This window comes from Chanodichthys erythropterus, chromosome 3 (genome assembly GCF_024489055.1).
Source record: "Chanodichthys erythropterus isolate Z2021 chromosome 3, ASM2448905v1, whole genome shotgun sequence".
In the NCBI taxonomy this organism is placed as follows: domain Eukaryota; kingdom Metazoa; phylum Chordata; class Actinopteri; order Cypriniformes; family Xenocyprididae; genus Chanodichthys; species Chanodichthys erythropterus.
In genome coordinates, this window is record NC_090223.1 from 34,961,889 (window position 1) to 35,022,836 (window position 60,948).

Consider the following 60,948-nt stretch of genomic DNA (forward strand, 5'->3'; position numbering starts at 1 on the left):
GCATATTGCCTGCCCACATATTGCACATGCAGACGCCAGGGAAAAATTCATTTTTTCAACATTACCACAGCAGTGTAATCTTTTGTTGTGTTCCCATCATTTTATTGACGACTGCTTCTCAAACCTCTGGGAGTTTAACGCAGGATACACAAAACACTTGGTCTTAAAATATGGATCAATGACCAGTTTATTTGGACCAGCTTGCTCCTCTGAATCTCAACCTGTAAGTATGATTAATAAATGATGTTTATATTTTCTAGCGATCGTTCAAGATTCGTAGTTTTGTATGTTATGTTGTGTAACGTACACCCTAGTCTGTCTCCAGCTAACCGGCTAACTCACGTTTCTGTAGTTCTGCTATTCAGATGTGGGTCCAATATTGTCTAAAAATGTGTCGATTAATGCAGCTTGTCTGTCTTATTACTTGGAGTAATGATCAAGGATGGAGCACAACCTTTTTTTTTTTTTTTTACAAAGTCTAATGCATTATCAGCAATTCACGTTTGTTCTCGGCTAATATCCTGTTTTTATTATTACAGTAGTATGGAGCTCTATCTGTATTGTAATAGGATGTTAAGATGCTAGTCCACGCTAACTAGTTGAAGTATTCTCTCTGTAAACAGTAAACACCCACTGTAATGATATAGCCATTTCTCTTTGTTAATAGGTATGACGAAAAAGTCTGTACACATCTGGCCTAAATGTTTATCTTATGTTAGAGGTTTTCAGCTTCGCTTGGCATTCTGATACAGTTCCCACAGGTGCACCTACATAAAGTATAACAGTGACGCTGCTATCACGTCCTATAAACAAATAAGGTGACACTTACCATATAGAAACGCTGTACTCCAGACGTGATTGCGAATCAGTTTCTGGTTGATCGACTACTTCAGACGTTTCATCGTCAGATTCGGGCTCGAATTAATATGGTAAAGTCGATGCTATATTTTCTGTCCATATGTTGTATACAATGTCTTGTGAACTGATAGCTGTCATTCAGTTATGGCAATGGGCGTACGGTGTGCACAGTAGACCAATCACAAAGGATTGAGCCATCTGACCAATCAGAGCAGTGTAGGCTCACGGAAATGAGGGGTTTAGAGAGACTGATTCTCTGAACTGCTTCAAACGAGTTGTTTACAAAAGATTGAAAACTTAGGTGAAATTAAATATGAATTATGACAAACTTAAAGTGTTTTTGACCTTGCATGCATGTAAACCTGTCATAGGAGACTCCCAAAACAATATTAGGAACCTTAAAAAAGGCATAAAAGGGGCACTTTAACAATTTTATATTTTTATGCTGCTTAGTTTGCATCATACCAATAACTGTGTTTATTTGTACTGAAAACAACACCATTTCGTGTGACTCACCGAGCGATGCTGCTGCACTTGTTTGTGGTTAGTGATGACCTGCCGAATACCATTGACGAATCCGCTCTGGTCATTAGGGATGAGTCCCATGAAGATCCTCTTCCTAGACGAGTACAGCAGCATCAGCACACGCACCTCACATGGCGCACTGTGGGGGAAGTGCACACAGCCAGCCTACACACACACACACACACACACACACACACACACACACACACACACACAGAATATACATCAAACTATGTGCCAATCCACACATCTAGACAGCACACACAACTAGAGTGACTAGAGAGCTGCCTGGGCCTACACGATTATATTTGAAGACAGGATTAAAACAAATTAAATAGCCGTTTCCCAGACACAGATTGAACCTAAAACTGAATTTAATCAGTGTTAATGGTGATTCACTACTGACATCTCCTAGTCTGCGTCAAAGGATCTAGCTCCAGGGTAAAGGTTCATTTCAGAGCCTTTCATTTTCAGGGGAAATGCTGGCTATGTGACTTTGCTGTTATTATTTTTTTCCCCATAGTTAAATCTAGTGAAAATCTTTTTATTTTGCTGCAGTGACACTTAAAAGCAGAGAAATAACTCCCCCAAGAGGCTGAAGAGCATTATTACAGACTATCACATTCTCTTCAGTTCAGTAAAGGGAAATACACTAAAAATAAACAGATATATGCATAGACAACACAAAAACCTGTTCTATATGAGAAGTTATAAGCCTGAATATTAATTCTTGAACTGACTGATGTATCTTACATTATAAATATGATGCTGTTTATGTACTTACAAATCCATTAGTCATAATGCGATACAGTCCCTTCAAAGACTCCATATCTTTATTAGTGAATAGAAACTGCACCATACGAGAGTTCCTGAACAGAGGGCCCAGAGTAGTCTATAAAAAAAAACAAGTAGATATATGGATCATTTTATTAATAACCCAGACATTTGACCATCAATTCAGCATATTAGGATGACATCAACAAAAGCAGTTTAAATGCCAGTTTAAAGTCAACAGATTTTATAATGATCTAATTTTAATATTGATCTAAATTAAATACATGTATAGTATAAAGTCTAATTATTTTTTAAAGGTATTATTTTGTATAAAGAAGAGTCTATAAATGGACATTCTACTGTACTTAGCATACTGTGTGTAGCATGGAAGTATGCATAGTCAAACGCGGGGAGTGAATCAAAAAGAGTAGAAGGACAAGATGAAGGAAGAGCAGGCGAAGAAGATGGAGGAGAAAGGAGGACAAGGACGAGGAGAAGATAAAGGGGGAGAAAGGGAATTATGAGAAAAAGATGATCAAGAAAAATGAGATGATAATTAATGAAGAGGAGAAGATAATGATGGAGTAGGAAAAGATAGAGGGGAAGAAAAGGAGGAGAAAATGAGGAGATGATTAAGGAAGAGAAGGAAATGAATGAGTTGAATGAGAAAAATGAATGAGAAAAAGTAGGAGGAAAGTATTTGGAGGGGGACGAGAAAAGGAGCAGAAAAAGAAATCGAGAAAGAGGTGGAGAAAAATATGACGAAGAAAAAGGAGGAGATGATGGAGGAGGAAAAGATTGAGAAGATGATGCATGAAGAGCAATAATGAAGAGAAGAAGAAAAAGACAATGATGAAGAAATAGATGACAGAGATAATGGAGGAAAAGAAAAAGATGGCAAAAACACTGAAAGATAATAAAGGACAATAAGAAGTAGAATAACAAGTAGTAGTAGTAGTAGTAAAACAAGAAATTTGCTTCATTTGCAAGCAGAGTAATATATCCTGTAGGGAATGACAACGTTCACATTTACCAGGAGCTGCTGAGGGATGAGCTGCATGATCAGCTTCTGTGGCCACTGGTCTGTATTTCTGAAATAATAAAGGGGAAAAAAACACCACTTCATTCTCTCTGTGCATCTCTACCATTTATCCTACAATATGCAAATCTGGGCCAAACGGGAGTCACTCACAGATTCTCTCCTTGGCTGACTTGGACCTGGCAGGGCAGGGAGCGTGTAAGTTTTGTGTTGGAGTCCATGGAGGAAGCCTTGGGCTTCTGCGGTGATTGATGGAGACAGAGGGAGAGGTGACAGGGGGAGGGAAAAAGGAGAGGCAGAATAAGATGAAGAGGTTAACATACAGAGTAAAAAGACCTTGCTGGCAGAGATGGATGATGGGACTCAAGGCAGGAGGTCTCGGTGAAATAAACAACCTGTGTGTGCAACTTCCACAACAAGAGAGATTGCACTGGCAACGGAACAGCTGCTATGTTATTATGTCAATCAAAACTGTGTTTCCCCCCAGGAAACATGTCTGATGGAACCTAATTTTTCCAGGGCTTCGTTTAGACAGACTTGTTGACTTAAACAACCCAACAACTAGTTGATTTTGAAAACAGTACCAGTTTTGCACATCCTTACTACAAACCATCCTACAGTACCCTGCAAAAGGACAGTGTGGATAAAATCTGCTGATCGACAGAGTGGCGCAGAATTACTATTGATTTAATTTACACAGCGCAGCTTGGCAGTGTTTGTGTTTGCGAATAGTGTGCGGTGAGCTGTGTGAACTCATCATCCAGATGGTGACTCCGCGACAGGCCTCAGCAACGGAGCGTGCCGCCATGCTTGATAAGCGCACAACGGTTTGCTGGCATGTTATTGACCAGATGGTGATAATGACCACGGCGTGTGTGTCTGTGTTTCTGTTTCCTGATCATTTGTGTTGACCCATTGTCAAATCAAAACATTTCAATACTGGGTTATGTGCTTGAGAACATTCATTGCTGAGACGCCCCCTGAGATGATCTCGTGGCCATTGTGGAATGGTCAATAGAGCTTCATTAACATAAAGAGAGGGTCTCTCCCATAAATCAAACAGAAATCAAGAAACATCATTGATCCCATTACAGTCTGTGCAAATGGCACCTCAGGCACAATACCCACGGGTCACCTAACAATACATCAATGAAATGCCACTAGATAGCTTTACCAGTTTCGGTCTCAGTGAGCAAATCAATCTTTGTCAAAAGCCTACATTTCATAGGTGACTTATGAGGGTCTTTCAGAGAGATTAATTCAGACACCAATTAGGTTTCATTTTCCAGTTGTAAAACACTAACAAACACTCCTCGCACACCTGGTTGGTGCAGGCGGTTGTTTAGGACACTATCCATACAACAGAAAGAATAGCTGTCGTAGCTGGCAACAGTTATTTTAATATTATATACTATTATTATTTATTAATCCTTCATTTTAATTTTAATTTTAGTTCAAATTGACGTGTCCTTTTTAATTTCTTACACCTACCGGTCAAAAGTTTTTGAATGGTAAGATTTTTTAATGTTTTTAAAAGAAGTCTCTTCTGCTCACCAAGGCTTCATTTATTTGATCCAAAATTCAGCAAAAACAGTAATATTGCTACTGTATTGTTAGAAAAACAATAATACCATTTTCTATTTGAATATATATTTAAAATGCAATTTAATTCTGTGTTGGCAAAGCTGAATTTTTAGCATCATTACTCCAGTCTTCAGTGTCACATGATCCTACAGAAATCATTCTGATATGATGATTTGATGATCAAGAAACATTTATTATTATTATTATCAATGTTGAAAACAGTTGTGTACACATTTTTTCAGGATTATTTTATGTATAGAAAGTTCAAAAGAACAGCGTTTATCTGAAATATACAGCTTTTGCTACATTATAAATGTCTATACTGTCACTTTTGATCAATTTAATGCATCCTTGCTGAATAAAAGTATTAATTTCTTTCCCCCAAAAAACACAAAAAAAAAACCTCTTACTGACCCCAAACTTTTGAACTATAGTGTATAATGTTACAAATGTTACAGTTCTTTTGAACTTTCTATACATCAAATAATCCTGAAAAAAAAAATTGTACACAATTGTTTTCAACATTGATAATAATAATGAATGTTTCTTGAGCAGCAAATCATCATATTAGAGTGACTGAAGGATCATGTGACTGAAGACTGGAGTAATGATGCTGAAAATTCAGCTTTGATCACAGGAATAAATTATATTTTATAATATATTCAAAGAGAAAACAGTGGAAACAGATATTTTAAATAGCAAAAATATTTCACAATATTACTGTTTTAACTGTATTTTGGATCAAATAAATGAAGCCTTGGTGAGCAGAAGAGACTTCTTTTAAAAACATTTAAAAAATCTTACCATTCAAAACCTTTTGACCGGTTGTGTATATATTTACCTTAAATTTATTTCAGTTTTAGTAATTTTAGTACATAAAATTATTTCAGGTTGTTGCCAAGCCAACATTTCTAATTTTACTTGAAGTTTTTCCATATAATATTTATTTTTTATTATTTTATTATTTCTAGCTTTACTTCAATAAAGAAATGTTTTAATAGTTTTAGTTTTTGTTAACAATAACAACACTGACTTGTTTTGTGACATTAGCAATGTTAAATATCTTGTCAGGTTAGTCATAACTACCATAACTACCAAATTAATGTTGCAACTTGGACGGAAACATATCTAATGACATCAAAGAACTGGAAACATTCATTGAGGCCCTATTTATGGTTTGTTTTCCAATAGTAAACCAAATTTCCAATGAAGGCTAATCACATGGACTGCCCCTGACTATAGATTTTTTCTAGTCGACTAGTAGTCATTCATTTAAGCCAACAGTTGACTAAGAATATTATATGTAACATTGCTTATATTTTTCTACATTACAGAGAAATACCAATCCATAACATTGAGCCTTAAAACTATAAATTGAAGTGCACACATAAAGCTTTTCACTAAACAAAGGAGACTGTCTGAACATTTTAATAATTTATTAATAAACTAGTGATTACTGAGTCATTGTTGGCTGCAAAGATTGATAATGCTGAATTGCCATCTCTGCAGTATAGAGAAATGGACATTTCATACAGATTACATAATCAGATAATATTTGTTTTTGATTTGAATTGGTTAATTTAAAAGTAGACATTTCTCTTGTCTCCGAGTTTCAGTTCATTTTTGTGACGCGCTTCAGTGCACGGAGACTGACGCGGCAGAAAGCGCACCGTTTGTTTTCTTTATTTTACAAAAGCAAAAAGTTTTTTTTGTTATTGTAAGTGAACATGAATAAAAGTAGACCCTTTACAGTTTTGAATCTTTGCAGACTCTTATCTGTATTATCTGTAAAAATTACTTATTTTTTAAAGTTCTTTCTGGTGTTATCAGGAAAAAATTACTGCGGTTGGATATGCGCCAATAATAGAGCATTTATCCAGGTTAACATTAGAGCAAGCAGCCATGTAAAGTAGCAAACATTAGGCTAACTACTTACATGTTTCAAATGATAAGCCACAGTTAGGTTGATGAATGATAAGGGAACATTTGGATTTTCTGCCCGGCATACAGTAATTACCACATGGACCAGCCGTTACGATTGGTCTGTCAGAGACTGTATAAATTCACCACTTCCTGTATATAATTTTTTTGCGAGTATCCAACTAATTAAAATTTGGTCGACTAAGCCTCTTCTTGTTGACTAACGTTTGGTCGACTATTAGGGGGCAGCCCTACTAATCACCATTCAGTATGCAAATACTACCATGCCATCACTAGTATAAGCTTCTCACCTCCTGCCATTCTAGAACTCCACTCCATGCCACAATCTTGTTGGCAACGCCCTGCTGTGCCCCAGCCTGAGGTGCAGGAACAGCAGTCTGAAAAATAAGAATATATTGAAAGGGAAAGAGCATGATGGAGACTAAGAATCCAAATGAAACATGAAACAAAATCCACAGAAATACAATTCTCAAGTCTGACCATGCCAGGCTGAGTTGGTGGAGGTGTCTGCTGACTGTTGGGCTGCTGCTGAGGGGCCTGAGGAGGTTGCTGGTTGGGTGCGGGCGGGCCTGGTGGTGGGACTTGTGGTTGCTGTTGTGGCTGCTGAGGTTGTTGCTGTGTTAACACTGGTGGTGACACTGTGGTAACTGTAGATAGGCTGGGTTTACCTCCTGATGGGAGAACTGGTGGTTGGCTGAAAGGAGGTGTTGGCATTTGAGGAACTGCAAACAAAACAACTCAGTAAATGGTGTTTCAAATACAGAAAATGGGTGAAGCAGGAATACAGCAGAAGATCCAAGAAGCATAAATACAATTTGACTCACATCGACTCTTCTGCTGCTGATTTGCAGCTTCTAATGCCTTCTGTGCTGCATCATGGGCCGCGTTTAGAGAAGGATTCTATGGGAAGAGAGAGTGAGAGTGAGTGTGTTTGTGTGTGTGTATAACAGAAGCACAACATTCATGAGGCCTTATCATTAGTGTGCACAGCATCGTTTGAAAACAAAGCCAGATCTTTCTTCAGAGTACAAATGCATTCATGCACATCTCATCTACCACTTAGATCTATTCAAATGAGATTATAACAGCAGTTAGTCTTTATCTTAAGAATCAAAATGAGGCTCTGTATGCTGAAAATTGCCAATAATGTCCCTCCAATTAGGCACAGAAAGGTTCAGAATGAGTAGACTGAGATCAGCCTGTTATTGAGATAAGCGCTCTGATTACTCTACATCACTGAAGCAATGAGACAGACAGAGCAAAAAATTAACCTTTTACCTCACCTGCCAATGGTAAGTCAACTGAGACAATTAACCGCTTATTAAAATGGCATACATTTCTGTTGTCCCAATTTTCCCTTCTTGTCCCTATTTTCCCTGCCTGTGGCAAACAGTGCAGACTAGCATCTTCTTGAATCTGAACAATTTGAAATCGACCATGATTTTGTTACTCATATTTTCAATTTGCTGGCCTCATATATATATATATATATATATATATATATATATATATATATATATATATATATATATATATATATATATATATATATATATATATATATCCCAATCTTCTATTAATTCTATTAATTTCCATTAACTGTCACACACCTGGAATGGTAAGGCTGTACTCATCTGAGGAGGAGTCTGGGCTACAGTGCCCAGTGGAGAATGAGACACAGGTGGCAAGACAGGTTTAAGGGAGACTGGACCAGAACCTCCTCCGGGAGCAACTGGACACACACAAATATGTAACAAAGCATTAACCAGAGCAAATCTAATACTATAGGGGTCTAATGATATATCAACATTTTATGATATAAAATTGTGACAATATGTATCGGTGATGTGAACGATATGTATTGCAATATAGAGTTAGTTTTGTCCAAGACACATTCTCATGTCATTTTCAAACCTAAAAGATTTTCGTTCAACTTTCATACACAAATTAAGATATTCTTTTATGAAACCTGAGAGATTTCTGTCCCTCTATTTACAGCCCATTCTCCTAAAACCAAAAAAGGTCATAAAGGCATTGTAAAAATAATCAGTCAAGCGTTTTTATATAGTCTTCAGAAGTCGTCTTAGTCTTCTGAAGACTATATGATGAACAGATTTACTGATCAACGCACATACTGTAGTAAACACAGACGTTCAAATGTGTGCCTACGTGACGAGTGAGAACGACATGAAATGAAGAGTTTTTGGATGAATTAACCCTTTAAAGTTTGGGAACAGTCATTTTGACACACTTTGCAGTTAGAACTGTGATTGACTGTATTGATCATCTGAAGCACATACATGCTGGAGCAGCACTCCTCAAATTGAAAGCACAGACATCATTTAAATCACAAGTTTTTACAAAGCACAAGTATACTAGGTGAGAATTTTTTTTTTTTTTACAGTTTCAGTGACACTACTACATTAAACTATTATATACAATGTTGAATAGAATGCATAATAATGCAATAGGGGAATATTTGTGGGTCCTGATAATGCCAAATGTCTGATTTTACCAGTGAAAAAGGACCTACAATATTTTAAATGTACGTAATCAGTGACAGAGCAAGCATACACAAACCATACAAAATTCTGAATTTTCAGCCTCAGAATCATGAATATTTTTATTCTGGTGTCATCATTTCCCTGTGCACTGGGGACCAGGATCAAGTCCAAGCCTCTTCAAGCCTCATACCAAATTTAGCATTTTAATCAAGTTAAAAAATTAGCAAGTTCATTTTTGTTAACTTTTTATCATATGTCTTAGAATTAATAATAATAAAAAACCTTGGCTTAAAGTAGTAAAAAAAAAAGTATTAAAGTATTAAAGTATTGCTATATGTATTGTATCGTGAGTTCAGTATTGTGAACTGTACGAATCATGACATGAGCGCATTGTTACACTCCTAAATAATACAATAAAATACTACTTTAGCTCATATTCTGCCATGTGCCAAAAGCGGTCTGTGCATCTGCTGACACTGTTATACCACAGCACATTCATAAACACATCAAGACAAGTGTCTTTCTTACCAGGAAGTGCAATGCCCCTGACTAACACCATGTGAAAGGGGTCTTGACTGTAGTCTGGATGTGAGGATTCTGGTGCACCTGCTACTGAGGATGCTCGTTCAAAAAGAGATCGAAGCGCTGGAAGTTTCCTTGGGGCAATTACAGAAAAATGGATCCCCCGCTACAGCCAAAAAAATTAAAAAATAAAAATTATTATAAATTCATTAACTACATATGAGAAACAGACAACACCTTCTATAAATAAATGGCTGATCTTAAAATTTGGCAGGACTACACAGTGGAAAAATAACATATATTGTAGACTATGACAGCATCAACTAGTATGATCAGTATCAAGGCAAATACATTGCATTACACGGTCTATCATTACAACATGACTCTCACAAATAGAAATAGCTTGTTAAACAGGCAGATGCAGTGCAGACTCACGTCACGAATGATCTGGACCAGGCTGTCTGCGGTGCAGCCTGTATAGCTGACGCTCTCCACAGCCGGTAGTAAGTATGGAGGAGAATTACACAGCAACACACAAACCTTGTGGGTCTGACCGCTAAAGAGAGAAACAATAGTTTAGTTAAAAAAAAACGAAAACATTGCAGTCCCCAGCCTGTTTACATACAATTGGTCTTTTATAAAATGGTGCGTGTGAAGTATTGTCATAAGTATCGCAAACAAAATCTGCTTCTTTGAATCTGTTTCCATACATATCTTTTGCATCCCAAATCTTAGTAAAATGGAGAAATAAGAAGACTCCACAGAAGCAGTTTAGGAACTCACATTTGCTCCCTCATCTTTTTGAAGTCGTCAAAGAGCTGTAGGGCCACGGAAAGACCCTCAGCTATGAGACTGCAGCTCTCTGCTCCGCCTCCCATGAATCTGTGCAAAAAGCATCAGCGTAAAAGTTAAAAAAGGAAAATCTTTAAAGCAGACATAAAGAGCTCATCTAAACATGCAAGAGCACACTTTAATCTCAGAGATCCTGTCATAAAATGCAAATATGATGGAATCACGGAAGCCCTTACTGAATGCTGTCAATCCAAGAGACAAACTCGAAAGCGGAGCTGGTTGGAGCGTGGCACTGGACGTAGGATTCTGGAGCACAGTCCACTGTGTTGAAGACCACCAGTCCATACTGAGTGCCACCATACTGAAAAAGGAAAAAGATCATCAGATGTGATGTCTGAAATGACAGCAGTAATGTAAAGCGAAAGTGTAAACAGACTCATCCAACTCACATCTCCTCCAAAATCAGTTTCAGCAGGTGGTCCTCCATTAAAATACCTGAGATCATACAAAGTAGGTTGGTAAAGAAGTCTAACAAACGTCAGCATGGATAAACAGGTGACGACTCTTACTCTATAGTCGGCAGTATGTAATTCTTCCGAAGGGATTCAAAATATGGACCAAGGTTTGCAGTTCCCTCTATGACAAACACTACATCTGACACCTGATTCAACCCAGACTTGGAGGTGGGGTCCATATGGGTCAACTTGGGTCTACAACCAAGACAAACATTAGATCAATATGAAACATTTGCTGTAAATATTAAATAATCTATATGTCATTATTGTAGTGCACTTCCCTTTAATGTTTTTAAAGTGACTACTGACTGTAAAGCGATGTTATTTATTGTTATATTATTATCATGTCTATTCTTAAAGTTAGGGCACCGAACCATGACAAACACATTTGCTGCGTCTCAATTCCTATTGAAACGCCCATAAAGACATTTTTAATGATTCAATCCGTGTCAAAACAGATTGACAGCCTCATTTTGGCTTATTTATATATATATATATATATATATATATATATATATATATATATATATATATATATATATATATATATTTTCTTTTCTCATCCAATTAAACAGTAAATTCGTTTAAATATAATGCAAATACAAATGAACTAAAACATAAAATCTGACAACACACATTTAAGTCCTAGCATGTTAGTTAGCCGTTATCCTCAAATGCTAATTTAGCTCGTGTGCCTTACCTGCTAGTAATTAGTAGATCTGACTTTTAATGAGAATAAAACGGACTGATACAGTCATTGATATTGATTATATGCACACCAGCCGCCTTTAGTTGTATTTTGAAAGCTTCATCTGAACGTTCATGTAGATCCTAATGACAACAAATATCTGGATTTACGCTCGGCAATCGACAATCCGGTCTGGTCTTAGATCCGGAAAATGACTGGGTTGGTGAATCGATTTATGAGTGATCGATTCTTACACCAAGAGTACGTACATTTCAAACCAACCTAAAAATAAAACTATGCATCCATCAAAAAATATCCATCCATCCATTATTTCACAACGCTTGTTCTATGTATGGGAGCAGGAATGCGTATTTATTACCCTACTTAGTTTTAATTTTCACCTTTTGTTATGAACTCTATTTTGTTTTATTATTATTATTATTATTATTATTATTATTATTATTATTATATTTGGGTCTCATTCTTAAATCTTAAGTTAAATTATGGTATTTTATAAGTTTTAATTAAGTACGTAGTGCTTTTTGTAATGCTTTTTCATTGTAAAGCATTTTAAGATGCATTTCTTGTTTGAATGATGCTATATATATATATATATATATATATATATATATATATATATATATATATATATATATATATATATATATATATATATATATATATATATATATATATACATATATATATATACAGTCAAACCAAAATAAATATATTCAGCCACCTTGAACATTTAATTAATTAATTCAGTTTATTCACTATAGTTTAAAAAAAAAAAGGTAATAAAAATACATGACAAGATCTCAGAGTTAAACTGTGTCAGAAAAATTAATCTTTATTATGTCAGATAACACTTAAGCAAAACATGGTCAGGTCAAAGTGTCTGAATAATTTTTGGTCCCAAATTTTTATCAATTTCACTGTATGAAGAATTTTTGGGTATAATATGTCACAATTTACTTTATTTAGCTATCCTCACTTACATAAATGAACTATAGTGTCCTGCACCAACTAGTAAAAATATATCAAAAATATAAAAAAAATGTCTGAATAATTTTTGGTTTGACTGTATATATATATATATATATATATATATATATATATATATATATATATATATATATATATATATATATATATATATATATATATATATATTATTATTATTATTGGGGGCATACAACGCTTTCTAAATTTAAGAGCAATCATCTAAGTAAACAGTAGATGTCACCAAAATCAAGCATCCAAAAATAGACAATATACTGCATAACTGGGTTTTTTTTTGTCCAATCACATTGCAGGAGGACTCTAAATTACTGTCCTGTTTAACCCTCATGTTAGTCCTACGCAGAGTCAGTCCAGTCTCTGAATAGGCCAGAAAGGAGGAGACAGGTAAGTTATTGGAGAAAGAATCATGTTTTTAGGTCGATGTGCAACCTGTTTCCTGTCCCCGTTGCTCTTTACTGCAAGAATGTGCATAATTACTCAGACGGCCCTGAGCGACCCAACCTGCTGTCAAATGAGAACAGCGTGCCGCGAGCTAAGTGGCCCTGAGGCTCTCGCGCGCTCTCGTGTTCGCTCTTATTCCAACAATAGAATTCATTCTCCAGCGAGCACCAAAGAGCATCAAGTCATCATGTTTAAAACCTCCCATACAAACAATGCTCTGAATCAGTTTAACCCATTTAAAGCTATTCTCTTACAACCCCTGGCTCAGGCTGGCTGACTTCCTTTGCTTTTCGCGGTCAGTAAACAGAAGAGGGCCCCTAGGGTTAGTTATGATTGTCCGGAACTTAGTGCCAGTGTCCTGTGTCCAAATATGAGATTTTTTTTAGAGATGCATTTACTGTGCTCTAGTCCACATACATCTCCAGGGAGTTTTCTTTTGTGGAGTGGCACAATTTTGGAGGATTTAGCTCAGCTCTGTGATGTAAGGTGGCCAGATTAGACCATTAAACTGCAGAAAAGACAAATCCACTGATAATCTTTACTTCATATATTAATTGACAGCATCACACAGCCCAGATATTGACTGTATTGACTAATTTCAATATACAGTAGTCAACATTTGAAGTGGATCAAAACCTTTCATCAAAGTTTTCCTAAAAACATCTTAGGACAACTTTGATAAACTTTTTGATCTACTTCAATCTACTTCAATGTTGACTACTGTAGTAAAACATGATTAATATATAATTATTATTTATTATAAGGTTGCCTATATGATCACAACTTAAAACATGTTTCTGCCCATTAGATAAATAGTAAAATAATAGGTTACATATATGATTTACAGAAGAATGTACTGCATGAAAAAAAAAAAACAGTTCAAAGGTTTGGGGTTAGCAAAAAATGTATAAGTAATATTGTTAAATGTTGTTACAGTTTAAAATAAATGTTTTGTGATTTCAAATCTGCACATCATTACTTCAGTCTTCAGTGCCACAGGATCCTACAGAAATCACTCTAATATGATTATTTGGTGCTCAAGAAACATGTATTATCACAGTTAAAAAAAACAAAAAAAAAAAAACAGCTGATATATTATGTATAAAAAATCATTTATTTTTTTGCAGGATTTTGATGTATAGAAGATTTAAAAGCACAGCTTTTTATTAAAAATATGGAAATAATGTAAACATTATTACTGTTAATGCATCTTTGCTGAACAAAAGTATTCATTTATATATAAGATTCTCAACTATCTTATGACAGATATAACAAAATATGTGTGTACACATGGCCATAAATGGGTAATCCTATTCTATATAATGTATCATACACTGTATCTCATTTGAATATTATATATTCTTGGGGCAACATGTAATTAAAAAAACAAGTGTAATAATGGGAGTAATAACTTAGCAGCATTTTCATAAGAAGTTCTCACATTTCAGCGGAATATTGATATATAATTTATTTCCCTATTCACTTGTGTCTCCCAAAATGCCTGATTAACACGCTGTAAGTCCTGATGTCCTCTACAGAGGACGTCTATAAAATCGATGCCCTAACAGAGAGTCATATTCTGATTTGAAACCCTAAAACGTTTTCCTTAGATGTTTATTTATGACAATTTGAAAATTAGTCATATTTAAATAATAAAAAAAAAATCCAATTTCCATAAGAGCGGCAAACTCGATTATTCAGTCAATGTCAGTCGTTTTAAAGACCAAGGAGAGGTAGTTTTCATGGTCAAATCTCTCTCTCTCTCTCTCTCTATATATATATATATATAGAGAGTTGGTAGGCCTCTTCTGTCTTCCTGTAACACCGCAGCGGATGACTTGATTTTGTTCCTTTTTGTTATTATGCAGCAGATAAACGGGGGAACCTATTGTAATGAATAAGGTGGCCCATAATTCTTTTTTATTTTTGCTGCACACATGAATGTAGATGCTCTTGTGCATCATTAATGATTTATGTTGTGGAAAATGTACCTTAGAAAATACACATTATTTGCCTCATTTGAAATTTCCTCCCAATTAAAAAAAAGAAACATGCATGCAAATTTGCTGTTGTTTCTCGAGATGCTCACTTTCATGCGTCTTTTAATAATATACAAAGGCATATCTGAGGTATGTCACTATGTATGTAACTATCAGCTCTTCTGCATCACCCTAGGCATTTACGCAGTCACTTATCAAAATCACACAAAATGTTGTCTTGTTCCTGGATGTCCGACATTATTCTCAGGAGAGGTGTCCTCCAGGTGGCACTGATTAAAACACGCGGCCCTTACTGGTCCTCTCTGCTGGGAGACAGGAGCCATCTGGAACTCACAACAGGCGGCCAGAGCGTACAGTACACGCCCAAATACATACCACCACTATCTGGGTCACTGGGACTACAATAGTATGTCTCCAAGGTACATTTCACAGGGCAGAGGTGAGGAAAAACAGGTGCATGATCACGTACACATGCAACACCCAAATACCACTACATTAGACTAATATTTTCCCAGAATATTCGTGGTTGTCATTACAAAAATGAATCTCAATTTCGAAATGGATGTCTCCTTTCCCTGAGGCTGTGAAAATGAACATAGCATTCTCCATTACACTCACAGCTATTAGCAGTAATGATAATTGCACCATGTTACTAATTTCAGTCTATCATTTTTTTTTTCTCATAGTGATAAAAACAGCTCTACACCATGCCTGCTCCTCAAGTTTTTCTCTTCTGATCTCTCTCTATCCCCCATCTCTCTTTCAGCTCAGTGAGCCGGGTGAAATATCTTTCTGACTAAATGATTTTTTTGCACTGTGGGAACGTTGCCATGGAGACTGCGGCTCCCCCGACCCCCACCCCTCAGTGTGTGTGTGTGTGTGTATATTGGGGAATGGGTAGTTGTGTTAACTGGCATGTCCTCACCTCAGCAGTGTCTTCGGCTGTGCCGTTCTCATGCTGCTCTCACAGTGCCTATGTGTTGCAGAAGTGTGAGTGTATCATCTCATCTCACATATGCAATATTCTTATTGCACACTCTGCACATCCTTGAATATTTCATGCTCAAAACAAGCTCTATCGACAACATTTGTGGCATAATGTTAATCTGTCATTTTTTATGGTTATTTTAGTGTTACGGTGCTGTCACATTAGCAACATTTTTACGAAATTTAACAAGCAAAAAAGGGTCAATTGTCTATTGTTAAAATCAGCGTGACAGAAATTGCAATAGTCTTTTGTGACTATTGTCTATTGTGACGTATATATGAGTGAAATGGCTTCTCAAACAAGAAAAAATGTAGGGCGGGACTTGATTTTAATAAAATAAAGGTGTAAAATAAAGTAATAAGCCCCAAGAAGCAGTGGTTTACAGTGAATTTATAACAGCTAAGAGGCGCTGTTAGGCACGACGCGGACCACCTTAGCTATTATAAATTCACTGTAAACCACTGCTTCACGGGGCTTATTGCTTTTATAAAACAGTTACCACACAATACAAAATTAAAGCCAAAAAATATGTATAAATGCAACATAGATGAAGTAAAATCAATAAAAGCCTTCCTTCCTCTGGAAAAAAAATAGTCCCTGACCGTGAACAGCAACAGAAGTTACATTTATTACGCCATTAGATGGCGGCGAAGATTTTCTTCATGAGCGAGTCACTCAGTCGCAAAGACTTTTATATTGAAACTTGTTGTGAACATGAAACAAGACGAAAATGAGAAATGTTTTGACTAGCACTGTCAGTGTCAGCAGGGCACAGGAAAACCCATTAAATGTTAAAAGGACAGGATCGCAGCGGACATTTTTATTATGAACATAGGACTGACCTGAAGGAAAATGCTGAATCTGAATGCAGGTAATACACTCGGTCACTCGATATCTCAGCATTTTACCCATTGGAAATTGATTGGATGGTTGTGCTTTGCTATTGCTGTGATGTCATGTGAGTGACAGGTTGTCCCGCCAGGTTGTCTTGCTCCAGTAAACACATCATCAGAAAAATTATGTCGCCAAAGTCCCTTTAAGGCAAGTCACTCGGCGGCCATCTTTGAAAAGCCTCTTGGGCATGCAAGTGCAGCTCCTATTTCTTTGAATGGGGAAACTTCAAAAACTTTCGCATAAATTCTGTTTCTAAACACTCGAATCTTGACAAAAAAAAAAATTTTTTAGGCTGGTATCAAACTAATGCACAGTCCTAAGCCATCTGGGAAAGGGCCTGACTGTTTCTATCAAAACCGGAGCTTCTAACGGGCGCTGCAGTGACGCGTGACTTTACCAATCAGCGATTGGCTCTTATTTAGAAGGCGGGACTTATTTCGCCATATTGTGCGGAATAACTTTCTCCCACTCAAAACAATATGATTGACGTGTCTTGTGTTATTCTATAGTCTTTGATGTCACTGCACAAGAAGTTTTTTTGATTAAAGATTACAAGGGCACATCAATTTTTTAAAAATAATGAAGTGCACAGATAAATAATTTATAATAAATACTGCAATATTCCATTATAAAAACAAACAAAAAAGAATAGTTGATTTCATGGTGGCTTTAATAGTGTAGCGCTGCATGTAGCAAAGCTCACACAGAAGTGAACTCACTATCAAATTCTATTGGTCAACGTGGAGAATCTGTGTTACCAACTTGAACTTTTATTTTCTTATTTATTATTTTTTCTTAGTTTACTTATTTAAATGTTTCTGTTGTCATGTCATATGTATGTGTGTACCAAGAGCTTCAGTAGAAAACCACAACAAATTCCTTTGAATAAAGCGAATAAATCACATCCTGATTCTGAACCTGTTGTGAAATCACCCACACATGAAATTTGTGATTGTGTGGATTCCTATTGAAATGACTGGATTGCAGAATAATGGTAAATGTCACAGTCATTTTGCAGGCACACCTCACCCAAAAAACAATTCATTAATGTGTCAATATAAGAAGTGCAGATGAAGCTTTCAAACCAAGCAGCTTTCTGTTGGTAAATGCAGTCTTTGTGGGGAAACTTCATTGTCATATTTCCCAAACAGAGGTAAATATGCCTGCACCTTTAGATGATGCATTCTAAAGGAAATAAAGGTGTAAAATAAAGCAATAAGCCCCAAGAAGCAGTGGTTTACAGTGAATTTATAACAGCTAAGGGGCGCTGTTAGGACCCCCTTAGCTATTATAAATTCACTGTAAACCACTGCTTGACGGGGCTTATTGCTTTTATAAAACAGTTACCACACAATACAAATATTAAAGCCAAAAAAATATGTATAAATGCAACTTTCATGAAGTAAAATCATTAAAAGCCTTCCTTCCGCCGGAAAAAATAGTTCCTGACTGTGAACAGCAACAGAAGATACATTTATTACACCATTAGATGGCGGCAGAGATTTTCTTCATGAGCGAGTCACTCAGTCGCAAAGACTTTTATATTGAAACTTGTTGTGAACATGCAACAGGCCGCAAATGAGAAATGTTTTGACTAGCGTGGTCAGTGTCAGCAGGGCACAGGAAAACCTATTAAATGTTAAAAGGACAGGATCGCAGCGGACATTCAGTTGGATTATTTATTATGAACATAGGACTGACCTGAAGGAAAATGCTGAATGCAGGTAATACACTCGGTCACTCGATATCTCTCTCACAATACTCTTCTACATAATGCAGTGCTTCAATGAACAAAATCAGTAGAGAACAAACATGTTTACGTTGCTAAGACAGATGCAGCAACACAAACATTCAGTGGTGCAGCGATACTTATGTAATGCGGTCAGCTGTATGTTTTCAGGAATTTTCCAACGGCTTTGAACACAGCTCAACCAATCAGAATCAAGGGCCGGAACTATCCGTTTTATAATTAAAAATAACTTTACTGTGCGTTAGTAATTGTTTTTACACTAAAATCATCTTGTTGCTATACTTTAGAAACTGAGAATTTTGATATTGATTTAATATTCACTTTTATTGTAAGTGCGTCACTGTAACACTAGTCGACATGAATTTTTGTAGTAACAAACATCATGCCATGTGTTTTCGATTTAGTCTAACTTATATTGAAGCTGAATAAAATATATTCATTTAATTCCATTCCCCCAATATTTTCAGTCTTTTTTTTTTTTTTTGTCAGTTACATAAAAAAAAAATAAAAATTGAGAAATTTGGTCAGACTAGTTTTTAAGAAGTTCGTAATATTTATGTAACTGGTTCCCGGTCTCTTGTTGAGATTTACCCCCTGCTTTTCTCCATAGGACATTTGTAGTCTTCACCACACATGCTAATTCCTTCCTCTCTCTTCCTGTATCTGTGAGTGTCAGAGAGTGCTGACTCTGGCTCTTCTGTGTACAGTGAAGCTCAGATGAACAGTGCATTACACTTACATGAATGTGACTCTTAGAAGTCAAGATGGAGGCCGATGAATCAATCAGGCAGTAACAAACCATCTACTAAGAATCCCACCACATGGGTGCAATTAACGCCAGGGAATTTTGTGTCGTGACCTGAAGACCCATAAGGATACGATCTGATGTTAAGAACGAGGCTGAGGCAGGGAAGGGCCAGGTTTGATTTATGGGTATGACATATGTGGTTGTGAGTGTGTTTGCGTGCCTATGGAAGTACAGAAAAACAGAAGCATGTACATGGATGCAATGCTCCAACACTGCTTATATAAAGTGGGCCAACGATAAAAAATGTATGATGGTAACTAAATAATTACACACAAGTTAATGCACAGCAGGAGGGGGACCAGGGTGAGACACAAAGTAAGAGGTAGACAGAAAAGTCAGGGTGATTCACAACCCATTACATAAACACAGACAGCTGTATCACGCAAACACATCGCAATGATTTTTCATACATATGTTTTATTTCAGCCATCATCGCTCCAGCCTTAGAATCATCACCTTATCATTCACATAATCATCCTCCTAACAGTTTTTTGGGAGATTTTTTATTTTATTTTATTTTTTTTTATTATTTTTTTCAATTTTGTTTTTTTTTTTCCAGCTGAAATGTTCTCTCACCCTGACTGCATTTCATTTTTATCTTGCTCTAAGTCTCAGCGTAATCTCAACATATAAAAAAGTAAACCTTTTTAAAAGAAAACTAAAAAAGCAAACGAACAAACAAACAAACAAACAAAAATATACCCAGAAACTGTAATACCATTTCAAAGAGGATATACAATATTAACAACATTAATCATCAGTGTTTTGATGATATCGAACAGGTTGCTAGGTCAACATGTTTGTCATTAGTAGTGTTAGTATCAAGTTCATCGTCAGATTTTTGTGTTGAGCATCACTTATTAAATTATCATTGCATCAAGTTGACATCATCCATGTTAATATAAGCATGCAAACACATTTCCTCAGGATCATTCAGAATTGCACTGACATAGAGAGACAGAGGAAAGAGGGGAGACAAACAGAGATGGAGAGAAAAAACATACGGGCTGGGCTGAACCGAAGAGAAAGCTATCATTAAAGTTTGTATTGTGTGGAAGCTGACGAGGGGGTCAGAGGTCACTCTACAGGGATTGTGCCTCCACAGTGTCTAAGATCTAAGGCAGCAGAAGAGATGGGCCTGGAGACAGGAGCTTGATAGGGCTGAAGACTGCAGGTCGATACCACATCCACGTGTATGACGGAATCAATGGCCTCTTAGAAAACAACAAGAGCTGATATACGATAACGGACTAAGGACTGAGTGCAAACCGGTGAGAGCGTGTGTGTGTGCGTCCTGAGGCCTGGCATGTGATTAATAATAGAAACTGAGAAAATATGAGCTCAAGGGGTTTCAGTGCGAAACAATTATACTGATGTACATTTCAATAACATGAATGTTAGTGATTGGTAATGCAGTATTCCTCAACTGAGGGATGTGTGTGGTAGCATTGGCAGTGGTTGTACTGTGATATTAAAGGGATAGTACACCTGAAATTGAAAATTCATCCATTATTCGCTGTCATTTCTGCATGACTTTCTTTCATCTGCAAAAGATATTTTGAAGAAAGTCTCAACTGAAAGCCGGTAAGGTCCAAAAACAACATTGGCTTTCATTGTAGAGACATTTTTCAAAATATGCAGGTTTGGAACGGTATGAGGGCGAGTAAACGATGACAGAATTCTCATTTTTGGGTGAATTATCCTTTTAATAGCGGCAGTGACCCTGGATATCAAGGGTGTGTGAATTGAGTGTATTGGTCACTATGTTTCTGACTACAGAAGCAGCGACCTGATTGAATAAATACAAGAAGAAAAAAGAAACATTGCATCTGAAGTCAGTCAGTAATGTGAAATTATCTCATGGCACCAAAACGATAAAAGACGTGTCCCCCTCTTTGTCTCTGTTTGCAAGGAATGCTCAGACAGAAAAGATAGTCACATTAGCCAAAAGAGATGAAGAGAACCAGTTTGTTTGTTTTGTTTTTTTTTCCCCTTTTTCTTTTAAAGACAATGAAAAACTTCCAACATTTTATTCCTCCATAGCTGTGGCCACCAGATTTGTCCCCTCGTACACACAGAGCACATTTACAAAAAAAAAGAAAAGCACATCCAACACGAGAACACAGATCAGGCTAGGGACACGTTTCAGTGACGAGCTGGTTAGGGACACAACGGAGACAGGTCACTACCACATTCTACGGAGAACGACCGAAACGCGCGTCTAAGAAATAGACCCTGTCCCTACCAAGTGCAACAGGTCCTACATAAGAAACAGTTCCTCTAAGACACAGGACAGGAGACACTTGATTGTTCAAAACGAGATTTTCTCTGTGCAGGACACAGGACGGGGCGAAGGAAGTGGAGACGTACGTGGGGTCACGGGGTGACATATACCGACAGACGGGCATACACGCGCACACACAAACCAACGAGCCAACACATATCGACACAAAAAAAGCACTCCCACAAACACATAGGATACACGGGAGGAAAAAGAGGATCAATGCGTGCCTCTTTCCGAAGCGGTCCTCTTGGCAGAAGGATGATGGAGAGCACACACTTCCTCTTTTGAAATTAAAAATGTCTAAGAGAACCCAAAAAAATATCCTGGCATGGTATAAAAATAAAATACTATGGCCAGATCTTTCCCCCCTAGGATATGTTTCCAGGAAGCGCACACAAATCCAAGGTCCGTCTCAGTTCGGGTCCTCTGGCAATATTTGAAATCAACGATAGCTCCCTTTGGAAAAGTTCTCAAGGGGATTCAGTCTGCCAGTGTGTCCAGGTCAGGGAAACATATTCTCAAACCATTTCGTTCCGTACGTATCTGGTAGAACAAGAAGAATGGTTGGACTCTGGTAAACAAAGGAAAAAGGAAACACTGCTTATCTCAATGAGCTCCAAGCAGAAGTTGATAAAAAAGTAAAAGGCAGAGGGACACATTTCAATACTGCACGACATGATTTGGCCAACGTTTCCGTCCTTATTTCTCCTTCTCCAAATGGGAACGGTCATAAAGTAGTCCTCCTCTCCAGAGAAACAGGAAACAGTTGCAAGGATTCTGCATTGGCAGAGAAGACATCTCCGAGAACCTGCAGCTACTTGTCCGACTGAAAACACTTTGTAGAGATTTTCTAAAGCTACACACAGACACCCGTACAAACTCACGTACGCACATGCGCTCACACATACACAGAAACATTCGTGGTCCATAATCTATCAGGTCTCTCTCCTGATTATTTTTTTTTTTTAAGTAATTAAAATCTCTTTTTTTTTGTAGGCTCAGTTTCAAATAACTAAATAAAGATTATCTATTTAAAGTGGGAATGTTTGTCATATTTCCCCTGAATAAATCATGAAATATTTTGATTTTAACATCATTCCTGAAGCAAAACCATCCATGCCAGTAGTTTTGTTATGATTCCATGTGTTTGTATGTCTGTTTGTGTTTTTGTGTGTGTGTGTGGATGTACCTGTGTGTGTAAGTGAGTCCGGTCTAGTCTAGGTGTTTTTCTATATATTGTGTTGGGTCTGCAGGGTTGATTTAGAGGAATAGCACTAATGCAAGCACAGTCTCTCTTCTCTGATTCTTTCTTGATGAAAAATTATTCACAGGTGAAAAGAAAGAATGTATTTCTGTTGCTAAAAAGATAATGCTGACCTGAGGATGAGAAAAAGAAAGAGAGAAAAAACACTGTTAAACATAGAAACGCTAACAGCAAGTAACATAAACACAGACAGCTCCAGTGAACAGATGGCTGCATTCATACAGTGTTTTGGATTGACAACTGCAGGTGTGACTGTTAAATAGCTTAGAAAGGCATTCTATTAGTATGAACAAATGTTTTTAACAATTTTGTATATCAAAGATATTGCCTACATAAATACCAGAAAGACTTATCACAATTGACATGATAAAAACGAGTAAATAATAATAATAAATGAATCCAGTTGAGGAGCAAGTTAATGTGTCAAATCTTAATCAACCAACAGTGGCTTCAAATGCTGTTTAAATATTTTTTCAGACAGCAGAATTTCTCTCACAAAACTAGTCTCGGGTAGCCAAACCTTAAAGGTGCCCTAGAACTTTTTTAAAAAGATGTGATATAAGTCTAAGGTGTCCCCTGAATGTGTCTGTGAAGTTTCAGCTCAAAATACGCCATCGATTTTTTTAAATTCATTTTTTAACTGCCTATATTGGGGCATAATTATAAATGAGCCGATTCAGGCTGCGGCCCCTTTAATTCTCGTGCTCCACGCCCACGGAGCTCCTGCTTGCCTTAAACAGTGCATAAACAAAGTTCACACAGCTAATATAACCCTCAAATGGATCTTTATAAAGTGTTTGTCATGCATGCGGCATGTATGCATCAGATTATTTGAGTATTGTATAGTGCTATATTGTTTACATTAGATTCTGAATGAGTTTGATAGTTCCCCGTGGCTAACGGCTAATGCTACACTGTTGGAGAGATTTATAAAGAATGAAGTTGTGTTTATGAATTATACAGACTGCAAGTGTTTAATAATGAAAATAGCGACGGCTCTTGTCTCCGTGAATACAGTGAGAAACGATGGTAACTTTAACCACATTTAACAGTACATTAGCAACATGCTAACGAAACACTCGAGCTGTGGTTAGAAGCATAGTTTCTTGTTTTTATGACATGTGGACTTAATAAATCCTTATCTTGAGCAAAATAACCAAGCTGACATTAAGTACAATGTATATCTTTTATTTTGAATATCTACAAATGTCATTTACATATTTTAGTTTGTCAAGAGATTTAAGCACCATTTTTGAAGAGTATGCATACGTGTATGTGCTCTGATACGCAAGAACGAGCCTGTGATTGAATCTGGAAATAAAGCAAAATAACTGAGAAAGATAAGAATTAGTACTCAGATGCTTTGTCTGTTATTTATAGCAAAACATCTAGCATTAATTTGATCTCAAAAGGATCATTTAAAGAAGTTATTACTCCACCACCTGCGTGACATCATTCGCCAACATGGCTGAACGACAAGTTTGGGATGATACGGTTTCCGGAAACAGTCGTGAAACAGTTGTTCAATGATGCATCGTACTATGGTAGTGAAGCTGTGAGTTACGTCGTTGTATGGGAAATGCACCCCAGTGCGATTCCGGTTCCATGTACATCGCACAGATTACCCACACTTGCTCTCAAAATTCAGCTTTAAGCATCCAATTTGGTTCTAGAATGCAATTGTTAATAACAAAACTGTATGAACGTAACCATATCTGGTGCTGTAAAACAGGACTGACAAATGTATCCTGCTGCTGTGTGAACATAGCCATTGATGTTTTCAGTCTGTTAGTTCATGAATGAAACCTGAAGTAACCCTTTGATGCATTCACCCACACAGATCCCACATGTGAGGAAGTACCCTTCTATTTACGGTATGTGTGTTTATGTTCATGTGTGAATACTCACATCTCTACTCAGAGTGAGGGCTGTCCACCACTATGTGTGGCTTAGGGGAGGCTGCGGCACTCTTTGACACATATGTGTTTATAGATTTCTCCTGGGAGGGTAAACATCAATGAATAAACATGAATATTCAGAAGGTGATTTGGTACATAAGTAATTCATGATTCATACTGTGTGATCACAGTTATAATACATCTATACTGACCAATTAAAATTAGGAAGATAATGAATATCACACGTAACAAATGCAATGGAATTTTGAAGTGAGGTATTAATGCATTTAACACCACTGCATAACTGACCATTGAGTTGTCTTTATGTCTCCTTCTCACATACAAAAACATATTTCAACTCAAATGAGTATTTCATGTCCATTTATTTATTTTATTTTGTAAGCATTCATGCAATAGGAAAAATTATATTAAATAAAACCACTTCCTGCGGTTAGGATTTAATATGCAATACATTAGCACTTACACATAACTCTTATTTTATATAACCAGGAGAAAGATAAGTATTATACTGATTAAGATTATAAGGTCTATTATAGGGCATTACAAATGCATTAACATGCATTATGAATACCATTATTATAATACATAATATATACAGGCTTCAAGGAAAGAGTTACCAGAATTTTTTTTTTATTAATTTTACTTTTTTCTTTCTAGATTTTCTTTTAGTCTTATCTAGTGAAAGCAACATTTTAGTTGTTTATGCCAATGCCAGTGAAAATTTGATTGCACAATTTCAATATCAAACATTCAAACTTTTATTTATTTTTTCAAGAAATAGAAGTACTACATTAAAGGGTTAGTTCACCCAAAAATGAAAATTCTGTCATTTATTACTCACCCTCATGTCGTTCCACACCAGTAAGACCTTCGTTCATCTTCAGAACACAAATTACAATATATTTTGATAAAATCCGATGGCTCAGTGAGGCCTCTATTGACAGCAAGATAATTAATACTTTCAGATGCCTAGAAAGCTACTAAATACATGTTAAACAGTTCATGTGACTACAGTGATTCAACATTAATGTTATGAAGTGACGAGAATACTTTTTGTGCGCCAAAAAAAACTAAAAAACGACTTTATCCAACAATATCTAGTGATGGGTGACAAATCTTTTGTTTCGAAACAGTGGTTCGGAGTGTGTATCAAACTGCAAAAGTCACGCCCCCCAGTGGTGAACCGTTGAAATTTAGAAACACTTGTGACATAACGAAGCCTCGTTTACTGAACTCACGTGACTTTGGCAGTTTGATACACACTCCTAACCACTGATTCGAAACAAAAGATTCGTAAAGCTTTGAACCTTCATTAAGCAGTGTTTTGAAATTGCCCATCATTAGGGCTGTTTCTCAATATGCGTTCTTCAGCGATCTTGCGTCCTTGTGTTCTTGCTCTACGTCATCATCAACCGTCGAAGTTCGTTCCAATACTCAAGAACGCAAGAATGGAGGACGCATGAAAGTACCCGGATGTGTTCTTGATATCGAGGATGCATTGATTGCAAACTTGAGGGAATCGAACCGTTAAAAATCCCAGAAGACGCTGCGGCGGTCGACGTACGGAAGCCTGTAAGCTTTAAAGTTCTCGTGAGATTCCAGCTACAAGCTCGCAAATACGTGACGGCTCGTGAAAGTAAACCGTTTGTTTTGCTTAATTTTAATAAAATGATAACCTGAAGAAAGCCTGCAGTATTTTTATTGGCATATAAAAAATAATCTTAACATTGACAAAGCATAACAGCCAAAGGCTACTCATTTTCATAAATACACGTGGTGAAATAAAAAGATATAAAATTATATGAAAACAATGTCTATAATAATTTGAAAGAATTTTTTTTAATAGGTTATGACATTTGTTTGTGTTGTTATGTTGTATTTATTGGGCATTAGCCACTTATAATATGCTGGGACGGTTAGTTGAGCAACAAGATCGCAGCACATCTCAATTCTCAAATAATGCGTTCTGTGTCCTTGCGTCCTTCCGAGATCGTTCTTTCAAGGTCACCTGGCAAGACCGGACTCCACGAGAACGCAAGTCCGTTCTCTGCGTTCTTGGAATTGAGAAACAGCCTAGATATTGTTGAATAAAGTCATTATTTTGCTTTGTTTTTTTGGCGCACAAAAAGTCACTTCATAACATTAAGGTTGAACCACTGTAGTCACATGAACTGTTTTAAATATGTCTTTAGTAGCTTTCTGGGCATCTGAAAGTGTTAATTATCTTGCTGTCAATAGAGGCCTCACTGAGCCATCGGATTTTATCAAAAATATCTTCATTTGTGTTCTGAAGATGAACGAAGGTTTGGAACGACATGTGGGTGAGAAATTAATGACAGAATTTTCATTTTTGGGTGAACTAACCCTTTAACTAATTAAATTATAAACAAAGGAATGTAGCCTTTACGCATTTTCAAGTAATTATTCACATTAACAGTCAGTAGCTGCGTTTACATGGACACTAATAATCTGACTGCAATTGGACTAGTAGTACAATCGGAATGAAAAAGTCACATGTAACCAAGTTAGTCGGAATGAATTAGCCAAATCTGATTACAATTTCATTCGGATTGTAAGTGGTGGTTTATTCCGTAATCCGATCAAGAGGACATGTAAACACTTGATCGGGTTGAAAACCGAAACTGGAGAGTACTGCACATGTGCAATGATGTAGAAATAGCGCAATGACGTATGACGAGCAGAACGAGCGTTGAATAAAGTGCCATAAATGTGTGTCCTGTCATTCTGAAACTTTTTTTCCACTCATCGTCTGTAAAGTGGAGCAGGATAACGTCCCATCAGTCCTTGTTTCATACTCTCATTCACAGACGACTGGTTTTAGGCTCGGGAAAAGGCGCTTTTACTGCTTGATAAACACAAGCAGCACGACGCAACGGTTCATGTGCTCGTCGTCGCCTAATTAGGACCGGAAATAGATAAATATTAAGTCTGCTTTTTAAAATAAAGAAAGGAGAGGATGGTCAGTATGCAACAACAGTGGAAAACTCTGTCTATTAGTGCAGCGTACTTGTGACATAAACATGCACATCATCCCGATCACATTATTTAGCGTTCATGTAAACACTACGTTTGGATTCGTCAGTCGGTGCCAATTCATTCAGATTGAAGGAAAAAGTGTCCATGTAAATGTAGCTAGTGACTGAGTGGTCCGCTCTTTTTTGTGCCAATGTTCTCTGATTAATACTGTCAACATAGACAGCAGCAGCTCTATTAGATTGTATTTACACTGCAAGGTCTAATGCACACATTCAGTTTTTTTTCCATCTGTTTACATACACTTAAAACACAACTGATTGTGTTTACATTAATATCTCCAACAGTAGGGCATTTTAACCAAAAAGTAAAAGTGCAAGCACTATACAGGACATGCACACAAATAAGTACCATTATTTTTGACAACTCTAGTTGTGTTTAAGACATGCGAATCTGCTTGAATGGTGTACACTCATAAGGACAAACAGGTATCAGGTGTAAAAATGAAGGACGTGGCAAGCATAGAGGGCACAGCACACAAAGCACACTGATTGATTTTCACATGCTCACACACACACACACACACACACACTCCATGCGGTCACGCTGTCTACCTCCACCAGCTGGTGCCAGTGTTCAATAGGCTTGCGGGGATTCGCCAGCATGGCTGTCCAGTGCTCCCTTCCCGGCCCATCAGCATCACTGCCCACACGGCACATCCCAATTACCTCATTATGACCGATACTGAGAGACGAAGAGAGAAAGAGAGTGGGAGGGAGGGATTGAATTAATGCAGTTAGGCTAAGAAATGAAGGAGAACCACAGCACAGTGCATCCATTACAACAAATGGACGAGAGAGAGCGAAAGAAAGACGGAAAAGTGACACAGGAGAACATGAGGAGCGAAAAATCACAAAGTAATGAGATATAAAATCAGGCCTAATCTGCATCATATAATTAGAAAGAAAAAGACAGGACCTTTGTGTCATATAGCAACCTGCCCATTAAGATACACACACACTGAGAGAGTTTCCACATGCAGTCCTTTAATTACGCAGACACAGACAGAGGGATCACGTAATTACACAGATAAACAGAGAACAGAAGGAGAGAGAGACAGAGGTACATTCCAATTACTGAATTACCGAGATAAACAAAACGAGGCGGGAGCACAGGGAACGGATTGAATGATTTGAGTGAAAATTTGTCACAGAGGACAGATGGGCATTCATTTATGATAGGTCTACTGATTACCTTGATAAAGAAAACGAGAGAGAGAAGATGAGAAGAGAGAGCTGTCATAATCACTTAATTACATGAAAAGTGAGTATGAAAAGCTTCTTGAGTGAAGGTGGAATAACAACTGGGTCTAATAAGTGGAACTTAAGTAAATCTTTCCTCTTGCATTTACTGTTGATCAGAGACAAGGGAGACTAAATGAATTATATTGATGCATAATGTTTACTGCAAAGCTAGCGTAAAATATAAAAAATCTGTTGTTATTGGCCTGGATTAGTGTAGAGACAATATGGCTTAACTTTTTTGAAGACCTACTTTGATGAACATAACTAACCTATTATAGTAGTGCTGATAGATACTTAACAGTAATTTCACAAGAAATATGAGTCCCTGCAACTGTTTGATTGTATTTATTTATTTATACTCTTCAAAATTTAGGGGTCAGGAAGATTTTAGTCTCTAATTGTATGTTCACTTAGGCTGAATTACTGTATAAGTTGTATATATAAAAAACAAAACAAAAAAAACATACAATTTAAAATAACTCTTTTCTACTTGAATATATATATATATATATATATATATATATATATATATATATATATATATATATATATATATATATATATATATATATATATATATATAAATATGGTTTTATTTTCATTTATAATGCATGAAAAAATACATATACACATAACATTACAACCTTCATTTTTCTTATACAAAAAAAAAAAAAAAAGAAGCACAACAGATGATATTACAATTAGTTTGTAGTAAGAGAAGGTAAATGTTCCAGAAAGGAGCCCCAGATTTTTCCAAAAGCCCTCGGCGATTTCCTAACATTGAACAGGATTTTCTCAGTACTTGAATATATTTTAAAATGTGATTTATTCCTGTGATCAAAGCTGAATTTTCAGCATCATTACTCCAGTCTTCAGTGTATGATGATTTGCTGCTCAAGAAACATTTAGTATTATTATCAATGTTGCTATACTGCTTAATATTTTTGTTGAACTCATAATACATTATTTTTAAGGATTCACTGATGAATGAAAGTTCATAAGAACTCCATTTATTTGAAATAAAGATAAAATAACATTAATAATAAAATAAAATGTTAAAATAAACTTTTGTAACATTATACATGTCTTTACTTTTTTTTGATGAACAAAAGCACTAATTTCTTTAGTAAAATAATTTGTTTGGATAGTTCAAACAAACAGGTTTAAATGAATGGGTCACCAATTCACTTGAGCTCGAGTCCAAACCGCTGTGCATTATGTTTATACTCGGTTATATTAATCATTTGGTTTTTTTAGTAGGAATGTATTGGTCTAATTTAATGCAGTCACCCTAAGATCTTCTTTTTTTAAGCCAGATAAACAGCTCTGATAGTTATACAACTGAATTGAATTCGACCCCTTAAATAGCCTCAAATGTAGCTTGTAGTGTAGATAAGTACTTTTTAAAAGGGTTGTTAGACTGTAGTTTAATTACTTTAAATTTTTAGTAGTTTGTAGTTTGGTAACACTGCAAATAAATCAAATCATGCTGAATTAAATGGGTGCCAGGGTATATGACCTGCCTTTATTTTGATAACAATAATTGCAAAATAGTCAATCAAACTTTCCTGAAGATTTAAACTTTCGTGATGAGTCTTAAGAAGCATCTCCATGCCAAGAACATTTCTTCATCTCAAACAAGCAATGCTGGTTTAAATATAGAAACATTGCAAAAAATGTTTTGCGCTGATTGTTTAGCATGTCATATATATGTAAGAAATGACTATTATCCAGCAGATAGCGTTTCTGAATAGAGCGTTTAGCACAGATGGCATGCAGCAATGCTAAGAGCAATTCATCAGGCGTTATCTGTGGCTCACAGATGAGCTGCTTCATTAGGACGGGCTGGTGGTGTGCCGTGTGCCATTGGGGAGAGATGGAATCATAGAGAGCATCGACAAACACATTTGGGGAACTCGGATATGGATTTCCTCAGCACTGAAAGAGATCCTTAAAATAGAATCTGATGCACGAATTGTATGCACCTGATTTTCACAAAGCTTATTTTTCCCACAAAAGAACACAAAATATGAGCATAAAAGTGGGATTAGATGACAATACACACCTAGCAGTAGGTATACTTATTTTTTGAAAAGTGAAAAACATGTAGAATAATATAAAAACTAGACATAAATGGCACTCTGAAGTTCTGTCATACTGAAGTGCTGCAAGAAGAGCCAAACACACACACACACACACACACACACACACACACACACACAAGGTGACTTAAGCCCACCAGACAAGAAACACTGGCTGTGTTACAGAGTGTCTCACCACCAGACGTTACTTTCATTATTATTAGGCCATCATGCATATTCATGAGGTGTTTGTCTTTATGCAAAACAGTGCAGACGTCCACCAGTAATAGTCTGACACACAGAGGCATAAGGCCCTATGTTCAGCGGAGCGCGCAGACACATACAAATATGTGCAACAGGAATTCTAATTCACTAATTAAACAACAAACTATCTTATCAGTATCAGCCAAATGCATGAAAAGATCCTTTTTTTAGTTTTAATCACTGCTAATTTCTCAAACAACATACTGCAGTAAAATGCACTGTGGTCTAGTCTGAACATTGTAATTAAGTCACTTAAAGGTACAATATGTAAAATTTTTGCAGTAAAATATCCAAAAACCACTAGGCTAGTGTTATATATTTTGTCCAGCTGATTACTAACAATATCTCTAATGTTTTCAACTACTTGTAAATCATGAGAAAATTCCCATTATAAACTGTGACACGGGGCAGTGCAGTCGCCTGTCAATGACGTCACTTACCTTTGTTACCGTCTTTACTGACGTAGAAACCACATGACAACAGTGCCGTGGACAAATGCGGAAGTAGTGTCTAGCGTCCAGCAAACCACTAGCTTGCTTCAAGCAGTTTCTTATTTACTTCTTGTACGTTTTATGGTGGATTGTGTTATTTATTTATGGAACATAATTACTGTTTACCATCTGACGCTGGTTCTGTCGACAAGGACAGCTCCCGTAAACTCATGACCGGAAAAGCATAAGCGGCGCCGGCGACTGTGTCATAATAAAAGTCCCGCTGCTCGTGAGGCGTGTGTTGATCAATCGCTCCAGCTCCTGGTTCAGCTCCCGCAACACTCGGTCCTGCTCTGCTTCATACTACAGTAACGTTAGTAATCGCATCCACGAACATGAGTTCTTCCAGACTCCAATCCCTATTCTTTTGCACCGTCCGTTGAAATGGAGACCGCATGTCCCAAGTTTCCACTCTAAAACTTGGCGTCATAAACTACGCCTTTGTTTTGAATAGGCTTCTAGCGACCTCTAGCGGAAAATAATATCACAAATTGTACCTTTAAAGGATTAGTTCACTTTAGAATAAAAATATCCTGATAATTTGCTCACCCCCATGTCATCCAAGATGTTTATGTCTTTCATTCTTCAGTTGAAAAGAAATTAAGATTTTTGAGGAAAACATTCCAGGATTTTTCTCCATATAGTGGACTTCAATGGGGTACAATGGGTGGAAGGTCCAAATTGCAGTTTCACTGCAGCCTTAAATCCCTCTACCCGATCCCAGCTGAGTAATAAGGGTCTTATCTAGCGAAACAGTTATTTTCTAAAAAAATTAAAAATGATATACTTTTTAACCACAAACGCTCATCTTGCACTAGCTCTGCGATCCACACACATGACGTAATCACGTTGGAAAGGTCATGCATGAGGTAGATGAAAGTACCGATCCAGTGTCTACAAAGCGAACGTGCAAAGAATAAGCCAAATGTCCTTTACAAAAAAAAAAAAAAAGAAAAACAATGATGTTGGATGATTTTGAAGTTGGAGGAGAAAATGAGTTTTTTGCCCTACCGCGATACTTCCCCGTACATCACCCGTGACCTTTCCAATGTGAATACGTCATGCTTGGCGGATAACAGAGACGAGCATTTGTGGTCAAAGAGTATATACATTTTTATTTTATTTTTTTTACAAAATAACTGATTGTTTCACTAGATAAGACCCTTATTCCTCATCTGGGATCATGTAGAGCCCTTTGAAGCTGCACTGAAACTGCAATTTGGACCTTCCACACGGTGAACCCCACTGAGGTCCATTATAAGGAGAAAAAACCTGGAATGTTTTCCTGAAAAACCTTAATTTCTGAAGAAAGAAAGATATAAACATCTTGGATGACATGGGGGTGAGTAAATTATCAGGAAAATTTATGTTAATCTGAAAACCACGCCCACCGGGGGGGAAAACAATCCAACCGTCTCCATTGACTTTGTATTGCGTGAGGCTGCCTCCTTGTCTTTTCTGACTTATTACAAAAAAAGCTGCTGTGTGACAAGGTGTACAGCTAACAAACTAAAAAAAAAAAAACAGAAATAGGTTTTTATAAGCTGTCGACCCCAAAAAACGAATGTTTAAGGACTTAAAAGTGGATACAGGCAGTGAGACAGAGAGCAACGCGTCATATTACTATAAGAAATGCATTGGAGGGGAACGTAATCGGCGACAGGTGAAATAATTCTTTGACATGGTAAAAAATAATGAATGCTTTGTTTTTGTTGGTTTGTTTAGCATATGTTGTCGCCAATTACGACCCCCTCCAGTGTATTTCTTAAAGTAATTATGACCCTTTCCGCTCTGTCTCACTGCCTGTATCCACTTTTATGTCCTTAAACATTCGTTTTTTGGGGTCGACAGCTTATAAAAACCTATTTCTTGGTTTTTTTAGTTTGTTAGCTGTACACCTTGTCACACAGCAGCTTTTAGACATTGTTCTATTTTTTGTAATAAGTCAGAAAAGACAAGGAGGCAGCCTCACGCAATACGAAGTCAATGGAGACGGTTGGATTGTTTTCCCCCCCGGTGGGCGTGGTTTTCAGATTAACATAAATGCGCTCTGTCTCTATGCGCTAATGTTGACAGTGGATGTATCGCAATGGCTCGTAGACACGCAGTCGTTCAAGCTTTTCAGTTTGACCCAGAATCTGATCCGGATGGAGAAGCACTGGATGAAGAAGTTGCAACTCAGTGGCTACAGCAGGACATCTCCGAATAGTTAGTTTAAACATTGTGTCTGAATACGGTCCTTTAGTTGGTTTATGTATGCTGTTACAGTTATTATCATGTAGCTAATGCTAGTCTACATTGTTGGCTCTTCATGTTGCTCTGATTTGCTATCGTATATATATTATATATATAATTATCAGCTATAAACATTAACCAGCGCAACTAAATTAGGAAAATGTGCTACCATGCCAACATCATTTATCTGTTTACATATTTTATATTTCATAAATCTTAAAAGTTTTTACAATCTTATTACAATTACATCAAGCTCTGCAATCTGGAAATGTGGATATCGCGTGCATCATAATAACACCAGCAGAACGTTTTCAAACAACAAAGAAATGTACAACACTCGGATTACAGTGTGTGTATTCACACACATACTTGATGCTGTCTACCTTTACATTAGCGACAGTAACTGGGCTGTATTGGCCCACGTTGAGGAAATGTGTGGCCCAGACATACAAAACTATGGGAAGTTGTATCAGCGCATTACCAGAGAAAATAAAACTAGCCCACTGTTTCTTCATTGGCTCGGATGAAGGAACTAAAAAAATACTAAGGTGTTCATTTGTACATCCAGACACTGCGCAACTGCCATGCTTCGCTCGTTTACAAGGCATAATGTCTCTCGAGGAAAAAAAAATATTGTGCTCGAATCTCGCTGTAGTAGCTCATTTTCTCATGGGCGGGCAAAGCAGAGAAAGGGGAGGTAACCTTTCCCCTTATGACGACATATAGGGAAGATTCCAGATTGGTTCATCTGAGCTTTCATTTTCTCATTTTACCCATTGCTTGGTTTACACCCATCACCTTTTCTAGTCACTGGGGGACCATATGCAGGCTAGGGGAACTCATATTAATGTTAAAAAACTTCTTCAGCTAGTTAGCTTGAGATCCATTCCATCTAAACTGGTTAATTCTCTTAAGCCTAGTAGTGAGTGCTTCATGAGCAGTAGGATAATCATATTCATCCACACAGTCATGCAGTGCCAAAAGCACAAATAAATCAATGTTCTTCCGCAAAATGCATGCAGTTTTGATTTTCAACTAGGTGTAATTTATTCCTGTGGTGGACTTTTTTAGCATCATTACTCCAGTCTTCAGTGTCACATGATCCTTCAGAAATCATCCTAATATGCTGATTTGATTCTCAAAAAACATTTCTTAATCTATTATTATCAATTTTGAAAACAGTTGCTAAATATTTTTGTAGAAACCATGATGCATTTTTTCAGGATTATTTGATGAATAGAATGTACAAAAATATACTATATATTACAAAAATATATTATATATGACTATATATTATACAGTCAAACCAAAATTTATTCAGACACCTTGAACATTTCATTCATTAATTCAGTTTATTCACTATAGTTTAAAAATAATGGTAATAAAATATGACAAGATCTCAGAGTTAAACTGTGTCAGAAAAATGAATCTTAATTATGTCAGATAATACTTGAGCAAAACATGTTCAGGTCAAAGTGTCTGAATAATTTTTGGTTCCAAATTTTTATCAATTTCACTGTATGAAGAATTTTTGGGTAAAATATGTCACAGTTTACTTTATTTTGCTATCCTCACTTACATAAATTAACTATAGTGTCCTGCACCCACTAGTAAAAATATATAAAAAATGTCTGAATAATTTTTGGTTTGACTGTATGTATAGTTTGTATTACACAAGTGGACTCTGCAGGAAACATTGTGTAGATCTAATTTAAAGTTCTCCCTCAGACCTTTTATAAATGTTTCATTCATTCGATGAATGCAAAATCCATGTGTTCCTGAATGAATTCTGTGAGACACAGCCTGTAAGCATGCCTCAAGTTACAAGTGGGCACTTCCTGTCAAGCTTCATATATCACCGCACAGAGCTTGACATGTTGCAGCATGTGTCTCAGATCCTATCACAGCATGAAAAAGGCAGTCATGATCTTACCAGTCATAGTCCATGACAGCAATGATGAGCGACACATTCTCAATGTTCTCGTTGGGGATATCAAAGACCAGAGCCTCGTTATACGTAGGATTGAGAGTATTCTTCTTTATGGACGTCTTCCTCTTTTTCAGCCTTCGACCTTCACAAACCAGAGATGCCTTCACGTATGGATCTGAGAAAGCAAGAACACAGGAGTAAAGTAGAGAGAAATAGCAACAGCAGCACATAATGTTTTGACAACATTAAAATTAATGCTAATAACGGCATCAATAATTACTGTGCTAGCAATAAGGATACATTAGCATTGGCGTAATGATGCCAGTACGAATGTTACTTTTTTATAATGCACTCTGTCCTATGAGAGAAATCTTTATTACATTACTTTAATCCTTGCTGTGATAATTCAATTAGCCAACACTAATTACAGATGTCTCTTTTCCTTACGACTGTGATGTTGATGCCTTTATGAGGCGTTTTTCTTTTGACATTCAACTTTTTAGAGGTGCTTTTCGTTATTCACAACTTTCAGAACTGATGTTTTTCTGACCTTTAAAGTTATCTCATTATTCACATGCAGGACGTGTTGCATCAAGGTTATTAATGAGCAACGGTTTTATCACGTCTCATTGTTAACAATGTCTGAGGCACTAATGGGGTATCGCTGTTAATTATGAGGGAATTAGAGGAATAGCTGGGGACAATGAATGGTTCAAGCACCTGAGAAGCCTGTGAGGTCCATAGCTTTCAGATTGGTGGCCTTAATGATGGTGACGGTCAGTCGGCCAGCTGTTGGCAGGTAACACAGTGAGAAGTTCAGCTCGCCCAGGTCAGCTTTCTCCTGCAGACATAACAAACATATGGAAAGGTCCTGGGTCACTTTGAAGTTACTGAGATGCAAAGGCTGAAAGTAATGCAAAAAAATAATGAAATTCATGGAAACCTTTTAATAATTAAACTGTCTCCCCTGACATGTTTCAATAATTAATTTGTCCTTTTAACAGAAAGGATAAACTGAAGGAATGTCTGTGGCTTTTAATACTAAATCAAAATATTTTAAAGGATTTCTCCAGATTCAATTCAAATGAAACTTTATAGACAGCATCTAGGGCCTGCTTTTGATTACCACAGAAAATCATTTCAACTCGCCCTTGAATTTGTACAAACAAGGTGAAAATCGTGTTTACAGCAATGCACTAACAATGGATGTATATGCAAAAGAACCATGATAAACATGAAAATATATCTGATCCCTGATCACACATTCAGCCATTTTAATGCAAACTTGCTGCTCAACTCCTGTTATGACTATGCAAATCTATTAAAGGGTTAGTTCAGCCAAAAATGAAAATTTCTGTCATTAATTACTCACCCTCATGTTGTTCCACACCTGCAAGACCTTCGTTCATCTTCAGAACACAAATTAAGATATTTTTGACAATTAACACTTTCAGTGCCCAGAAAGCTACTAAAGACACATTTAAAACAGTTCATGTGACTACAGTGGTTCAACCTTAATGTTTAGAAGTGACGAGAATACTTTCTGTGCGCCAAAAAAACAAACAAAATAATTACTTTATTCAACAATATCAATACCGGTCAGTGGTTCGGAGTGTGTATCAAACTGACAAAGTCACATGAACCATTGAAATTTCAAAACGATTCGAAACACTTATGATGTAACGAAGCCTCGTTTACTGAAATCACATGACTTTGGTAGTATGATACATGCTCCGAACCACTGATTCGAAACAAAAGATTCGTAAAGCTTTGAAACTTCATGAATTCAGTGTTTTAAAAATTGTCCATCACTAGATATTGTTGAATAAAGTCGCTATTTTGTTATTTTTGGCGCACAAAAAGTATTCTCATCGCTTCATAACATTAAGGTTGAACCACTGTATTCACATAAACTGTTTTAAATCTGTCTTTAGTAGCTTTCTGGGCATCTGAAAGTGTAAATTATCTTGCTGTCAATGCAGGCCTCACTGAGCCATCGGATTTCATCAAAAACATCTTAATTTGTGATTTGTCGAACACCTTAAAGGTGTGGAACAACATGAGGGTGAGTAATAAATGACAGAAATTTCATTTTTGGGTGAACTAACCGTTTAAACTAACTTTTAGAAAGCAAGACTACCGCAAAGAGACGGTGTACATACAAGTTTAAAAGTTTGGGGTCAGTTCGAATTTTTTACGCTTTTGAAAGCATCAAGGCTGCATTAATTTGATAAAAAATACAGTAAAAACAGTGAGTGATATTGTAAGATATTAAGATTTAAAATTTAAAAAGATTTTAATATTTAAAAAAAAAATGAATTTTCAGCATCATTACTCCAGTCTTCAGTGTCACATGATCCTTCAGAAATCATTCTAATATGCTGATTTGCTGCTCAAGAAACATTTATTATTATTATCAATGTTGAAAACAGTTGTGCTGCTTAATTTTGTGGAAACCGCGATACCTTTTTTAGGAACAAAAGTGACAGTAAACACATTTATAATGTAAAAAACAGTTCTACTTTAAATAAATGCTATTCTTTTTAACTTTCTATCCCTCAACTTATCAATGTATCTTTGTTGGGTAAAGTATTTTCTTAAAAAAACAAAAAAAAACAAATCTTACTGACCCCAAACCTTTGAATGATAGTGTAAGTGCATTACTGTACACGCAGTTTTTGTTTGTTTTTAAAAAATTATTTTCTGTATTTCACAACTTTACTACACTGCAAATAAGCATTACACTGTTCCTGGTTTCACAAAGAATATTATGTTTAATACAGATTAAAAATGTATTTACATTTATTATGTTATCACTTTGATGTGTTTAAAGAATGTCAGACAGATTCTCCTAGCTAAAGCATTGGTGTTGAGATGCTAGGATGGTTTGTTTTCCCCCTTATACTCTTTGTTGAGAGTTTCATCTTTCTCAAGTTCTTGTTGTGCCAGACAGAATTAATCATCAGCTATGATGAAAAAAGAACAAGAGCAGCAGAGGTAAACAAAAACAGCCGCAATATTTCATCAAAAACGTCAAGCATCTAAGGTACATCTCTCCAAGAACTATAGAAGCTGCCAGCTTTGGGTCTGGGTCTGTACACATGATGCGAATGCTACGTTTCGTGAATTTTTTTTTAAAACCAGCTGCGTAGGCAAATCTGTTAATGCCACCTAAGTGGCCAATTGGCTGAACCCCGCGTGTAAACATTTCATTTACATCTATTCACACGTCAGACACACAAATGTCAGGAACATACTGAAATCCAGCATGCATCACTGAACCATTTTTAAATTTGTCTTGTCAGACAAAGTAGATGGTGCCAAATTTATCTTTTTTCCTTCATTTGACCTAGTCATACTGCAGAAAATGTCATCTTCCTTATTTAAACACACTACAGCTGGTGTTCGATTTGATTTATTCCCTCGGTCCTCCAAAGGTACAAACACCTCGGATTATGATAAAAATATTTCTAAAACCGCTCCATTAAGATGCTGTGGCAATTTCAGAAGTGCTCTTGAAAAACTGTGCTCTTTCGCACAGTTGACCTTCACTAATTTCATGTAATTTTCTCTGGAAGGACGAGCACATGCATCACTAGATCTCCTCACACCTCTGCTACCAACATCCCCAAGGACACATCATCATCATCGACTTAGCATGTAATCATGCATGATTTTCAATTGTGAAAAACGTCTCATGAATGTAAAATGAGCTTTTCAACTATGCTTAAGAGAGATACGCAAATACCATGAAAGAAACCATAATTATCATGAAATCTGACCTGACTAAGGTTCTTAAAATTAAGCCTAGAATAATTTATTGGGTGAAATTTTCTAAACAGTGTTTGGGTGCAAAACCAAGCCTCTCAATAAAATACAACTTGCAGTACAGTTTAACAGACACTAAAGGCATAAAAATAGTGCTATATTTAAATGTAATTTTTATTTTTATTTCAGGACAAACATGCCTTCTTCTACAGTGTAAAATGTGGTTACCTGCAACTGTTACCTTTAAGAGCTATTTCTACCTGATTCATTCCTTAAAAATTGTGTTTGTTGGTATAATTAATGTATTTAGGTGGATTCAGCTATATTAAAAAGGCACAATATGTAAGATTTTTATATTAAAATATCCAAAAACCATGTGCACAGCGTTATATACTTCGTTCAGCTGTGTACTTACATTATCCTAAATGTTTCCAAGAATTTGTAAATTCAGAGAAATTTTAAATAGTGCCCGTCCCTCCCTTGTCACTTGTCGCCTGTCAATGACATAACATCTGCGTTATCCGTGGTTTCCGCTTGTACTGCATAGTAATCATGGCAACAGATGCGGACAACTGTGTAGCAGCACGCTGTTGTTGTTTCGTTCAAACATTATGGACCACGGCAAGCAAACTTTGGGACAAAAGGAGAAATAAAACGAGGATCAATATCGGCATGGTGTTTTCGAGATGGTGAGAGCTTTGCGACAAACTTTGACTTGACAGATACGCCGCTCTTGCACGTTTTTAGACAAGGTAAGTAAATGTACATAAGACGAATCAATGTTATATAGCTCAACACGATGAAATATTAGAATATCATCAGTATGATATTCTAATGTTGATCTAGCGTCTCATTCAGCCAACAAACTAATACATAGAATAACATTTCAACTTTCAATACACTCAAATGCAGTTTAGTATGTTAGTGTAACGTTAGACCAAGTGAAACAGCGCTGCGTTACCTCACTATTTTAATTGGACAAATAAACTGATCTGTATTAGTAGTATTTCAGCTTTGCGAGTAGTTCGGTAGAATGAAATGACCTCATTCCTGACCTATAAACCCTGGGACTCCTGTGTGGCAATGATATTTGTCTCTCATTAGCAAATTGCGCTCACTTCATACCACAGTCATGTTAAAATCATGAATGCATTCACTCATCCATAAACATTATTCCCCCATAAACATTATTATATCAATCGGCATGATGACAAGTTCCATGATTCCACGCTCATTCACTGCATCATCAATCTACGCCTTTATTATTGTTTTGAAGAGTTTAGTGACCAAAAAAATACATATTGTGCCTTTAAATAATACAATTCACTTGAGTAAAAACAGTTAATTTAGATGTTAATATTTTTTTCAGTGTAGAAAAAAGGTTTGTTCAATCCACAAAACCCAGTGCTATTTGTCTGTCATTGTGTATGAACCACCCAGGGAAAGTAGATGTGTAGATCTTTTTGTTGATGACAGCAGTAATTTATCAAATGATGATCAAGTGTTATATCTTGGCACATATCCAGAAGTTTTTCCAACATTTCCTATTTAGGCATTGGTGTGGTGCTAATATGTTCAGCGCAAGTGCTTTCACATATTGAGCTGTGGCGCTCATAGGGGACCCGGGTTCAAGTCTGGCCCAGGTCATCCTGTTCCCCTCTCTCTCTTTGACTTCCTGTCTCCCTACTACTGTGCATGGCAATTAATATGACAAAAGAAAATCTGATTGCTGTCTTTCATGGCTATTCAACTCAGGTCTTGGATGTATACTTTTTGCAGGGTTTTGCTCCAATTCGTAATTGAAAACCAAACAAGTATGACTTTCTTTCTTCTAGGAAACATAAAAGATTTTTATCCATACAATGGAAATATTTTGTTTTTTGCAGTTTTCCTTCTGCACGAGAAAGCCAATCATACAGGTTTAGGATGAATTTTTGGTTGAAGAAATTCTTCATCCAAAAATTCATCCTAAACCTGTATGATTTCACGCAGGTGTGTTTGATAAGGGTTGTAACTCAACTCCCCAGGACAGAAGCTCTCTAGGACCGAAGCTGAATTGCCCTGCTGTACAGTCTCAGCATAGTATGCCAGATCATCATATTCCAACATCTGGTAGTTGTAGTCTGCTGCATCCTCCACAACCTAGCACTCAGAACTAGCACTTCTTTTTTTGGTGTATTTGTGGCGTTACCCAATTTGCATAGATCTTTCAGCAAATCGAGTGCTAAAATAACACAGACAGCATGTGCAAATGCTCAACGCTATCAACCATTCCTTCTCACCGAATCCCTTTGTGTTTAAGGTCTAATGAACCTTTAATGTGTGTCTGTGTCATTATCTCACCGCAGTTCCTTCCACAATGTCTCTCCAAATAGGCTTCTCCCCGGTTCCCTCGCTGAAGTCCAGCAGGTTATCCACCACCACTTGACCTATGAGGTCATGTCTGGAGAAACGGTCGAAGTCATAGACGGAGAAATGGAGCTTGCGCGAGTGCAGCTCAGCCAGGGGCACGCCGAACTGGAACGTCTCATTAAAGATCGGGTTGAGAGTTTTTCTGTGCACCTGCAAACCAAAGCCCCGAGCGGAAATGAGAGAAAGTGAAGGAAATTAGATAAGCGGAGGAGCTGAGAGGCAAAAGTGAATGAAGGGAACGAACAAGAGATTGGTTAACATCAAAACTGCAAATGCATAAAGTTAATTCAAAATGCATCGGCTGATATAGATGTATTTTTAGATGAACTAGGGCAGAGGGAAAAAAAATCCACTGGCAGGCTGAGAAACGCAGATCTTAATGAGTCCTAAGAGGGTCTGCCATCTGAACAGTGGATTATTGTAAAAGCAGCGAGCTGACTGCTGCTTCGCTAGGATAAAAAAAAGATACCTTAGTCTGAAATTTCTTCTTCCTATCAGGCAGTAAGTAGATCTTGACATAAGGATCGGAGAAACCATTGGCATCCTTCGCCGGGAGGTCCAGGGCTTTCAGTATCTTGACCACCAGCTGCTCGGTGCTGTAAGAAAGACATGTCAGCGTCACCATAATTCACTTTGAACTATCTGGAACTTCCTGCGTTTGCTAGCCTGGGCGTGAGTTCATTTCAGCATCATCTAACTGGCAATGACAAGAGAGTTGGTATATGCTGAAATAAGCTGACATCCAGGCCAGTATCGGGACAGCATTGCTGCACTGGGTTCAGTGAGGCTCAATGGCTGTCACCGAGGTTCAGGAAAACAGGAACAAAAGGAGGAGGTGCCAATGGTACAACCCAGCTCAATGACTTGGAATTAATTGACAGATGGACAGAGCCTTACTTGTGCTGCGCTAGCTAAAAGGATCTTGTACGAACGTGAATATATGAGATAATACATCCCTAATGTGAATATAAAGACATGAATATTTAATGCGTAATGCAATGACTGTGGCCTCCAACACCGGACTTTATAAATAATCCAGAGCTTATTATGAAGCAAACCATAGGTCATTTCAAGGCTAGACAGCAGCGATCTGGTGCCAAGCACAGCACGACTGTGAACTTCTGATGCGCAAGGCTCACCCAGTGTTTGCGCAGATGTAAATAAGAGAGGCGGGGGAACTTCTGTGGTTGCTAATCAGGCCTCGTTAGAATGTGTCTCTCAGCGTTAACAAATGCGTCACCCTTTCATTAGGACACTTAAACAAATCAGCAACACTGGGGGAGGAAGAACACTAGCAGAAATCCAATACGGCCTTAGACTGACATGTCACTCACAAAGAATGACATGACATGACGGTACAAATCTCAACAAGTCAGGGAAATAAATACATTAATTATGCGATATTATCATCCAATTTGTAAGTGACAAATTTAATCATCCAATGCTGTATAAACATAGGATTAAAATGCTGTTTACGCTGACAGCACTTTGAAGCGACGTGAAGTCATTCTTTTTCAAAAAACGTTTGGCAAATGTGAGCAAAAAGATTTTTGACTTTTTTATTCAAAGAATTGGGGGGGGGGGGGGGGGCTTTCTCTGGGAGTTTGATTGACAAGCGATCTAACCAATCATAATGCCGAATCCGCCATTTTGTCCGACAAAGCAGTCAGGAGTTAGAAGATTAACCTTGGTGGACTTGAACTTGAAAAATGGTGTGTACTGACGTCTTTCCGCGTTTGAAATAACATTCCTTCTGATGTTCATTCATGTTTATTTGATGCCATAAATGAACTAATAACAACAAATGATCGATTCACGAGCCGCTTGAGCTGAGGCACTACAGCAATCTGTCACAACACATTAAAGAGCCACAAAACGTTTTTTACTGTTTGAATTTCTTAAAAAACTACACAGTTTGAAAGCTGGGACTTTGTTTAATATCATAAGTAACCTGTTCTGTCTTGTCTGTCAACTTGTTGTCAGTGTCCTCTTTGCTCCGCGATGTATTTTTCACTCTGTGTGGTGTGACAGCGCCATGGCTTGTCGGACAAAGCAACAGTGACTAAGAGAGGTGGGAGTTTGCGAAGGGTCAATTGTTTTCAACTGTGATAATAATAAATGAAGACTTTAAATGCAAAAACCTCTAAGTGCCATCTGAAATTCTCTTCCAAAATGAGCATTTTTATCAAGCTTGTATGTTTATGTTCAGTTACTTCACTTTAATGGCAATAAAAAGGACCTATTTATTGCCATTAAAGTGAAATGACTGAACCTAAACATATGAGCTTGATAAAAATGCTCATTTTAGAAGAAAATTTCAGATGGCACTCAGAGGATTTTGCATCGGAGTTCTTCAAATGTTTCCTTAGCAGCAATTCAGCTGCTAATATATTGTAATAATATTACTGTTTATACTTGTCTGGTTATCACCAGACCAAGCTCAATTTAAAATTGAACATTGGTCTGGGGAGTTTGCTATGTATTTCCTACTGCACAAGAGGCATGATCAACGAGCATTATTCACGCAATCGGATAGTCCTTCAACCAATCAGATCAACGATCCGGGTGACGTACTTTGCAGAGCGACGCGAAAACTCCAGACAGGTTTAGTTTGTATTGGTTTGTAGCATTGATCAGCGGTTTGCAGAAGCAGCAATGGCATAGAGTGATTTTTGCAGGTTGTGCAAAAAAAAAAATTTGAAAGTGAGTTTGCTAAACTAAAGAAGTAATTCAGCATCCTCGAGAAGTTAAAAGGAATTGGATTGACAGTCGTGCTTTCCGTCGCTTCTCTATCGTCATCGTGTTACACCCACCAATAGCGAGGAAGGTGGATAAGCCAGTCTGTGATTGGTTCCCGCAAAAGTGTAACAGAAGCAGCAGAAATGAATGTACGGGTTTCCAGACTGAGCTGCCGGGCGAAATCAAATCGCCGGCAGATCAGGCTGGGTTTACCCAGACTATGTTTATACTGTATATTGGATCAAATAAATGCAGCATTGGTTAGCATAAGAGACCTCTATAAAAACACAACTGAAAACTTTTGAACAGTATTGTACATTTATTTAATTAGTGCAATTAAAGGCATGCTATTAATGCCCACTGAAAGCAGGTTGTAAGCATAATTCATCAAATGATAATAATGAACCGATGATAAATGATGGACTGGAGTGTTATAATAATGAGAATATGTACAGATGCGTAGTGTAGATTACAATGCTTGCAGCATTTTAACCATGATTCAGATGCCATGAGCAGTGCAGAGAAGCAGCGACCACCAACAGAAGTGCAAACAGTGATTCATCCCCTGAATTCATTGGCTAGAGGTCGAGTAGGACCACCTACTAGCAACCAACAGCACAAAAACTCTGAAAATTCCTCCGCTTTATTCGCTGTCAGCGCGAGTGTCCCTTAAGATGTTCTTGCTAATAGTAAAATCATATCAGATCGCAAAATAAGATACTTGTTGACATTAAGTTAGAAAAAACATTCCCAGATGCATTTTGAGCTGTCCAGTCTAATATACATTATATCAATTTGCTGGAATTAGAAATGAATCTCATGGCAAGTGGCATGCAGCACAACAGCACACTTTAAATCAGACTGGTCTTTAGAAATGTACGGTGCTATTAGCACTCAGGGCTATAATTGAAAATGACAGGCTCTGTCTTGCCCAGCATTTAAAGCACCCCCCCCAAGTTGTGTGTTGCATCGCACAGCGGCTTTTCATTATTCAGTGACAGGCTCCTTCAAACCCCACCCTCCCCCCAACACCACCACCTTTGAAAAATCACTGAGAAACAAAACAAGAACTCAAACAAAAGTCATGCATTTACACATGCAGTCTGAAAGCGCTCGTGTGGAAAATACAATGATCAGCACTCAGCTGGAGTCTGACAAATAGATGGATAAATTAAAATAATAATAAAACAACATTCAACTCAAACCCTCGCAGACAATGGGTTGGAAATAGCTGCTATTCCCTCCGTGCCACATGTGTTATCGGCCTACTGCTGTGCTGATAGAAAGCTGCGTCCCACCGGATGCGACTCTGACTGACAGTGTCAACCTGCCCGCTATTCCCAAAATGCTTGTAGCTGTGACATATTCGCATTGATGTATTGCAAACGCAACAGCATAGCAGGAGGTGTGATGATGTCAATTAAACACACGGAGATGAGAAACAATCTTGGCCACTAGTTGTCTCGCAAACGCAGAGAAGCATGCCCAGTTAGCATTTGCTTTGAAAGAATAAAAATTCTGCTCATTTACTCACCATAGGGGTGGGTGAACTGACTATGACGTTATATCACAATTAGTGATGTCAAGCGATTAATCGCATCCAAAATAAAAGTGTGCGTTTACGTGATATGTGTGTGTACTGTGCATATTTATCATAAATCCACACACATGCGTGTATATATTTAACAAAAATATATTATATTTATATATAAAATATATATGTTTATTATATTTATATATAAAATATGTATATTTATATATAATACAAATTATATAGTACACACATTATTATTTTGGATGCGATTAATCATTTTAGTTATTTTTTCTAAAAAATTATATTACAAAACCACATTTTTGATACCACTGAAACTTCACAATTCTCAACACCAATTTCAATATCACAGCAAAAACTAATACTAGCCTAACTAATATAAGTAAAAAGACTGTCCAAAATAATATAAATTAACACTAATTACAAGCAAAAGGACAAAGAAACACAATAAAACATACAAAAAAATGTTTACGTGAACACATTTTTGTGTGTATTTGCCAGTTTAGGCGCAATAAGCCATGCAAAAGATTTCTGTACTCAGATGATGTGTGAACGGCTGCTTCATGCGTTTGCACGTTTAAACTGGCCGTGTTAATAAATGCATGGAAAAGAACCCGCATGACTGTAGAACAACAACAAAAAAATGATTTTAGGCAGAATATCTAAACTTGTCTTGTCCATAAAATGAATGTGAAGGGTGACTGTTCATGTTCACTATACGGAAAAGAACAGCTTAGACATTCTAATAATCATCTTATTTGTTCCACAGAAGAATGCAAGCCATATAGGTTTGAAATGACATGAGGAAATGACACAATTTTCATTTCTGTGTGAACTATCCCTTTAATTCAAAAGCTTTCCATCTCCTACGCAATTGTGACATACTCACCTTAGAACTCACAGCAGAACATAATAGAGCGATAATGTGATGAACACGAACAGAAGTGTCAAATCATTTATTTGACCTACTCCCTATGTGTAAAGAATGAGATATCAATCTCCACTCACCCATCTTCATCTCTTTCTCTCCCTCAGCCTCCTCTGTAATTCTGGCCGATACACAGTGCTGTGTTATTATGTGTTGACAGGCCGTGCTGTTTAAAGTGGCTGGTCATATATAATTCATGAGTGAAACAGCCTCTCCTTCCTTCATTTCTCAAACATCAGCACTTTCCACCATTCTAATGTCCCTCTGCGTGACGGCAAAATAAAGGACCCGGTCTGACGTGCACGGGCTGCCCACGATGGGCCTGACTATAACTCATTGTGCTGACTGCAACTCCCCTGCTTCTTTTTCAAGCTCGCCTTTTCAATTGTCGGCCCTGCCGATGAGATCTATTTATAACCCACTGATGTATTGAGAAGCATGGATCCACACTGTGTGACAGTTCCATACGAGACGCTTCCCCTTGGGGAGAGGAGGTGATGGTGGGATGGATCCAAGCGAACTCACTTGAAAGCATAGCGCAGAAGGAAGCTGATTTTGCCGCAGTTGTCGCCTTGTTTGCCATCGCCCTGGTCTCCCTGGCGCAGCCGGTAAAGTTCTGGTTTGATCTGCCCAATGCTGGTCAGCTGCTCACTCTTCTCCTCACCATGGAAATCAGGGCTGGAGAGCTGGTGAGTCATGGGCTTAGGCCTGGAGAGAGACCAGAGGGTGAACACAGTCACACATGCGCATGTATAGACAAACTCCAAACCACACGGGCTGTTAGGATGGTCCCACAAAACCTTTTATATTTCACCCCACAATAAAAAAGAGGAAATTGTTAAATTACATATTCCTTTAAAAAAGGAAGCCTATTTGAACATTTTGGAATTTACTTTTTACTGATTACTAATGCAAATCAGGGGGGTGGGGGCTGGTAGAGAAAAAAAATGAATGCACACATATTTTTTTTTTTTAAATATAATTTGGTAACACTTTTCAATAAGGTTCATTAGTTAAACATTAGTCAATGCATTAACTAACATGAGCAATACATTTGTTATTGTATTAACTAATCTTCATTAATGTTAGTTAATGAAAATTCAGTTGTTCATTGTGTGTTCATGTTAGTGCATTAACTAATGTTAACAAGATTTTAATAATGTATTTGTAAATGTTGAAATTAACATTAACAAATATTAATAAATGCTGTAGAAGTGCAGTTCATTATTAGTTCATGTTAACTAATGTAGTTAACTAATGAACCTTATTGTAAAGTGTTACCTATAATTTAGATGCAAAGTTTTTATTTATCATGGTATTTGTTGTTTTGCATTTAAATTTATTATTAACTTTAAATGAACAAATTGTTTACATAATTACAGTAATTTTTACTGTAGTGCACCACAAAAATTATTTTATTGCCATTATGAGATCTTTCTTTCTTTCTTTCTTTCTTTCTTTCTTTCTTTCTTTCTTTCTTTCTTTCTTTCTTTCTTTCTTTCTTTCTTTCTTTCTTTCTTTCTTTCTTTCTTTTTCTTTCTTTCTTTCACCAAAGAAAGCTGTTCTTTTGAACTTTCTATTCATTAAAGAATTCTGAAAAAAAGTATCATGGTTTACACAAAAATATGAAGCAGCACAACTGTTTTCAACATTGATAATAATAATAAATGTTTCTTGAGGAACTAATCATCATATTAGAATGATTTCTGAAGGATCATGTGACACTGAAGACTGGAGTAATGAAGCTGAAAATTCAGCTTTGATATCACAGGAATTAATTACATTTTAAAGTATATTTATAATATAAAGAAAACGGTTATTTTGGTAATTATATTTCACAATATTACACAATATATTTCTTTCAAAATATTTTTTAAAATATCAACAGTACCATATGTAAGATATTTCAGTAAGAAAATACACTATATTTTACTTCAATACAACATTCTATAACAAGACACAAACTACACACCCATTCCATCAGCCTGCAGCACACACACAACCACAGACAGGAACAAGAAGAAAAGGTCACTGACCTGGTGGTGACCTGCGGCTGGGAGTGGGCATTGGGCAGGTCTTTCGCAGCTGAGCCTCCTTCTGTTGCTGGGGGCAACTCGGGAGATGTCTGGCTCAACTTAAGGTTTGCTGGTAAGAGAAAACAGAAGCCATAGAAAAGATGAAAGGTGTGTAGTTAAGAGAATGGAGTATAATTAACAATGATCATTGTCTCTTAGGTCTCACAAGGAGTAAAGTAGTGCTTCCAAGTTTTATACAATGCAGAGTTTTGCTCACCAGCATTGTTGGGGTAAGTGTCCATGTCTAGGTAGGAATGCTCCTGCATCTCCTGTGGACCCCCAACCACACCCCCCACTACCAGCCCCCCTCCGCCCTCCACCCCCATCAGGTCGGAGAAATGGGGGTGATGCTGCCCATGCTGGGAGAGCGAGGGATACAGTGAGGAAGAGGAGTGAGTATCCTTCTTTTGCAACAGGGGAGGAAGGAGCGAGGAGCCCCCTCCACCTCCGACCCCACCCAAACTGGCACCACCAGGCAGGAGCCCCGACGTCAAGCTCAGACCCCCTCCTTCCTTATCTCTCCACGGCAACCAGCAAAGCTTCCAGGAGACGAAGAGAGAGACAGAGAGCAGCACAATGCCACAGAACGTTACAATGACGGAGAGCAGACTCACAGAGATCTCTGAAACAGAGAGAGAGGAGAGAAAGTGTTTGATTTATTACAACCTTGAGAGGTAACAAAAATCATAAGAAATGTAATGATTTTGGTTTAGTTCCAATGAACGCTTTCGGTTCCTTACCAAATCCACTAATGGTTCTTTTAGGATAAAACAATTGGTCATAACTAGATACTAAACACATATACTAAGTAATAATAATAATAAAAACCAAAATTCATCTACTAAACAAAAACTTCATAACCTAATTAAAAATATTGTGTGACATATTTTAATTTGTTTTATTAAGGTACCACTCAAAGTGGTTCAGAATGTCTATAATTAAATATTACATTATTTTTATTTATCCTTTATTTAACCAGGAGAATTCCACTGAGATCTATTCTTTCAGAATGTCCTGGTCTAGACGGTTTCACATAAAAAACAACAATTTCATACATTAAAACATATATAAATGCATAAAACAACACAAAACTAAATCAGAAAAAACAGAAACAGATATTTTCTTTAGAACAGTTTATAAAATTAAAATATATATTTAATTAATATTAATATACTTTTGTAAAATTTCATATTGTCATATAAAAAACAGTCATATATAACACTGATCTAAGTATCACAAGCCTTAAGTACACACAGCATAGGCGTTCTTGGTACATTTTGAGTTGTGGTTCAGTGATCGATTCAGTGAGGGAGTGAGTCATTAGACTGATTCAAACTGACATCTCTTTTTGACCAGTTCATTATAAAGAACAGCTTTTGTTAGATTAATCCTACCCTGCTTACCCAGCCTACCTTACTTGGAACCCAACAAAATGACAAAACGTCTTTTAGCTATTGAGTGTCTGATTAGAAAACCTAGAATATTTGTCCATATATTTTGTTTTAGATTTTTACACAGTATTTTTAAGAAATACTCAATGATGAAATACATAGCTAGAATAATAGTCAAATGCAGGCGCATCTGAAATGTTTTAACTAATCAGCTTATAATGAATATCATTTCAGTTCTACTTCTTGGTTATGAATTTGACCTCCTAACTGAACTCCTTTCCACTAATTAATCAAAGAAATAAAAACAGCATAAATAAAAATGAATAACACTTTTCTCTTAGTCTTATTAAGTGCAAACAATAAGTGCAACCATAATCAAAGTACTCTCTCAATATAAGTGCAAATAGAGACCAATTTTTCCTCAAGCATGAAACAGATCTAAGAGATGGTTACAATTACATAGCCCAGCCTAAGATAGCATTCATATTGAGATATATTTGCATGCATCAGGGAGCCGCTTTCAAAATGTGGGGTATTGAAATCACATCTGAATGCGTTTTACTTCCGTGATCGCGCTTACTCTGTGAATAGAGAGTGGCGGTGCTGAGCGTGTATTCTATAAGATAAAACATTTGTCAGACGCTAGGCTCTGTTGTGCAACGAATTCTCCGCCATGGTCTTGTCAGTCATCTCGTCACTTACTCTCAACACGTGATCAGTGAAATCTGATTCATTTCCTGCTGAACTACATACGACTCTGCTGCTCGTGTTGGATGAGCTGGATGGGATTAAAGCAACCATTATCAAACTGAATTAAATGGTTTTTAATTCTATAAAAAGCAAAGTAACAGTGGAGGTGTAATGTAAATGTAGAGGTGGCATATTATATCCTAATTTTACCCTCACACTTCATCATGAAAATATTACAAGATCTCGTCACACCCCTAGTTTTAACTAACATTTCTCTTTTATTTTTGACTTCTCTTGTCTATTTACTATCTGTGTATACAGTAATTTTGCCATCTTTCTCTCTCATCACATTCATAGCTCTGTATAGCTCACTTGCGGTTCAGGAACACACCCTTATCGAGAGATGAATGCAGACGTTCAAGAGCTGTTAATGGAAACGAACATCATGGAATTCATTTGGTTACAGTATTTTTTAAATGAAACTCAGTTCTCAGTTCCCAACCCTAGGTAACAAACTTGATTGCATAACCTGGGAGGATGAACACGGAGATATTTGAAAAGAAAAATGTGCAAATGAGGTAACGTTGGCAGACAGATGCTGCGCTTGGGGAATGACTGGAAGTAACCGAGGGAAGTGCAGAGAGAGAGAGAGAGAGAGGATCAGAAGGAGAAAAAGGAAAGGAGATGGCGCATTGTGCCTGTAAATTACCACCGGCTCTCCCAACATTCGCAAGCCCTTATCTGAATACTAAGCCAAGAAAACGATGGATTTATTTCCAAGCAGAAAAAGTGTCAATGCCAATGACAATTTCCACAAAGATGTCCTCTAAACTGTGATTAAGCCTCATGACTCTGTCTCTCCCCGAGTATGAGCTTTCAATCATGCAGCCTTTAATAACAATTTCTATGAGAGTGTGCATGAGTCACTTGAAAAAATGAGACTTTGGCAACTCGGTTTCAGCACCAGAGTGAAGAGAACAGCTCCTCTCCAACAAGCAGGGACAAACAAGTGCCTGCCAATCAGGAAAAACAAAGGACCTGTCTGTCAGCCTGACTCTCGAAAGCTCTATTCAGATCTCACGCCTACAAAGTTCCTCAGTACCCTGCTCTCACATCACTTCCTCAGACACAACACCCACCAGCTCTAAAACCCCCAAGGGTGATTCTACCTTGAGCTACTCTGTAATTTCTATTATGCAAGGAGGCTATATTGTATGACTATCCGCTCTCTCCCTTCATTTTCCCTTCCGTCATGCCATCTTTATCAGTTTTTGTTTCACCATCTTTGTTTTTTCTCCCAACCGCTCTCTTTTCCTCGATGCATCGTACACACAGTTGCAGATCTCCAAAGAAAGAGCCTGTGTTGGGCAAAATTCAGAATCGGCTCCGTTTCAATTTATAATTTGGAATTTTAATTGAATTGGCCACGTCTCACAGAATGTTGCAATGAAATTTAAACTGAAATGACAGGAAGAGGAATTCACTGGATTGCAAACAGTCATAAAAGAGAGGGATTTCAGTAATCCAACATAACAAAATGTGCAGGTCTGGATCATGTTGTTTGTCTCTCTTTTGAAAGCTTCTGGTAAATTATGAATATTTTGAGACAGTTCTTTGACCATGGTTCATAAAATGAGAGCAGTATATATAATATATTCATTTAGTAATACATAAAATGTTAATGTTTGAAAAAATTATATTATATTAATTCAGTAAACAAACTTTATATACTTAATATAATAATGAATACAAATCTCTCTATATATATTTTTTTCTCACACATACATGTAATATACAATAACAATTTAATATATATATATATATATATATATATATATATATATATATATATATATATATATATATATATATATATATATATATATATATATATATATATATATACACAGTCGTGCTGAAAATTATTCATATCGTTGGTAAATATGAACAAAGAAGGCTGTGAAAATAAATCTGCATCGTTAATCATTTTGATCTTTTATTTTAAAAATATACAAAAATCCAACCTTTCATTGGAGAATAATAATTTTAAATGGGGGGAAAATCTCATTATGAAATGTTTTTCTCTAATACACACTGCTCACAATTAATCATACACTTTTATTCAATACTTTTTGCAACCTTCTTTTGCCAAGATAACAGCTCTGAGTCTTCACATATAATTCCTGATGAGTTTGGAGAACACCTGACAAGAGATCAGAGACCATTCCTCCATACAGAATCTCTCCAGATCCTTCAGATTCCAGCTCCATGTTGATGCTTCTTCTCTTCAGTTCACTCCACTCATTTTCTTTAGGGTTCAGGTCAGGGAACTGGGATGGCCATGGCAGAAGCTTCATTTTATGCTCAGTGACCCATTTTTGTGTTGATTTTGATTTTGTTTTGGATCATTGTCCTGATGTAAGATCCAGCCATGGCCCATTATATGACTTCTAACAGGGACAGTCAGGTTTTGATTTTTATCTGTGGGTATTTGATAGAATCCATGATGCCATGTATCTGAACAAGATGTCCAGGACCTCTGGCAGAAAAATAAGCCCACAACATTAAAGATACAGCCATATGCCATATATTTCATTGTACACATGGGGTATTTTTTACCCCTGTGTGCACCAAACCCATCTTGAGTGTTTGCTGCTAAAAAAGCTAATTTTTTGTTTCATCTGACTATATAAACCATCCTATTTGAAGTTCCAGTAGTGTCAGTTACCTTTCAAATGTCCTATGGTCAGCACAAAAATGTGTCACTGAACACAAAATGAAGCTTCTGCCATGGTCATCCCAGTCCCCTGACCTGAACCCTAAAGAAAATGAGTGGAGTGAACTGAAGAGAAGAAACACCAACAAGGAGCTGGAATCTGAAGGTTCTGGAGAGATTCTGTATGAAGGAATGATCTCTGATCTCTTGTCAGGTGTTCTCCAAACTCATCAGGCATTACTAGACTCAGAGCTGTTATCTTGGGAAAAGGAGGTTGCAAAAAGTCATCTTCTTTGGTCATATTTAGGGTATGAATAATTTTGAGCACAACTGTATATATATATATATATATATATATATATATATATATATATATATATATATGCTCCTTAAATTCACCTTTGGGTTTCATGTTTCATCTTGAGCATGTTAATAAATACATATATATTATTTTTGTCGTAAAATGTCTCTGTATAAAGATGCAAATCCAGATCTAAATTATCAGCTGTGTAACTAACACATGAAAGAAGAAGAGAGAAAGAAATCTAAGGTTAAAAATAGTTTTTTTTTTTCCTCTGATTCACCTTGTTACTGTATGCTTGACAGCATGGGTACCCTTCAGCAACAGTGCACATATGTGCTATACTATGAGTAAACTCAAATTTGAATTACAATTCTGAAATTTTGAATTTATTTCTGAAACCTTGGCATGACTGCACACACACACACACACACACACACACACACACACACACACACACACACACACACACACACACACACACACACACCTCTTCTGGTACGCTACAGGAGACACATAATGCTTTCCATTCTCATCTTACACCACCTTCATCATTTGTCTCCCTTGTTTCTCCTATGCCCTCATCCCTTCCTTCTCCCCCTCCATCCTACTCCTCTCCTTCCACCCTTCTTATCCTCCCTTCTTGCTGTTTTCCTTCTTCCTTTCTCTGTACTTTCTGTCTCTCTTTGGTGAATAATTTATCAGTCTCTGTATGTCATTAATCACTACTTGTTCAAAGATATGATCAGAGAGAGATACAGAAGGAGGAGAGAAGGGACTGATCTGTCAGCTTGAAGAACAAGACGCAGATAGAGAGAGAGTGAGAAAAACATAAATAGCAGGAGAAAACATTAGAGAGTGGGACAGGAAAGGAGATCAGAGATATGAATGGAGGAAAGATGAAAATGGAGAGAGAAGGCATGCAAAATTATAAAGCGAGAAAGAGGAAGAATGAAAGATGAAGCAGTGGTTCTCAATTGGTGATCTATGGGTCACTTGTGTCTATACATGATTAAAAAAATTACATTTATAAAACTATTATAAACAATAATAGATTACGCTATAAATTATAATTATGACATAACTGCCAGTGTATGTAATTGTTCAATTCACTGTATAAAGGTTCACTGGCTACAAGAAGTTCATTTCAGTGAAATATGAACAATGAAAAAAATGATGGATTGCTAAAAGCGAGGCTATTCAAGACAGCCTTGATTTTCAAGGCTATAAACTGAGAATAATTTATATACTACTTAAAAATGTAGGTAGCTGTTGTTTTTCCCCAGACCTGCAGTGTTGGGTGGTCCACAAACTTTGTTTTACTGTGGTCCACCAGCTGAAAACATTTGAGAACCACTGTGATAAAGAATGGAGAATGTCCTATCAATGTTTTAGGTGGTTTCGGGCTAGTCCAAGTTGGTCATTAATCGTCACATCAGCTAGTTGACTAGCAATCATGCTCCAAAACCAAACACGACCTCTTTTAAACTGGTAATGAGCAGCTTGGACCAGCTAATTACCAGAAAGAAACTAGCTAACATGTTCCAAAACACATGTTCCAGCTTAAAGTGGATTTTCCAGCAGAGAGAGAGGATGAAAAGAAAACAAAACAAGGACATGTCAGAGAAAAGAGGGAGGGGCCAAGAAGGGGCTAACAGATTAGTGTACATGTTGAAGCAGACACTTCGGCTGACTGGTCAAGATAACGCATTCACTCCACACGTCGAAGGTGAGGGAAAGAGAGAGATAGTGCCAGAGAGGGGTTAATAAAGTCCGTAAGCATTCCCCTGTGAGAAAAACCGGCCTGGAAAAAGTGGACAGTGATGGAGAGAGGGAGGGAGAGAAGGATGGCTGGTGCGGGAGAGGCGGAACTGCAGGAATGAAAGATGTGGAGCCAAACAAACGGACACTGATGGAGAGAAAGAACTAAACACGGGATGGGTTTGGGATTAAAAAGGTTAATGTATTGATCTGATTGCAAAGAAAAGAGACTGTTCAGAAGCAGTATATCTGGGGAGGGAGTTTGATCTACAGACTCTGGGTTGACTGAATCAGGAGGATCAGCGTTCTGCCCCGATGCTAAGCTTTCATTTCATCTTGTCTCATAGACTTTTTCACACCATCACCACCTCCTAAAGAGCTGGGTAGGGGTTGCACCAGCCCATCGCAGTCTGAACAGAGTACATAATGTGGTTGCATCAATCCTCCCTAAAGCAAGAGTAGCTAGTAATTCGTTAGCTGTCCGTGCAGAAATGTGACATTTACTTTTTTTCCCTCACATAACTGTCTACAATAATAAATTAACTTTTTTCCAGGATCCTTTGATAAATAGAAAGTTTAAAAAAAACAGCTTTGTTGGTAACATAGAAATATTAAATTAATTTGTTTATATTGCGCAACAAATGGTGAGTAATTTGTTAAATAATCAAGTTGTCCTTTATGCTACAATTAGACCTAGTGGTTAGTTCAACCGGCCTCTGATGTCGAACACAGTCGGCCTAATCTTTAGTTCTTATTCCATGAGCGAATATAAGCATCATTTCACTCTCGCTGTGACTTAGCATCATGCAGTAGGGGAGGAATCAAATGAAAGTGTCACTTTTGGTTTTCAACCTGAGTGTGTTAATAAATACACTTTAATATAAAATGGAGAGTGGCAAAATGTCTCCGGATAACGCAGCAAATCCAAATTGAAATTTTCAATCCTGCTGTACAACTAAGCGGTATCTGACCATAAGCCTGCTTAGACAGAAACCCAGGCTTAAAAATAGTCTGTTTCACCTTGTTACCCTATGCTTGACAGCATGACTACCCTTCTGCTGTAGTGCACATATGGGCCATACTGTGAGTACAGAAGAGTTTAAAGAGCCTCGAGCAGCTTCCCTCAGTTTCCCACTAATTAATAATATGGTAAGCTGCCCGTCTTGCTCAGCTATGCATGTCACTATTTTGCAATGCATTCAGCAAAACAACATCCTGCACCGGATTTCCCTTAGCATTAGTGCTTTACAGCTTTTGATCAGGTAAAGGTGTCAGATGTTTTTAATGTCTTTCACTTAAATCTCTTGCTTTGGTTACATAAGCGAGGGTCAGACTATCATTCATACAATCTATTTTAAATATATTGAAGTGCCTTATAAAGTTAAAGGCCACTGGCAATTTTTTTTTGCAATTCACTAAAGCCATTTTTATTCACATTTGGTCCTGAAAATTGGACAAATTGCTTGTGTTATTTACATTTGTAAGTTGCTACTGGCCAAAAGCCTGTGCTAAATGAATAATCATAAAATGTAAATTAAATTTTAGACACTGCTTCTAGCATACACTGTAAGCCCCAATGCTCAAAATAATTAATTGGTTTGATTCAGGCAAACTCAAATTAAATAAATTAGTTCAATCAAATTAAACTTTCTTTTTCTATTGAGTTCACAAAACTGACATTTGAATTGTTTCATTGTTTTGAGTTTTATGAACTTGTTTCTCTTCATTTAGACAAACTTAAATTTAAGTGAAACTGGGCTGAGATTTGTATTTCCTAGCATGCTTTGCCATGGGGGAGTTGTGCAAGATTAATGTTAAGTGGGAGATTTTGTAGTGTTTAATGCTTTGCTATGCTAATTTAGAGGAGTTTCTGTTATGTTGGGCTTGAAGGGTAACCATCATGGTGACAAAGGGAGCATGAGCTTAGTTTGAGAACAGATATGTTAAATTGTCTATATTATCGTACTCATTCAGCAGTTGTGATGCTATACTAATGCTAGTTATAGCTAGCAACGTTTTCACCACTACTAAAGTATTTAAGTTGAGATTACACAATAATTTTAAGTTAAACATGAATTAGCTACTCAAATATTTCAAGTTAAGAGCAATTAAAATGTTTGATTACAAAATAAAACTTAAACTTTGAATTTCTTAACTTAAAAATTTTGATGTAATTGAATAATTATAGTTTTGCAACTTATTCAGGCTGACAGTGTATCTTTCATCATACCAAATGCAGGATTCAATCCAGCGCTGTCCTAATAACTAATGACCGACAATTAGTCACTATGTTAAAACCTGTTAATATAAGCAAATGTCCAGAATTGATTCAAAATGGTTGTATTTGTTACAATAAATCATGCAAAAATGCATGTGTGCACAACAACATTCAACAGTGTTTTGGTTTTGGCATGCTCCAAAAATTAAACCCTTACTTGTGCTTAAAAAAATGAAAAAAATGTTTAAAAGTAGAAAGTGTTTGTTTGTTTTTTTATTTTTAGTCCACCCAAAAATGAAAACTCTGTCATCATTTACTCACCCTCATGCCATTCCACACCTGTATGACTTTTTCTTCCTCAGAACACAAAAGGATGTTTTTGTACATACAATAAAAATCTGTGGGCTCCAAAACAGCACTGGACCCCACAGACTTTCATTATTTTGACAAATATTTTCAAAATATCTTCTTTTGTGTCCTCCAAAGAAGTAAAGTCACACAGGTTTGCAAATGATGACAACATTTTCCTTTTCAAGTAAAATAGCCCTTTAAGAAAAAAAAAAAATAATGACAATGATTCTCTTGATGAAACCTCTCTCTGGTATCCATTTGGGTGATTTTAGGGTGTTTGGAAACCCTATAAATGTAAGCTTGAGCAGCTTCATTCTTTCCCCCTCTTTTCACAAGGAGCTTAGATCCATTTCAATTACCTGTGGTTGTGCCATTTCATATTAAACAGAATGCAAGTCCAATCCCATTTCAATCACTGGGCTCTTGGGAATTTAAACAATAATGACTAAATCTGTAAACAGGACAGTCTCACTCTGAACACAGCATCCAGCCATAACACCTGTGGTGGACATGGTGTGAATACAAATAAAAACGGCCAGGCGCAATTACATGAACGAGCAGCTTTTACCAGTGAGGCTCTTTCCTGGTCTCATAGCTCAGTGAGGTGGGTTGATGATGAAAATTACCCTTTGAAGCCATGTCAGGCAGAAGTCAATATTTTGGTTAGAAGTTGGACATAAATCACAGCAATTCATTCATTTCATCAAGGCTTTACAGCAAAAGTTTAACAAAAAATAAAAATTCTGTCATCATTATACCACCCTCATGCCTTTCCAAACCTGTAACACACAAGCCTTAGCATATAACTCATATGGGCCACTGCTTTTGCGCCCTTTTTGTAGTTTGAAAGCTCCAGTACCCATCCACTGTTACTGCATGGAAAACAGCGACCGGTACATGTCTTCTTTTGTGTGTCTTGGGCTAAGATAGTAAATCATACTGGTTCATAACAACATGAAAATGATGACAAAATGCTATCCAGTTTTGCTGTGCTCTTACCCGTGTTTATGGGTCCGTTAGGTCCTCTCATCATGTCGCTGAACTCTTGGCAGCTCGCACTCTGTCTGAAGCCTCCAGACCGGAAGCACAGTTCCTCCACCAGCACCAACGCCCTCTTACAAAGGTCGTCTTCCCAGTCCCCCGACATCCTCCAATCTGCATCGCACACCCACCCCGCACTCAACCAATTGTAGTGCAGCCCTCAACGCCTGCACCAACTGGACAGCGCCTGAGCGGAGAGGGTGTGTCTGGCCACTTTCTACCGTAGGATTCTGATAAAACAGAGCCTCGTTTTGGATTCTGGAGGACAATGTTTCAACAAGGAGCTGAGACGGTCTCTTTATGACCGTTAATTGAAACTTTTAATGGTTGCTAAACCCATTGGTAAGTGAGCCACAATCTCTCTTTTCAATAATAACATAGGCTCCTGGGGGAGAAAAAAAAACAGGAGAGAGGGGGGAAAAGAAAGAAATGAGAGCAGGGGAGAAGACATTGCATACATTTATGAAGTAAAATTAAAACAGTGAAAAATCCATTATTGAACTGTATGTGCATTGCTCACGAGTTGTTTGAGCACATACTTGTTATAAAAGATGACAATGACATCCCTGAGTCCTTGTCATGGTGAAGGT

General features: G+C 37.0%; 2 protein-coding genes across 5 annotated transcripts in view; both read right to left on the reverse strand.

The window, feature by feature from the left end:
• med25 (mediator complex subunit 25) overlaps window positions 1-11,940 on the reverse strand; it is a 22,691-nt gene extending 10,751 nt beyond the window's left edge. For 3 of the 4 annotated variants that reach the window (XM_067381942.1, XM_067381941.1, XM_067381939.1), the window contains exons 1-15: window positions 11,755-11,940; window positions 11,109-11,249; window positions 10,989-11,034; window positions 10,776-10,900; window positions 10,531-10,629; window positions 10,183-10,303; window positions 9,754-9,913; window positions 8,332-8,453; window positions 7,546-7,621; window positions 7,202-7,443; window positions 7,012-7,098; window positions 3,350-3,435; window positions 3,191-3,248; window positions 2,168-2,275; window positions 1,375-1,548 (exon numbers count right to left, since the gene is read on the reverse strand). In XM_067381942.1, the coding sequence (XP_067238043.1) occupies window positions 1,375-1,548; window positions 2,168-2,275; window positions 3,191-3,248; window positions 3,350-3,435; window positions 7,012-7,098; window positions 7,202-7,443; window positions 7,546-7,621; window positions 8,332-8,453; window positions 9,754-9,913; window positions 10,183-10,303; window positions 10,531-10,629; window positions 10,776-10,900; window positions 10,989-11,034; window positions 11,109-11,233 (1,629 nt within the window). In that variant the 5' untranslated portion in view covers window positions 11,234-11,249; window positions 11,755-11,940. The remainder of the gene's footprint in view (window positions 1-1,374; window positions 1,549-2,167; window positions 2,276-3,190; window positions 3,249-3,349; window positions 3,436-7,011; window positions 7,099-7,201; window positions 7,444-7,545; window positions 7,622-8,331; window positions 8,454-9,753; window positions 9,914-10,182; window positions 10,304-10,530; window positions 10,630-10,775; window positions 10,901-10,988; window positions 11,035-11,108; window positions 11,250-11,754) is intronic. The other variant, XM_067381940.1, reaches the window with a different exon arrangement.
• Window positions 11,941-19,849: 7,909 nt separating this feature from the next.
• Window positions 19,850-60,464, reverse strand: syt3 (synaptotagmin III). The gene is made up of 11 exons (XM_067374387.1): window positions 60,317-60,464; window positions 50,107-50,511; window positions 49,851-49,959; window positions 48,340-48,522; window positions 43,065-43,191; window positions 42,527-42,745; window positions 37,136-37,256; window positions 36,419-36,590; window positions 28,725-28,854; window positions 25,106-25,196; window positions 19,850-23,310 (listed from the first exon to the last, which is right to left on the reverse strand). The coding sequence occupies exons 1-10, from the start codon at window positions 60,462-60,464 to the stop codon at window positions 25,110-25,112; spliced, it is 1,701 nt and encodes a 566-aa protein (XP_067230488.1). The 3' UTR covers window positions 19,850-23,310; window positions 25,106-25,109.
• Window positions 60,465-60,948: the final 484 nt, after the last annotated feature.

Excerpts from the sequence above, each read along its gene's own strand:
- syt3 (XM_067374387.1), bottom strand. The coding sequence starts at position 60,464 with ATGTCGGGGGACTGGGAAGACGACCTTTGTAAGAGGGCGTTGGTGCTG. Across the intron at positions 43,192-48,339 it reads CTTCTGCGCTATGCTTTCAA|CACCGAGCAGCTGGTGGTCA; the intron begins GTGAGTTCGCTT and ends TCTTTCTTACAG. Across the intron at positions 36,591-37,135 it reads GGACCTCACAGGCTTCTCAG|ATCCATACGTGAAGGCATCT; the intron begins GTGCTTGAACCA and ends TTGCTTTCTCAG.